Below are 72089 nucleotides of genomic sequence, written 5' to 3' on the forward strand. Positions count from 1 at the left end.
TTTTGCCCTTCTTTTCACGCCTATTGCTAAAGCCAAAAACAAGCAGGAGTTGATCCAGAATATGAGCCAAAAATGAGCAGCAAATGGGATACTTGCATGTCCTGTGTGTTCTGTATCCGCTCCTACTTTTGGCTATCAATCCTGAAGCTTTTCATACTTCTGGCAGATGAAATGAAGGGGAAAACCAAACAGTGGCAACGTAATAGAGTGGTGGAGGGTGAAAACAGCATTATGGAAATCACAGGGTGTTCCAGGGAGACATCGGTCAGTTGTCAGTAGCATGAGTAGGCTGCAGAGTGGCACAATGACAAATTATGGATGTGGCAGAAACATGGTAGGCCACAAAGTGGCACAATGATAAGAGCGTGGAGGTGGCGGCAGCAGCAGGAGCCCAAAGGTGTCAGCAACATGATGGAAGCAACAGGGAAAGCCACAGAGTGGCACAATGACATAGTGTGGAGGAGGCATCAGTATCAGCAGGATCCCCTATCGTGGCACAATGATATAGTGTGGAGGTGGCATCAGCAGCAGCAGAAGCCCAAAAAACCCAAAGCAGAGAAGGCCACATTGTGGCACAACGATGAACTTTGAAATGAATTTGAATTAGAAGTATTCAATGTAAATTTTAATTTGTAGATTAGAGATGCCACATCCATAATACATGACAGTTTTCCTGAAAATATCAGGTCTTTGACAAAAAAGAACTCCAAAGGTGGCACCACCAGCAGCAGCATGAGGTCAGAGGTGTGGAGGTGGCATCAACATGGTAGGCCACAGAGTGGCACAATTATATAGTGTGGATGTGGCATCAGTATCAGCAGGAGCCTGCAAGGTGGTACAATGATAATGTGTGTTAGTGGCATCAGTAGTAGCAGCAGCAGGAGCTCGCAGTGTGGCACAGTGATATCGTGTTTGGTGGTGGCATCAGTAGCAGCAGCAGCAGGAGCCCGCACAATGATTTAGTGTGGAGGTGGCGGACAATTCCAGTCCCTGGTAAAGATGGTAAGAGGCAGATGGAGGCACTGCCAGCAGATGCATGGCATCAGGTGGGTGGCAGTGTCAGAATAGTGGCTGAGGCAGGTAGTTAGAACCCAGACTCATTTCTCAATGTTTGGAGGAGGCGTCATGGCTGATCTAATCTGATGGTCAGTCTCTCCACATTAAGCGTGGACAAGCGGGTTCTCCTTGAGGTAACAATGGCCCTGTCACACTGAATACCCGCTCTGATACCACAGGAGGGCAGGACCTCCACTACCAGAGGGCAGGCAGCTTCTCTACTGCAAACTCCGCAAGTTGCGGCCACGCATCAAGTTTGGCTGCCTAGTAGTCCATGGGATCCTCTACCTGGTGGTAAAGTGCTGTCCAAGTAGGCCACCACCTGTTGGTTCAGGTTCTGCTCCGCATCCTGCTGCTGCTGGTGTCGGCTACCCTCCTCACTAGGCAGGTGAAGGAAGTTGCTCAATAAGGAATCCAGACTTGAGCATCTGCTGATGGAGCTGCTTCTGCTCCATCAGCCCCCCCCCCCCCCCCAAACGGCAGGTGTCACGCATGAGCTGCCGGTGGCTGATATCAAATTAACACAGGGGAGTACTATGGTCCACTTGCATAATCAAAAAATAATTAATGGCTTTTCTCTGTTCATACAGGCGGTCTAACATATGGAGGCTGGAATTTCAATGTGTGGAATCATCGCATATCAGATTATGTTGGGGTAGGCCTTTCTGACGCTGCAACTCGAGGAGGGTGTGATTGGCTTTGTAAGAATGGCTGAAGTGTGTGCACCTGGCTCTATGGCAGGGGCCTCTGTCCCCATAGGAGGCCCCTGCCATTTCTAGTAAAAGTACATGATGCGGCCGCCATCGGCCGCTCGTGCATAATTACCGCCCGGATGGATTTAATCAATGCCATCGGCATCTGTAAAATGCAGATGCCATTGAAAGTCACAGTGCGACACGGTCGGGAAACTTTCCCAGCACTCGTCGCACTTTGACCCAGGATGCGTGGCCACTTAATGATGACATCACGCGGCCGCGCATCCTGTCCCCTGCAGGAGAATCCGGCGTCTTCTGTAGTGAGCAGAAGACACAGGGCCTGAAGGGGAGAGGGGGCTAAAGGAGGGTTGAACAACCCATGGAACCACAGGTTGAGCTTCCTGCCCTGTTGCCGCAAAATTATTACATTTTTACCTCGATTTGCGGCAAAAATGTAATAAACGATGTGTGCAGGACCTTTCTTCTCTATACAGGGGAAGCTGGAGGACCTGTGATGATGTCATCATGACATGACCCTCCGGCTTCTCCTCTGTACAGACTCCCGCGGAACACTGTGCTAACAATGAGGTGAGAGGGAAACTAAAACAGAGGGGACAACAGGGGTGAGAGGAAAACTGGAACAGGGGGGCTGCAGGGGATGACTAGAACTGGGGGCTGCAGGAGGGGACTAGGGGGGAATAGAACTGGGGGAAGGAGGGGGGAATGGAACTGGGGGAATGAGGGGAGGGGGGATAGAACTGGAGGCAAGAGGGGAGGGGGAATAGAGCTGAAGGCAGGAGGGGTACCAAGAACTGGGGCAGGAGGGTAAACAAGAAGTGTGGGTTGCAGGGGGGAAAACTAGGACCGAGGCAGAAGTGGGGGACTAGAACTGGGGGTAAGAGGGAAGGGGGGAATATAACTAGGGGGCAGGAGGGGGGAACTAGAACTGGGGGCAGGATAGGATAGGGGGAATAGGGCTGGCTGCAGAAAGGGGAAGGGAAACTAGACCTGGGGGCAGTATTATAGTAGCTATATTCGTGTACATAGGGGGCAGTATTATAGTAGTTATTGTCACAAAAAAGAGCAGAGAAATATTTTGGTAAGAGCTCACCCCTCTGAAGGCTGTAGTTGTCTTGATGTGGGTTTCGGCTGGGTGCACGGAAAGTCCCTGTAACTGGTCTGGGAATCCAGTATATTACAATCCAGTATATTACATACCATGACTAAGGACTGAAGATGTTATAGTACGAAACGCGTTACCTCTGCTTATTTTTGTCTCGTGTTTTTTGTTTTTTTTGTGTCTCCGTGTTACCCACCATGTATATTTTTTAAAAAGAAGAAAAATTAAAGTATCCACGATGTCTTAACAGCGATTCTTCACTTACGCTTTTTCTGATGCTGGATCTCCGGCCCTTCTATGCCTTTGCTTCCATTACTACCATAGTAGTTATATTCCTGTAAATAGGGGGCAGTATTATAGTAGTTATATTCTTGTACATAAGGGGCAGTATTATAGTAGTTATAGAAAAAAAAAACACAAAAGACAGTGTCGGCTCACCTTTAAGTCAGCAGCAGGAGTGGGTGCTGTGCCACGATGGATGGTCTGGTCCGGACCCGGAGACAATATAGTGGAGGGAAAAACAAGCAAAACCATCAGCAACAGGCAAAGGAAAGTTAAAAAAGGAAAACATTTATTGGAACATGGTTAAAAATGCGATCACATGTCAAAAAGAGGAAGAAAGGTGACGCATTTCTGACCTCACAAACCTGGGTCCTTATTCATACATACACCATGGGGAAATGGCTACACATATATAGGGAGAAAGGAAACACATCAGAGTGTTCCACCCTATGTACACAGCTGAGAGCATTAGGCACATAATTAACAACACAGGCACTAGCAGGGTATAAGCAATGCACAACGGTAAAGTATATGTAGGAGAAACAAGGTTAGTATTAGTATAATTAACAGTGGAAAAAGGTGAAAATATCAAATGAATAAATGTTGCAGTATTCAGCATATGAAATTCAGATAACTTCTGAAGTTCAAACCAAATGGATGGCTTGTGTTGAGTGACAGGATCCACTGAGCTTCCTTGACATGAAGCATTTTAACCCTGTCACCACCTCTCTTGTTGAACGGTATGTGGTCAATGGCAATGATTTTAAGGGAAGTCATATTGCCTTTATGTTCATCTCGAAAATGTTTTAAAATCCAGTTATATTTTGTGTGCTTGCTACTGTACGGGGGTTAGCACCAGTAATGTGTTCGTATATACGGTCCTTGAGTTTCCTGAAGGTGCACCCCACGTACTGTAAGCGGCACAGAATATATTCTGCCAAGTATATAACATGCGTGGTGTCACAGTTCATGTATCTGGAAATTTTGTATGTCTGGTGATTGGCAGTGGAGGAGAAAGAGTTAGTTTTAGTCATATATTTGCAAATGTTACACCTATTCCCACCGCAGCAGTAGCTGCTCTTGTATGTGAGTCAAGTAGGTGTGTGATCGACATGTACAATTGGGTGACAATTGGGTGACAATGATGTAGCCAAGGTAGGTGCCCGGCGGGACACACACATGATGCCCTGAGATAAGATGTTCTTTAAAGTATTATCGCATTCTAAAATCGGCAGATATTTTTAAATAATGTTAACGACCTGGGTGTATTGTTGAGAAAATTGAGTGCTGAAGGTCGGTTTGATGACTGCCTGAGAGGGTTGAATGCGTTTATTTGCTATATATAGTGTGAATGGGGTTTAGAGTTGACTATGCGTTTAGCACGTTCACGTGAGGTGGAGGTGTAGCCTCTTTGTTTGAGGCGAGTGGTCATGGTAATACTTTCTGCTGCGTATTGTGCCTCAGTGGATGAGGCACGTTTGGCACGTATAAATTCACCGATTGGTAGATTACCGATAGTGTGTTTGGGGTGACAGCTTTCAGCTCTTAAGATTGTATTACCGCCAGTGGGTTTACGGTACAGACTGTTGTGAACGATACCCAATTCAGGGTCACCCCTTAAGTAAACGTCCAGGAATGGAATGGACGAACCACCGTATTCGTAGGTAAAAGACAAGTTAAGGGTGTTAAAATTGATATAAGATACAAACTCAGCGATTGCCTCCCGGTGGCCAGTCCACACTAGGAGGCAGTCGTCGATGTACCTACTGTACCATTTTATCTAAGAGAGGAAAGGATTGTCAGCGTGAAAAAGGTGCTGCTCTTCCCCTGTGGCCAATGTTGTAAATATTGGCCAGTGATGGGGAGAAGCACACGCCCATAGGGCATACAGTGACCTCTAAGAAAAAATGGTCATCAAACATAAAAAAATTCTTTTGTAGCAGAAAATGTAAAACAGTAGAAATATAGTTTTGAAGTTCAATGTTATACAAAGAGTATTTGTACAGGTGATAAGTGACTGCTTCACATGCCTAACGGTGGGGAATACTGGTGTATAGCGAAGTGACATCGCATGACACCCAAGAGTTCTGTTCACACCAGGACATTTGGCTGACCGCTGCAAGGATGGCTTTAGTGTCTCTTATATGTCCAGGTAACCTGGTAACCAGAGGTTGGAGGAGATTGTCAAGCCAAGTCCCTAAACGCTCCATGAGGGAGTTGGTAGAGGACACAATAGGGCGGAAAGACGGTGGAAACCCTCCTTTATGTGTTTTAGGCAACATATAAAAATGAGAACAGATGGAAAAGTCAGGAATTAGGTCCTTTTGTCAAAGAATCCTGATCGAAGGCCATCAGCAACCAATTTTTCCATTTCTGCTTTGAAGCTTGGTGTGGGATCATCCGGAAGTTGAAGGTAGGTATTGGTATCCTGTAGCATGCGATATGCTTCTTGTCGGTAGAGAGCTTTGTCTAAAACTGTGATGTTGCCCCCTTTATCCAAAGGTCGTATAATAATATAAGGATTTGTATTTAGTCCAGTTATAGCCAGATGTTCCTTGCGCGTGAGATTGTGCGATGTCCATGACAAGGACTCTGGATTGGACAGGGTAGAATTCTGGATTAGTAACTGTTATCATATTGGATGTGTTAGTGATAATAACTAATAATTTATAATAATAAATGTGATCGCATTTTTAACCATGTTCCAATAAATGTTTTCCTTTTTTAACTTTCCTTTGCCTGTTGCCGATGGTTTCGCTTGTTTTTCCCTCCATTATAGTAGTTATATTCTTGTACATAGGGGGCAGTATTATAGTAGTTATATTCTTGTACATAAAGGGTAGTATTACAGTAGTTATATTCTTGTACATAGGGGCAGTATTATACTACTTCTACTCCTGTACATAGGGAGCAGTATTATAGTAGTTATATTCTTGTACATAGGGGGCAGTATTATAGTAGTTATATTCTTGTACATAGGGGGCAGTATTATAGTAGCTATATTCTTGTACATAGGAGGCAGTATTATAGTAGTTATATTCTTGTACATAGGGGCAGTATTATACTACTTCTATTCCTGTACATAGGGAGCTGTATTATAGTAGTTATATTCTTGTACATAGGGGGCAGTATTATAGTAGTTATATTCTTGTACATAGGGTGCAGTATTATAGTAATTATTTTCTTGTACATAGGGGTCAGTATTATAGTAGTTATATTCCTGTACATAGGAGGCAGTATTATAGTAGTTATATTCTTGTACATAGGGGCAATATTATAGTAGTTATTTTCTTGTACATAGGGGGCAGTATTATTATAGTTATATTCTTGTACAAAGGGGGCAATATTATAGTAGTTATATTCTTTTACATAGGGGGCAGTATTATAGTAGTTATTTTCTTGTACATAAGGGGCAGTGTTATAGTAGTTATTTTCCTGTACATAGGAGGCAGTATTATAGTAGTAATATTCTTGTACATAGTGGCAGTATTATAGTACTGGCGTGAAGGTGGAGGAAAGGGCAAAATAATCACAAGTGTGTCAGGCTTGGACCACTGCAGACGATGACTCAAGCCACTACCTGGGACCGGAGTCTAAGTGGTACCCGGTTTTCACCAGAGCCCGCCGCAAAGCGGGTTAGACAAGCTGCGGCGTGGTACCACCAGGTCGTTCCTCAGGCGTGACTTGTCTGCAGTGGCGGCCAAGGTTGAGGTACAGAAACAGCATTCAAGCTCGGGGTCACAGTCCAGGCACAGGGTCAGGGCAGGTGGCAGAGATGCAACGTCAGAATCCAAACCGGGGTCAGCAACAGGAGGTCCAAGCAGAAGGGTACGGGAACACAGAACTCATGACAGCAATACGGAGGGACACTGGAACACGGGAACACGGAGGTAGTCAGGCAACGCAGGAACACGGAGGCAGTCAGGCACGCAGGAGACACTAGAACGCAGGAGACACTGGAACGCAGGCAAATCGAGAGAAACAGAGCTTTCTCTAAGGCTGTGGGGCACAAAGATCCGGCAGGGCTTGCAGGAAGAGGCAGGCTTATATAGATTTTGGGCAATGTGGCCAGCGCCAATTAATGGCACGCTGGCCCTTTAAATTTCCTGGAAGTGTCGCGCGCTCGCCCTGAGGCGCGGGACCGCGCGCACACGGAGCGAGGCCGGGACTCGGGAGCGGGGAGAGGTGAGACGCGCTGGCGCGGCGCCTGCAGAGAGCGAGAGGCACGGGTGAGCCCGCGACCCGCGATGTGGGTCGCGGGTCCACCCGTGACAATACCCCCCCCCTTCGGCCTCCCTCTCTTCTTGGGTTGAAGAAATCTCTGCAGAAGATAACGGTCCAGAATATTGTCCTCCGGCTCCCAAGACCTCTCTTCTGGACCGAACCCCTTCCAGTCGACTAAGAAGAACCGCTTCCCCCTTACTGTCTTCATATCGAGGATGTCTTTTACCTCATAGGTGTCGGTGGAGTCAGCCACAGGGGTAGGAGGAGGTACTTGCCGGGAGAAGCGGTTCAGGATGACAGGCTTGAGCAGGGAGACATGGAAGGAGTTCGGGATGCGCATGGTGGGAGGAAGGCGCAACTTGTAGGATACAGGATTGATACGGGTCAGGACCTCAAAAGGACCCAAGAAACGAGGACCGAGCTTGTAACCAGGTATCTTCAGCCGGATGTACCTGGAAGATAACCAGACCTTGTCCCCAGGAGAGAAGACGGGAGGAGGTCTGCGTTTCTTGTCGGCCTGGATTTTAGTGCGAGCAGACGCCCGAAGTAGAGATAGACGAGTCTGTCTCCATACAGAGCTGAGGTCCTGCACCAAAGTAGACATGTCATTTGGGGCGCACAGTGAAATCCGTAAAATCCAAGCCCACAAGATTACGGCACAAATGTGTTTTTTTACCAATTTCACTGCATTTGGAATTTTTTTCCCGCTTCCCAGTACACGGCATGGAATATTAAATACCACCATTTTGAAGTGTAATTTGTTACTCAGAAAATAAGCCATCACACAGCTCTGTACATGGAAAAATAAAAAAGTTAAAGATTTTTGAATGTGGGGAGTTAAAAATGAAAACGCAAAAACGAAAAAGGGCTGTGGCGGGTAGGGGTTAAGGGGGGCCTTCTGATAAACCTCTAACTGACACGCTGTGAGCTAAGTCTCTGTAACTGGTGATCGGGAAGCTTGAAGGTAAGCCCTTATGCCTTATGTCTTGGGACAAATTATGCTCGGGAGAGAAAGGACGCCCCTCTGGAGGGAACCACTGGCATGCTAGCGTTTGTTCAGTGCAGGGAAGGGAAAGATGCATAGACAGAAGGTTGTTGACTTAAGTAGGACTGATGGAAAAGTGGAAAGTTGATATAATGGAACATAAGGGCTGGTAGCATTGTGCTGAAAAGAAAAGTAGTAGTGAAGGTTTTGGGATGTGTCAGAGGATCTGATGAATGTTCAAGTGAGAAAACTTGATCAGATTTGTAAATAGAGCCTCTGGCTTTGACAAGGACAAGGGCAGAGTGACAGGAATCCTTCAGAGTGTCCATTCAAGAAAGGCAATAGGGACATTTCAAAGTTTTTGATGTGGATAAAATTTGAGAAAAAGAGATTTTATTATATATTCCTTTGGAGGGAAAGATGGCGTCTGGAATGCAAACTCAACCCCTACCATCCTTCAGTAGCGGCCATCTTAAGTTTATATTCCCTTCAATTCCCTTCAATTTAATTGCTATTACTCTACTCTGTTGACTTTATTTTGACTCTGTTGACTCTACTTTGTTGTAGCTTAGCAGCTGAGCACCCTTGGAGATTCTTGACAGGTGTCTGGAATAAGAGCCGGCCACAAGTGATATTTCACTGATTATTATTATTATTATTATTCCAGATCTCTGTTTAGATAATTCTTGAAGTGGGACGCTGTGTGGTTTATTATGGCCCAGTTAAAACTTATTTGATCCTGATGATTAGAGAAAAATTACTAAAAAAGTGTTGCTATGTCTTTGGTACCTGTTTCCTGGAGTTTTTAGCGTTAACGAGGGAGATTGTGGGGGCTGTTGAGCTGCGTTATCTGTGTCTGTGTTTTGTTCAGAATTGACCTTGACGTTCACAGAAAACTGAATTTCTCCATATTGAGCCACTAGTGCCAATGTTTACAGTAGGGAGGGGGCACACCGCTGCATTTAGAGTTCTTTTCTGACATTCTAAGAAGACTTGAATGAATTTGCTTGTAATACAAAGATACAGTATGATGTGATGCCCTCCTGTGTACCCCACAAACAGACTAAGAAAGGACAAGCCAACTGTATGACAGAGCTTATGACTGACTTTTGTTCCTTTTTGAGTAAAAACCAACACAAGTGTACCTGACTTCTCTTTGAGATACTGCAGTCTGGCCAGAAGTTTATAGATAGTTAAGAGAATATGTCTAGATGAGATAAAGCGGAGACATAAAAGGTAATGGAAGAGTTCCACGACAACTGTTTGCAGCTTTTGGACACATGGGGGATGACCTGACACTGTAGTGTATATCTAGTGCACTTTGCCAGCTGGTTTGTAATTGGTTGTTACCAGAGGTGTTAAGGGATTAGAGACAACTCTGACAGACTTGCGTACAGAGGGGTTGATGAGACTCCGGCAGATTGACGTACAGAGGGAACAGAGAACATGGTCGGTAGTTTCACAGACCACGCCAAAGTGAGACTGACAACAGTTCTGGAAGTCTCAGCCGACAGACCCAAGTGGGCTTGCAACTGTGGGGAGGAGACATTACTGAAGTGACTAAAGTGAGTTGCCACATTCTAGGGAAATGAAGGCGCCCCCTACAGGGCAGGACTTGGAGGGTGGTAACGGATGTCAGCGAGTACATCCCCCCAGACAGAGTTAGCTTCTCTAATTGTAGAACTGAAGTGTGACTCCTCCCCTGCTAGCCCCATGATTATTTAACCAATTCCCACTCAAGAAAAAGACCCAGAAAAAAACAGCCGAATACATGTAGGATGATCCATGACCTCCAAGCTGCCAATGAGTGTACTGAAGCCCAGTGGTTCCCAACCCACAAATCTCACTGGCAGCAGTCCCTGAGAGTGACATATTATTCACTGTTATTGATTTGGAAAATGTTTTCCTCTCTGTGCCCCTACATGAAGATTGCCAGTACCTATTTGCCTTTACCAGTTCAGTATTCCAGTATACCTGGTGCAGATTCCCACAAGGGGGGAAAAACTCACCCACCCAGTACTCCACGGCCTTAGATGGAGTAGACTGGCAGACTAGCCCCTTACTGGATATTCTGTTGTTTTGGTGCCTCCATTTTACAGATTTGCCAGGATGCATCTAGGTGTTTTCTGTTGCATAGCTGCTGGGGGGAGAGAAGAGTGTTTAACCCAGATGTTGAGTTTTTTCTCATAGATGGCTCCAGGTCTGCAGGAGAAGACAGACGGTTCTACACTGGATATGCAGTGGTAGTAGTGAGGTAGTAAAAGCAGAACCACTCCCTCCACACAGGTCAGCGCAGGAGGTGGAGGTGACGGCACTCAAGGAAGCAGTACAGCTGGTGGAAGGTAAAAGGGCACATCTATACTCAAGATGTAGTTCTGGGGTCTAAACATGACTATGAACCCACATGGAATGCTAGAGATTTCCTCACCTCTGCAGGGTCCCCCTGTAAGCATAGCACACTAATTGAAGATCTCATGGATGCCCTCTTACTACCACAAGAGGTGGGGATAATAAAAATAAAAGCACACACAATTTGGTAACTCCACAAGCCAAGGGAAAGTATGTGGCTGACAGGGTGGGAAGGCAGCTGCACAGATAACCCAGAGTATGTCCTCAACGGGGAGTTCTGAGCTAAAAAGTTTGATCCACAGGTGTTCCAGTCCCTGGTGGCCTGAGGGTCATCAGAAGTGAAGGGAGTGTGGAGGAGAGCTGGAGCCCAGATGCAGATGGGACCTGGATGCTGAGAGAGAGGGTGTGGCTGCCAGGAGCCCTGCACCCGACAGTAAGTCAAGTAACCCACAGACACACAGACACACACACATCCAAAATGGCCATGCCAGTGCTCATAAACTGCAAGTGGTTTGCCCCGGGCCTTAGTACCCCTGTCACTAGATTAGTGAAAGCCTGTATAGTCTGTGCCCACCACAACCTCGGTAAGGTGTTAAAGACCCCACAGTATGTGACACCCAAGCGGCTGTATCGTGGTACGTAGGAACAGCATTGGACTGGCCCACCGGAGTACCGGAGAATCCTCCGGTGGGCCCCGATACCTGCTGGGTCCCAGTGCTCCAATGCCTGTGGGGACCCGGGGCTCCGATGCCTGCGCGGACCCGGCGTCCCGATGCCTGCGCAGCCCCGGCTTCCCGATGCCTGCCCAGCCCCGGCATCCTGATGCCTGCCCGGCCCCGGTGTCCTGATGCTTTGCAGCCCCGGTGTCCCGCTGCCTGATGTCCGATGCCTGCTGCCTGCTCCTGTGCTCCGGCGGTGACATCACCGCATCCTCGCTGGCATTTCCGATGGCACGTTCCCGCAGCTGCTGCACTTGGTAAGGCCCTCTGTGTGTGTGTGTGTGTCTGTCTATACTGGGGTTGGAGGGAGGCCCTATCTCTATAGTGGGGTAGGGGGAAGCCCTATCTCTATCCTGGGTGGGGGGAGGGTCCCTGTCTATAGTAAGGTGGGGGGGAGGCCCTACATCTATCCTGAGGTGGGGGGGGGAGGCCCTGTCTCTATACTGGGATGGGGGGAAGCCCTGTCTCTATAGTGGGGTGGGGGGAGGCCCTGTCTATAAAGTGGGGTGGGGGGAGGCCCTGTGTCTATACTGAGGTGGGGGGATCCCTGTCCCTATAGTGGGGTTGGGGGAGGCCCTGTCTCTATAGTGGGTTGGGGAGGAGGCCCCCTCTCTATAGTGAGGTGGGGGGAGGCCCTGTCTCTATAGTGGGGTGGGGAGGAGGCCCTGTCTCAATTCTGGGGTGAGGGGAGGCCCTGTCTCAAAACGGAGGTGGGGGGAGGCCCTGTCTCCACAGTGGTGGGGGGAGAAGACCCTGTCTCTATACTGGGGAGGGGGGAGGCATTGTGTCTATAGTGGGGTGGGGATAGGCCCTGACTCTTTACTGGGGTGAGGGGTAGCCATGACTCTATACTGGCTACTGGATGGACTGGGTATTACCCCTAAACTCATAATGCTCCTGTGCTGTGACCTTATGTTATTTTCTCCAATGAGGAGAAAATAAAACTTTTACTTAAAGAGCTACAGCTGCAGTACACAGCCATACATGAAGCTAGAGCTGCAGTACACAGCCAAACATGGAGCTACAGCTGCAGCACACAGCCATACATGAAGCTAAAGCTGCAATACACAGCCATACATGGAGCTACAGCCACAGTACACAGCCGAACATGAAGCTACAGTCGCAGTACACAGCCGAACATGAAGCTACAGTCGCAGTACACAGCCATACATGGAGCTACAGCCGCAGTACACAACCAATCATGGAGCTACAGCCACAGTACACATCCATACATGGAGCTACATCCATAGTAAACAGCAATACATGGAGCTGCAGCCGCAGTACACAGCTATAAATGGAGCTACAGCCGCAGTACACTGCCATACATGGAGATACAGCCGCAGTACACAGCCATACATGGAGCTACAGCCACAGTACACAGCCATACATGGAGATTCAGCCACAGTACACAGCCATACATGGAGATACAGCCACAGTACACACCCATACATAGAGCTACACCTGCAGTACACAGCCATACATGGAGATTCAGCCACAGTACACAGCCATACATGGAGATACAGCCACAGTACACACCCATACATAGAGCTACACCTGCAGTACACAGCCATACATGGAGCTACAGCCGCAGTACACGGCCATACATGGAGCTACAGTGGCAGTACACAGCCATACATGGAGCTACAGCCGCAGTACACAGCCATACATGGAGCGGCAGTGGCAGTACACAGCCATACATGAAGCTACAGCCACAGTACACAGCCATACATGGAGCTACAGCCGCAAAACACAGCCATACATGGAGCTATAGTCGCAGTACACAGCCATACATGAAGCTACAGTCACAGAATACAGCCATACATGGAGCTACAGCCGCAGTACACAGCCATACATGGAGCTGCAGTGGCAGTACACAGCCATACATGAAGCTACAGCCACAGTACACAGCCATACATGAAGCTACAGCCACAGTACACAGCCATACATGGAGCTACAGCCGCAGTACACAGCCATACATGGAGCTGCAGTGGCAGTACACAGCCATACATGAAGCTACAGCCACAGTACACAGCCATACATGAAGCTACAGCCACAGTACACAGCCATACATGGAGCTACAGCCGCAGTACACAGCCATACATGGAGCTATAGTCGCAGTACACAGCCATACATGAAGCTAAAGTCACAGAATACAGCCATACATGGAGCTGCAGCCGCAGTACAGAGCCATACATGGAGCTACATCCATAGTAAACAGCAATACATGGAGCTGCAGCCGCAGTACACAGCTATAAATGGAGCTACAGCCGCAGTACACTGCCATACATGGAGATACAGCCGCAGTACACAGCCATACATGGAGCTACAGCCACAGTACACAGCCATACATGGAGATTCAGCCACAGTACACAGCCATACATGGAGATACAGCCACAGTACACACCCATACATAGAGCTACACCTGCAGTACACAGCCATACATGGAGATTCAGCCACAGTACACAGCCATACATGGAGATACAGCCACAGTACACACCCATACATAGAGCTACACCTGCAGTACACAGCCATACATGGAGCTACAGCCGCAGTACACGGCCATACATGGAGCTACAGTGGCAGTACACAGCCATACATGGAGCTACAGCCGCAGTACACAGCCATACATGGAGCGGCAGTGGCAGTACACAGCCATACATGAAGCTACAGCCACAGTACACAGCCATACATGGAGCTACAGCCGCAAAACACAGCCATACATGGAGCTATAGTCGCAGTACACAGCCATACATGAAGCTACAGTCACAGAATACAGCCATACATGGAGCTACAGCCGCAGTACACAGCCATACATGGAGCTGCAGTGGCAGTACACAGCCATACATGAAGCTACAGCCACAGTACACAGCCATACATGAAGCTACAGCCACAGTACACAGCCATACATGGAGCTACAGCCGCAGTACACAGCCATACATGGAGCTGCAGTGGCAGTACACAGCCATACATGAAGCTACAGCCACAGTACACAGCCATACATGAAGCTACAGCCACAGTACACAGCCATACATGGAGCTACAGCCGCAGTACACAGCCATACATGGAGCTATAGTCGCAGTACACAGCCATACATGAAGCTAAAGTCACAGAATACAGCCATACATGGAGCTGCAGCCGCAGTACACAGCCATACATGGAGCTACTGCCGCAGTACAAAGCCAAACATGGAGCTACAGCCACAGTACACAGCCACACATGGAGATTCAGCCACAGTACACAGCCATACATGGAGATAAAGCCACACTACACACCCATACATAGAGCTACACCTGCAGTACACAGCCATACATGGAGCTACAGCCGCAGTACACGGCCATATATGGAGCTACAGTGGCAGTACGCAGCCATACATGGAGCTACAGCCGCAGTACACAGCCATACATGGAGCTGCAGTGGCAGTACACAGCCATACATGAAGCTACAGCCAAAGTACACAGCCATACATGGAGCTACAGCCACAGTACACAGCCATGCATGGAGCTACAGCCGCATTACACAGCCATACATGGAGCTACAGCCGCAGTACACAGCCATACATGGAGCTACATCCATAGTACACAGCCATACATGGAGCTACAGCCGCAGTACACAGCCATACATGGAGATACATCCATAGTACACAGCCATACATGGAGCTACAGCCATAGTACACAGCCACACATGGAGCTACAGCCGCTGTACACAGCCATACATGGAGTTACAGTCGCAGTACACAGCCATACATGAAGCTCTAGTCGCAGAACACAACCATACATGGAGCTACAGACGCAGTACACAGCCATACATGGAAATACAGCCGCAGTACACAGCCATACATGGAGCTAGAGCTGCAGTACACAGCCATACATGGAGCTACAGCTGCAGTACACAGCCATATATGGAGCTACTGCTGCAGTACACAGCCATAAATGGAGCTACGTATATACTACACAGCCATACATGGAGCTACAGCCACAGTACACAGCCATACATGGAGATACAGCCAAAGTACAAAGCCATACATAGAGATACAACTGCAGTACACAGCCATACATGGAGCTACAGCCGCAGTACACAGCCAAACATGGAGCTACAGCCACAGTACACAGCCATACATGGAGCTACAGCCGCAGTACACAGCCATTAATGGAGCTACATCCATAGTACACAGCCGTACATGGAACTACAGCCGCAGTACACAGCAATACATGGAGATACAGCCACAGTACACAGCCATAGATGGAGGTACAGCCGCAGTACACAGCCATACATGGAGCTACATCCACAGTACACAGCCATACATGGAGCTACAGCCACAGTACACAGCCACACATGGAGCTACAGCCGCAGTACACAGCCACACATGGAGTTACAGTCGCAGTACACAGCCATACATGAAGCTCTAGTCGCAGAACTCAACCATACATGGAGCTACAGGCGCAGTACACAGCCATATATGGAGATACAGCCGCACTACACAGCCATAAATGGAGCTACAGCTGCAGTACACAGCCATACATGGAGCTACAGCCACAGAACACAGCCATATATGGAGCTACAGCTGCAGTACACCGCCATAAATGGAGCTACATCCATAGTACACAGCCATACATGGAGCTACAGCCACAGTACACAGCCATACAAGAAGCTACAGCTGCAGTACGCAGCCATACATGTAGCTACAGCTGAAGTACACAGCTATACATGGAGATACAGCTAAAGTACAAAGCCATACATAGAGATACACCTGCAGTACACAGCCAAACATGGAGCTACATCCATAGTACGCAGACATATATGGAGCTACAGCCAAAGTACACAGCCATACATGAAGCTAAAGCCACAGTACACAGCCATCCATGAAGCTACAGCCACATTACACAGTTACACATGGAGATACAGCCGCAGTACACAGCCATACATGGAGCTACAGCGGCAGTACACAGCCATACAAGGAGCTAAAGTCGCAGTACACAACCATACATGAAGCTACAGTCAAAGAATACAGCCATACATGGAGCTACAGCCGCAGTACAGAGCCATACATGGAGCTACAGCCGCAGTACACAGCCACACATGGAGCTACAGCCACAGTACACAGCCATACATGGAGCTATATCCATAATACACAGCCATACGTGGAGCTACAGCTGCAGTACAGAGCCATACATGGAGCTACAGCCGCAGTACACAGCCATACAAGGAGCTACAGCCACAGTACACAGCCATACATGGAGCTACATCCATAGTACACAGCCATACATGGAGCTACAGCCGCAGTACACAGCCATATATGGAGATACAGCCGCAGTACACAGCCAAACATGGAGCTACAGCTGCAGTACACAGCCATACATGGAGCTACATCCATAGTACACAGCCATACATGGAGCTACAGCCACAGAACACAGCCACAAATGGAGCTATAGCCGCAGTACACAGCCACACATGGAGCTACAGCCGCAGTATACAGCCATACATGGAGCTACAGCCGCAGTACACAGCCACACATGGATCTAAAGCCACAGTACACAGCCACACATGGAGTTACAGTCACAGTACACAGCCATACATAAAGCTCTAGTCGCAGAACACAACCATACATGGAGCTACAGACGCAATACACAGCCATACATCGAGATACAGCCACAGTACACAGCCATACATGGAGCTACAGCCGCAGTACACAGCCATACATGGAGCTACAGCCACAGTACACAGCCATACATGGAGCTACAGCCACAGTACACAGCCATACATGGAGCTACAACCGCAGTACACAGCCATACATGGAGCTAAAGCCGCAGTACACAGCCATACATGGAGCTATAGTCGCAGTACACAACCATACATGAAGCTACAGTCACAGAATACAGCCATACATGGAGCTACAGCCGCAGTACAGTGCCATACATGGAGCTACAGCCGCAGTACACAGCCATACATGGAGCTACAGCCACAGTACACAGCCATACATGGAGCTACATCCATAGTACACAGGTATACATGGAGCTACAGCCGCAGTACAGAGCCATACATGGAGCTACAGCCGCAGTACACAGCCATACATGGAGCTACAGCCACAGTACACAGCCATACATGGAGCTACATAGATAGTACACAGCCATACATGGAGCTACAGCCGCAGCACACAGCCATATATGGAGATACAGCCGCAGTACACAGCCATACATGGAGCTACAGCAGCAGTACACAGCCATTCATGGAGATACATCCATAGTACACAGCCATGCATGGAGCTACAGCCACAGAACACAGCCACACATGGAGCTATAGCCGCAGTACACAGCCACACATGGAGCTACAGCCGCAGTACACAGCCATACATGGAGCTAAAGCCGCAGTACACAGCCATACATGGAGCTATAGTCGCAGTACACAACCATACATGAAGCTACAGTCAAAGAATACAGCCATACATGGAGCTACAGCCGCAGTACAGAGCCATACATGGAGCTACAGCCGCATTGCACAGCCACACATGGAGCTACAGCCACAGTACACAGCCATACCTGGAGCTACATCCATAATACACAGCCATACGTGGAGCTACAGCCGCAGTACAGAGCCATACATGGAGCAACAGCCACAGTACACAGCCATACATGGAGCTACAGCCACAGTATACAGCCATACATGGAGCTACATCCATAGTACACAGCCATATATGGAGCTACAGCCGCAGTACACAGCCATATATGGAGATACAGCCGCAGTACACAGCCAAACATGGAGCTACAGCTGCAGTACACAGCCATACATGGAGTTACATCTATAGTACACAGGCATACATGGAGCTACAGCCGCAGTACACAGCCACACATGGAGCTACAGCCACAGTACACAGCCACACATGGAGTTACAGTCACAGTACACAGCCACACATAAAGCTCTAGTCGCAGAACACAACCATACATGGAGCTACAGACGCAGTACACAGCCATACATTGAGATACAGCCACAGTACACAGCCATACATGGAGCTACAGCCACAGTACACAGCCATACATGGAGCTACAGCCACAGTACACAGCCAAACATGGAGCTACAGCCACAGTACACAGCCATACATTGAGCTACAACCGCAGTACACAGCCATAAATGGAGCTACAGCCACAGTACACAGCCATACATAAAGCTCTAGTCGCAGAACACAAACATACATGGAGCTACAGACGCAGTACACAGCCATGCATCGAGATACAGCCACAGTACACAGCCATACATGGAGCTACAGCCTCAGTACACAGCCATACATGGAGCTACAGCCGCAGTAATCAGCCATACATGGAGCTACAGCCACAGTACACAGCCATACATGGAGCTACATAGATAGTACACAGCCGCAGTACATGGAGCTACAGCCGCAGTACACAGCCATATATGGAGATACTGCCGCAGTACACAGCCAAACATGGAGCTACAGCTGCAGTACACAGCCATACATAAAGCTACATCCATAGTACACAGCCATGCATGGAGCTACAGCCATAGAACACAGCCACACATGGAGCTATAGCCGCAGTACACAGCCACACATGGAGCTACAGCCGCAGTATACAGCCATACATGGAGCTACAGCCGCAGTACACAGCCACACATGGAGCTACAGCCACAGTACACAGCCACACATGGAGTTACAGTCACAGTACACAGCCATACATAAAGCTCTAGTCGCAGAACACAACCATACATGGAGCTACAGATGCAGTACACAGCCATACATCGAGATACAGCCACAGTACACAGCCATACATGGAGCTACAGCCGCAGTACACAGCCATACATGGAGCTACAGCCACAGTACACAGCCATACATGGAGCTACAGCCACAGTACACAGCCAAACATGGAGCTACAACCGCAGTACACAGCCATATATGGAGCTAAAGCCGCAGTACACAGCCATACATGGAGCTATAGTCGCAGTACACAACCATACATGAAGCTACAGTCACAGAATACAGCCATACATGGAGCTACAGCCGCAGTACAGTGCCATACATGGAGCTACAGCCGCAGTACACAGCCATACATGGAGCTACAGCCGCAGTACACAGCCACACATGGAGCTACAACCATAGTACACAGCCATACATGGAGCTACAGCCACAGTACAGAGCCATACATGGAGCTACAGCCGCAGTACACAGCCATACATGGAGCTACAGCCACAGTACACAGCCATACATGGAGCTACATAGATAGTACACAGCCATACATGGAGCTACAGCCGCAGCACACAGCCATATATGGAGATACAGCCGCAGTACACAGCCATACATGGAGCTACAGCAGCAGTACACAGCCATTCATGGAGCTACATCCATAGTACACAGCCATGCATGGAGCTACAGCCACAGAACACAGCCACACATGAAGCTATAGCCGCAGTACACAGCCACACATGGAGCTACAGACGCAGTACACAGCCATACATGGAGCTATAGTCGCAGTACACAACCATACATGAAGCTACAGTCAAAGAATACAGCCATACATGGAGCTACAGCCACAATACACAGCCATACATGGAGCTACATCCATAATACACAGCCATACGTGGAGCTATAGCCGCAGTACAGAGTCATACATGGAGCTACAGCCACAGTACACAGCCATACATGGAGCTACAGCCACAGTATACAGCCATACATGGAGCTACAGCCACAGTACACAGCCATACATGGAGCTACAGCCACAGTATACAGCCATACATAGAGCTACATCCGCAGTACACAGCCATACATGGAGCTACAGCCGCAGTACACAACCATATATGGAGATACAGCCGCAGTACACAGCCAAACATGGAGCTACAGCTGCAGTACACAGCCATACATGGAGCTACATCCATAGTACACAGCCATACATGGAGCTACAGCCGCAGTACACAGCCACACATGGAGCTACAGCCACAGTACACAGCCACACATGGAGTTACAGTCACAGTACACAGCCACACATAAAGCTCTAGTCGCAGAACACAACCATACATGGAGCTACAGACGCAGTACACAGCCATACATTGAGATACAGCCACAGTACACAGCCATACATGGAGCTACAGCCACAGCACACAGCCATACATGGAGCTGCAGCCACAGTACACAGCCAAACATGGAGCTACAGCCACAGTACACAGCCATACATTGAGCTACAACCGCAGTACACAGCCATAAATGGAGCTAAAGCCGCAGTACACAGCCATACATGGAGCTATAGTCGCAGTACACAACCATACATGAAGCTACAGTCACAGAATACAGCCATACATGGAGCTACATACGCAGCTACATACGCAGTACACAGCCATACATGGAGCTACATCCATAGTACACAGCCATACATGGAGCTACAGCCACAGAACACAGCCACACATGGAGCTATAGCCGCAGTACACAGCCATACATGAAGCTCTAGTCGCAGAACACAACCATACATGGAGCTACAGACGTAGTACACAGCCATACATGGAGCTACAGCCACAGAACACAGCCACACATGGAGCTATAGCCGCAGTACACAGCCATACATGAAGCTCTAGTCGCAGAACACAACCATACATGGAGCTACAGACGTAGTACACAGCCATACATGGAGCTACAGCCACAGTACACAGCCATACATGGAGATATAGCCGCAGTACACAGCCATACATATAGCTACACCTGCAGTACACAGCCGTACATGGAGCTACAGCCACAGTACACAGCCATACATGGAGCTACAGTGGCAGTACACAGCCATACATGAAGCTACAGTCGCAATACACAGGCATACAAGGAGATACAGCCGCAGTACTTAGCCATATATGGAGCTACAGCCGCAGTACACAGCCATATATGGAGCTACAGCTGCAGTACACAGCCATAAATGGAGCTACTTCCATAGTACACAGCCATACATGGAGCTACAGCCACAGTACACAGCCATACAAGGAGCTACAGTGACAGTACACAGCCATACATGTAGCTACAGCTGAAGTACACAGCCATACATGGAGATACAGCCAAAGTACAAAGCCATACATAGAGATACACCTGCAGTACACAGCCATACATGTAGCTACATCCATAGTACACAGACATACATGGAGCTACAGCCACAGTTCACAGGCATACATGAAGCTACAGCCACATTACACAGTCATACATGGAGCTACAGCCAGAGTACACAGCCATACATGGGGCTACAGTCGCAGTACACAGCCTTATATGTAGCTACAGCCAAAGTACACAGCCATTCATAAAGCTACAGCCATAGTACACAGCCATACATGGAGCTACAGCCGCAGTACACAGCCATACATGGAGATATAGTCGCAGTTCACAGCCATACATGAAGCTACAGCCACATTACACAGTCATACATGGAACTACAGCTGCAGTACACAGCCATACATGGAGCAACATTTGCAGCACACAGCCATACATAGAGCTACAGCCAAAGTACACAGCCATACATAAAGCTACAGCCATAGTACACAGCCATACATGGAGCTACAGCCGCAGTACACAGCCATACATGGAGCTATAGTCGCAGTACACAACCATACATGAAGCTACAGTCACAGAATACAGCCATACATGGAGCTACAGCCGCAGTACAGAGCCATACATGGAGCTACAGCCGCAGTACACAGCCATACATGGAGCTACAGCCACAGTACACAGCCATACATGGAGCTACATCCATAGTACACAGCCGTACATGGAGCTACAGCCGCATTACAAAGCCATACATGGAGCTATAGCCGCAGTACACAGCCATACATGGAGCTACAGCCGCAGTACACAGCCATACATGGAGCTACTGCCGCAGTACACAGCCATACATGGAGCTATAGTCGCAGTACACAACCATACATGAAGCTACAGTCACAGAATACAGCCATACATGGAGCTACAGCTGCAGTACAGAGCCATACATGGAGCTACAGCCGCAGTACACAGCCATACATGGAGCTAAAGCCACAGTACACAGCCATACATGGAGCTACATCCATAGTACACAGCCATACATGGAGCTATAGCCGCAGTACACAGCCATATATGGAGATACAGCCGCAGTACACAGCCATACATGGAGCTACAGCTGCAGTACACAGCCATACATGTTGATACATCCATAGTACACAGCCATACATGGAGTTACAGCCACAGAACACAGCCATACATGGAGCTACAGCCGCAGTACACAGCCATACATGGAGCTACAGCCGCAGTATACAGCCATACATGGAGCTACAGCCGCAGTACACAGCCACACATGGAGCTACAGCCGCAGTACACAGCCACACATGGAGTTACAGTCACAGTACACAGCCATACATGAAGCTCTAGTCGCAGAACACAACCATACATGGAGCTACAGACGCAGTACACAGCCATACATGGAGATACAGCCGCAGTACTTAGCCATATATGGAGCTACATCTGCAGTACACAGCCATACATGAAGCTACAGCCGCAGTACACAGCCATATATGGAGCTACAGCTGCAGTACACAGCCATAAATGGAGCTACGTCCATAGTACACAGCCATACATTGAGCTACAGCCACAGTACACAGCCATACATGGAGCTACAGTCGCAGTACACTGCCATACATGGAGCTACAGTGACAGTACACAGCTACACATGAAGCTGCAGCTGCAGTACACAGCCATACATGTAGCTACAGCTGAAGTACACAGCCATACATGGAGATACAGCCGCAGTATACAGCCATACATGGAGCTACAGCCGCAGTACACAGCCATACATGGAGCTACAGTCGCAGTACACAGCCATACATGGAGCTACAGCCACAGTACACAGCCATACATGAAGCTACAGCCGCAGTACACAGCCATACATGGAGCTACAGCCGCAGTACACAGCCATACATGGAGCTTCAGCCGCAGTACACAGCCATACATGAAGCTACAGTCACAGAATACAGCCATACATGGAGCTACAGCCCCAGTACAGTGCCATACATGGAGCTACAGCCGCAGTACACAGCCATACATGGAGCTACAGTCGCAGTACACAGCCATACATGGAGGCACAGCCACAGTACACAGCCATACATGGAGATATAGCCTCAGTACACAGCCATACATATAGCTACACCTGCAGTACACAGCCATACATGGAGCTACAGCCACAGTACACAGCCATACATGGAGCTACAGTGGCAGTACACAGCCATACATGAAGCTACAGTCGCAATACACAGGCATACAAGGAGATACAGCCGCAGTACTTAGCCATATATGGAGCTACAGCTGCAGTGCACTGCCATACATGGAGCTACAGCCGCAGTACACAGCCATACATGGAGCTACAGTCGCAATACACAGCCATACATGGAGCTACAGCCACAGTACACAGCCATACATGAAGCTACAGCCGCAGTACACAGCCATACATGGAGCTACAGCCGCAGCACACAGCCATACATGGAGCTTCAGCCGCAGTACACAGCCATACATGAAGCTACAGTCACAGAATACAGCCATACATGGAGCTACAGCCGCAGTACGGTGCCATACATGAAGCTACAGCCGCAGTACGGTGCCATACATGGAGCTACAGCCACAGTACACAGCCATACATGGAGATATAGCCGCAGTACACAGCCATACATATAGCTACACCTGCAGTACACAGCCATACAAGGAGCTTCAGCCAGAGTACACAGCCATACATGGAGCTACAGTGGCAGTACACAGCCATACATGAAGCTACAGTCGCAATACACAGGCATACAAGGAGATACAGCCGCAGTACTTAGCCATATATGGAGCTACAGCTGCAGTACACAGCCAAACATGGAGCTACAACCGCAGTACACAGCCATATATGGAGCTACAGCTGCAGTACACAGCCATAAATAGAGCTGCGTCCATAGTACACAGCCATACATGGAGCTACAGCCACAGTACACAGCCATACATGGAGCTACAGTCGCAGTACACTGCCTTACATGGAGCTACAGTCACAGTACACAGCCATACATGTAGCTACAACTGAATTACACAGCCATACATGGAGATACAGCCAAAGTACAAAGCCATACATAAAGATACACCTGCAGTACACAGCCATTCATGGAGCTACATCCGTAGTACACAGCCATACATGGAGCTACAGCCACAGTACACAGCCAAACATGAAGCTACAGCCACAGTACACAGCCATACATGAAGCTACAGCCACATTACACAGTCATACATGGAGCTACAGCCGCAGTACACAGCCATACATGGAGCTACAGTGGCAGTACACAGCCATACATGGAGCTACAGCCACAGTACACAGCCGTACATGGAGCTACATCCATAGTACACAGCCAAACATGGAGCTACAGCCGCAGTACACAGCCATACATGGAGCTACAGCCGCAGTACACAGCCATACATGGAGCTACAGCCGCAGTACACAGCCATACATGGAGTTATAGTCGCAGTACACAACCATACATGAAGCTACAGTCACAGAATACAGCCATACATGGAGATACAGCCGCAGTACAGAGCCATACATGGAGCTACAGCCCCAGTACACAGCCATACATGGAGCTACAGCTGCAGTACACAGCCATACATGGAGCTACAGCCGCGGTACACAGCCATATATGGAGCTACAGCTGCAGTACACAGCCATAAATGGAGCTACGTCCATAGTACACAGCCATAGATGGAGCTACAGCCACAGTACAGAGCCATACATGGAGCTACAGTCGCAGTACACTGCCATACATGGAGCTACAGTAACAGTACACAGCCATACATGAAGCTACAGCTTCAGTACACAGCCATACATGTAGCTACAGCTGAAGTACACAGCCATACATGGAGATACAGCCAAAGTACAAAGCCATACATAGAGATACACCTGCAGTATACAGCCATACATGGAGCTACATCCATAGTACACAGACATACATGGAGCTACAGCCACAGTACACAGCCATACATGAAGCTACAGCCACAGTACACAGCCACACATGGAGCTACAGCCACGGTACACAGCCATACATGGAGCTACATCCATAGTACACAGCCATACATGGAGCTACAGCCGCAGTACACAGCCATACATGGAGATACAGCCACAGTACACACCCATACATAGAGCAACACCTGCAGTACACAGCCACACATGGAGCTACAGCCGCAGTACACGGCCATACATGGAGCTACAGCCACAGTACACAGCCATGCATGGAGCTACTGCAGCAATACACAGCCATACATGGAGCTACAGCCGCAGTACACAGCCATACATGGAGACACAGCTGCAATACACAGCCATACAAGGAGCTATAGTCGCAGTACACAACCATACATAAAGCTACAGTCACAGAATACAGCCATACATGGAGCTACAGCCGCAGTACACAGCCATACATGGAGCTACAGCCACAGTACACAGCTAAACATGGAGCTACATCCATAGTACACAGCCATACATGGAGCTACAGCCGCAGTACACAGCCATACATGGAGCTACAGCCGCAGTACATAGCCATACATGGAGCTACAGCCGCAGTACACAGCACTACATGGAGCTATAGTCGCAGTACACAACCATACATGAAGCTACAGTCACAGAATATAGCCATACATGAAGCTACAGCCACAGTACAGAGCCATACATGGAGCTACAGCCGCAGTACACAGCCATACATGGAGCTACAGCCACATTACACAGCCTTACATGGAGCTACATCCATAGTACACAGCCATACATGGAGCTACAGCCACAGAACACAGCCAGACCTGGAGCTACAGCCGCAGTACACAGCCATACATGGAGCTACAGCCGCAGTATACAGCCACACATGGAGCTACAGTCGCAGTACACAGCCACACATGGAGCTACAGCCGCAGTACACAGCCATACATGGAGCTACAGCCACATTACACAGCCTTACATGGAGATACATCCATAATACACAGCCATACATGGAGCTACAGCCACAGAACACAGCCACACCTGGAGCTACAGCCGCAGTACACAGCCATACATGGAGCTACGGCCGCAGTACACAGCCACACATGGAGCTACAGTCGCAGTACACAGCCACACATGGAGCTACAGCCGCAGTACGCAGCCATACATGAAGCTCTAGTCGCAGAACACAACTATACATGGAGCTACAGACACAGTACACAGCCATACATCGAGATACAGCCGCAGTACACAGCCATACATGGAGCTACAGCTGCAGTACACAGCCATACATGGAGCTACAGCCGCAGTACACAGCCATACATGGAGCTACAGCCACAGTACACATCCATACTTGGAGCTGCAGTCGCAGTACACAGCCATACATGAAGCTACAGCCACAGTACACAGCCATACATGTAGCTACAGCTGAAGTACACAGCCATACATGGAGATACAGCCGCAGTACAAAGCCATACATGGAGCTACAGCTGCAGTACACAGCCATACATGGAGCTACAGCCGCAGTTCACAGCCATACGTGGAGCTACATCCATAGTACACAGCCATACATGGAGCTACAGCTACAGTACACAGCCAAACATGGAGATATAGCCGCAGTACACAGCCATACATATAGCTACACCTTCAGTACACAGCCATACATAGAGATACAGCCACAGTACACAGCCATACAAGGAGATACAGCTGCAGTTCTTAGCCATATATGGAGCTACAGTCGCAATACACAGGCATACAAGGAGATACAGCCGCAGTACACAGCCATACATGAGGCTGGAGCCGCAGTACACATCCATACATGGAGCTACAGCCGCAGTACACAGCCATACATGGAGCTGGAGCCGCAGTACACAGCCATACATGGAGCTACAGTTGCAGTACACAGCCATACATGGAGCTACAGTCGCAGAACACAACCATACATGGAGCTACAGACGCAGTACACAGCCATACATCGAGATACAGCCGCAGTACACAGCCATAAATGGAGCAACAGCTGCAGTACACAGCCATAAATGGAGCTACGTCCATAGTACACAGCCATACATGGAGCTACAGCCACAGTACAGAGCCATACATGAAGCTACAGTCGCAGTACACAGCCATACAAGGAGATACAGCCGCAGTACCTAGCCATATATGGAGCTACAGCCACAGTACACAGCCATACATGGAGCTACAGCCACAGTACACAGCCATACATGGAGATATAGCCGCAGTACACAGCCATACATATAGCTACACCTGCAGTACAAAGCCAAACATGGAGCTACAGCCACAGTACACAGCCATAGATGGAGCTACAGTGGCAGTACACAGCCATACATGAAGCTACAGTCGCAGTACACAGCCATACAAGGAGATACAGCCGCAGTACTTAGCCATATATGGAGCTACAGCCACAGTACACAGCCATACATGGAGCTACAGCCGCAGTACACATCCATACATGGAGCTACAGCCGCAGTACACAGCCATACATGGAGCTACAGTCGCAGTCCACAGACATACATGAAGCTACAGTCGCAGAACACAGCCATATATGGAGCTACAGCCGCAGTACACAGACATACATGGAGATACAGCCGCAGTACACAGAAATACATGGAGATACAGCCGCAGTACACAGCCATGAAGCTACAGCCACAGTACACAGCCATACAAGGAGCTACATCCATAGTACACAGCCATACATGGAGCTAAAGCCGCAGTACATAGCCATACATGAAGCTACAGCTGCAGTACACAGCCATACATGGAGCTACAACTGCAGCACACAGCCATAAATGGAGCTACGTCCATAGTACACAGCCATACATGGAGCTACAGCCACAGTACAGAGCCATACATGGAGCTGCAGTCGCAGTACACAGCCATACATGGAGCTACAGTGGCAGTACAGAGCCATACATGAAGCTACAGTCGCAGTACACAGCCATACAAGGAGATACAGCCGCAGTACTTAGCCATATATGGAGCTACTGCCACAGTACACAGCCATACATGAAGCTACAGCTGCAGTACACAGCCATACATGGAGCTACAACTGCAGCACACAGCCATAAATGGAGCTACGTCCATAGTACACAGCCATACATGGAGCTACAGCCACAGTACAGAGCCATACATGGAGCTGCAGTCGCAGTACACAGCCATACATGGAGCTACAGTGGCAGTACAGAGCCATACATGAAGCTACAGTCGAAGTACACAGCCATACAAGGAGATACAGCCGCAGTACTTAGCCATATATGGAGCTACAGCCACAGTACACAGCCATACATGGAGCTACAGCCCCAGTACACAGCCATACATGGAGATATAGCCGCAGTACACAGCCATACATATAGCTACACCTGCAGTACATAGCCATACATGGAGCTACAGCCACAGTACACAGCCATAGATGGAGCTACAGTGGCAGTACACAGCCATAGATGAAGCTACAGGCGCAGTACACAGCCATACAAGGAGATACAGCCGCAGTACTTAGCCATATATGGAGCTACAGCCACAGTACACAGCCATACATGGAGATATAGCCGCAGTACACAGCCATACATATAGCTACACCTGCAGTACACAGCCATACATAGAGCTACAGCCACAGTACACAGCCATACATGGAGCTACAGTGGCAGTACACAGCCATACATGAAGCTACAGTCGCAGTACACAGCCATACAAGGAGATACAGCCGCAGTACTTAGCCATATATGGAGCTACAGCCACAGTACACAGCCATACATGGAGCTACAGCCGCAGTACACATCCATACATGGAGCTACAGCCGCAGTACACAGCCATACATGGAGCTACAGTCGCAGTCCACAGACATACATGAAGCTACAGTCGCAGAACACAGCCATATATGGAGCTACAGCCGCAGTACCAAGCCATACATGAAGCTACGGCTGCAGTACACAGCCATACATGGAGATACAGCCGCAGTATACAGCCATACATGGAGCTACAGCCGCAGTACACAGCCATACATGGAGCTACAGCCGCAGTACACAGCCATACATGGAGCTACATCCATAGTACATAGCCATACATGGAGCTACAGCCGCAGAACACAGCCATACATGGAGAGGCAGCCGCAGAACACAGCCATACATGGAGCTACAGTGACAGTACACAACCAGTTTGGTAATCTTTTTTTTTTTACATGAAGGGTGCCCCCCGAAAAAATGTTTCCAAGGCTTAAGGTACACCAGTCTGACACTGCGTAGGAATACGTGCTTGTGTGCATTGATCTATTTCCAGGGTGGCCAGAAGCTTTTCTCTTTCCATAGGGCTGACCATGATGCCCGCAGGGTAGATGATTTTACCTATAGTTGGTGCAACAGGACAATGACCTTCTTTAACATTGACACCACAGTTAACCCTGTATTAGCAGTGTGGATTTGTGGGGATAGAAGAGTCAACTCAAGCCTGCCCTGAGGCTGGGAAGATGAGTGTACTGTGATAAAACTTGTGCATTCCTTCCTCGTGATCCCCAAGGATGAGTTTGATCAGACACATAAAGAAAAGGTAGAGAATCCCAAAGGATTCTGAAGGTCAAAGAGAGAAGCACCTAGATGACAACGCCCCATGGATCCATTACCCATGCACTTGAAGAGATTGAAGGACTGTCCAGGGAACTCAAGAGAAACTCAGAAGTGGACGCTATATCCTTCACTTTGTGGTTGGGGGATTGAAAGGGTTTCTTTTAAGTGGGGGTGATATTGGGGATTGTGATTTTGCTCTTGTCATTTTTTGCGTGTTATGTGGCCCCCCTCATCAAGTACACTAAGTATCATGGGTATCAGGAGTTAGACAAGCCAAAGACCCCTTACTCAAGTTACCTAAATTTGAATAATGAAGATATCCCTCTGAGATCAACCACCCCTGAAACATATCAAACAGCCCTCCCCCTCCCCGTAGTAGGGAAAAGTAGAGTGGAGATTTGATTCCCATATGTGAAATTCCACTAAATGGGGGCACACCAAACAGGGGTCTGCTGTCATCCAACTGGTGAAGAGGAGAACGATACACATATGGGCAGATCTGTAGGTCCTTCTAGACTAAGAGTAGCTGAGAGAAATTCCACAATTTAGGGGGGACTGTTAAGGTAAACCAAGCTGATAGATCAAATCCTGTCATTTCTACTTGTCTTATTTTCCTAAAATATACTGTAATAGAAACAATGAACTAAAGATGGCGCCGAGATCTTAGACCGCATCTCAAAGTTTTGAAGCTAAGGAATGCTGACATGACATCAATGTGCGACAGCAGGGAAGTTCTCCAATCAAGAGACTACATGAGCTGGGAATACTCCTCCCTCTTCTGCTTCTTTCCTATTTTTCTATATAGACGGATTCATTTACTTGTGACCATGCACACATGCAATAATTTAATAATTTGAAACATATCCTCTTTAAGTGTGTGTTGGCTATCTTAAATCAAACCCTAACACAGTTCCATTGTTGTGCATGTAGGAGTTAAACAAGTGCTGGTCTAATAAACCAGCAAAGCACAGACAGCAAGAACTGCCCTGCTTTTACTCTCCCATCATTGATAGCTGTATTTGGTGCACTTGCACTTTAATTGTCATTTTTCCATCGCAGCTTCTTTTTCACGATCATAAAAGGCTTTTATATGACTTTTGTTTATGAAATTATATGTATTATAAATATTGGATATTGGACCTCGATTTGTACCACCTTTTGAACGCCTCTACTAGTGGAGTTTAATGGGTGTCTTTATGTCCTAGTTACTATTATGTATATTTTTTAATATATTGTAGCAGATTTATCAAGCTGTCTGAAAGTCAGAATATTTCTGGTTGCCTATGGCAACCAATCACAGCTCCCCTTTAAAATATTCATGAGCACTGGTAAAATGAAAGCTGAGCTGTGATTGGTTGCCATGGGCAACTAGAAATATTCTGACTTTCAGACAGCTTGATAAATCTGCCCCATTGTGTCTACTGATCTAAATAATGTCAGTGATCATTGATCTGTTTGTTATTTTCAGCATAGTCTATCTGTAATCATTGATTGAGATGTTTTGTTAATACTTTTCCCCCTTAGATAATTAAATACTGTTAAAAGGAGAACATGAAGGTGAAGCATAAATGTTGGAAAGAAATCTCCAACCTGAACCTGAAACGAAAACCTGATATCTTTTTAGTGAAAAAAAAATCCACACAAATGAAAACTTTTACTATTGTTTATTGTTAAAGAACCAACATATATATAAAGCTTGGATGAAACATCTTCAAGGCTCTGGATTTCACAATCCTCAGTACTGAAAGAGAAGAAGAAGTGTTATTACAACATTATTCTCCATTACTATCAGTTATCTATAATCAGTCTCCTGGGGGTTGGGCAGAGCACAGGTTGTCCCACGACTATGACCCTAGTGATCAGTTTTAAGCTGCATTTATGTAGCATGACTACAGAAATAGGAGTAAAAAAAAGAAATAAATTGGCATTCAAGAAACTACATAATATGCTGTTTCTTCCATAGCATCAATTTTGAACTTAGCCAAATTGAGGATTGATAAATATCATTATGCAGTGAGATCTCGAAGGGTGGATTAGGACTGTCATGGGCCTTGGACCTTCCTAGAATCAAGCTTCTTCGGAACCTTCTTGTTGGACCTTCAAAGGTCCTGAAATGGCTCTTCTGTACATGTGTATTGAGAGCATGAACAGATATATGAGAATTTCATGGGTGAAAGACTTTCTTTGTATAAAAGTGGTGTTGGTGGTGGTGGTGGGGTTGGATGGGGGTTGTTTGACCCTTGGACCCTGGACTACTGCCCAAATCACTAAACCAACACAATAACATTTCTAAATATAAGATATATAAAACAATAATTGATCATATTTAAAAATTGGTTTTATAAACCATTTTACACAAATGTAAAGACATTTTGTGCTGTGTCCATATTCTCTTATAATTTCTTACCTTCACCAAACTGTTGCCTAGTTTGCTCTTTTCCCCCCTTTCTTCATTTTCTCTAAAATGGGATCAAGCGCTTTGATTGGATCATTATTTAAAATGGACACAATGGTTTCCTGAGTGACTGAGCCGTCTTGAATTTGTTGAATAAAGTTTTCAGTAACCGTCTTAAAGACGGACACTACCTCAGGATCAACGTCAATCTCACATAACTTTGACATAAATATTTTGTTTACGTCTTGAACAGCTTTTCTGAGCTTATCTGAGTCAAGTATTTGGTTTATAGCGGCTTCACTTTTCTGAAGGAGAGAATATACTTCTGCATGCTCTTTGGATGTGGGTCTGTTTCCGCATATATTGGAACCAGCTGGAAGAGAGGGGTTACTATTAATATTGTTATAGTTCGCAATTGATGGCAAATTCCTTAGCTCAACCTGTGGCTACTATTGTTTCTGCTTTGTCCCTCATGAATGTAATCAATTTCTGCTACTCTGTTAGCAACTGAGAATATTAGACTTTGCAGACCTTGGGAAAGCTTAGCTGAAGGGACCAAATACCAACAATGTTGGGAATTCATTAGGACTAGCATTTGAAATGCTCTGGCGCATCATTAAATAAATGTAGGACCACCTCGTCCCCCTTTCTGCAATAGGGATTTATGCATGTACAAATATTCACATGCAGTATGGTAGAAGAAATATCATGAGGTAAATGAATTGTGATTGATTTTTACACTGTATATGCAGGGGTAGTATCCTAAGGGATCTGCAGCATGTATGCATAGACTTTCATGGACATCTTTTGCCAAAAAGTTTATCATAGTTTACAAGCCAATAAGAGGCCAATTCATTAAACAACCCATTTCAACCACATCATTCCCTGTCACACAAGTTTTTCCTATGTCTACAGGATTTTAACTTTGTAAATAAATTGATACATTTTCAATACATATTGGTAAATAAATCATGCGGTTTCATACCTTGCTGAGTCCATGTTATAGACAGAAATAGAAGTAAAGTAACACAGCGTAACATGGCTGGTTTATGTGATCATCCGATGATTCACCTCACACCAGTGACATGGCCAGGAGCTATTTATGCCATTTCTATGCTGCAGGTCATAGATGAAAGTGATCTCTCCAACCTCATATCTATAATTAAAAGATCATTCCTATTAAGGCCGATAAAAATGGAGTTTTGTAAATGTCACTGCTTTTTGGTAAATAAGTCTAATGATCAATCTGTTGTTAACGTTTGACCTTTTAAATTCTTAATAGTTTTGGAAAGGATCTATGTGACGTCTTAACCTTTAGTGATTGCCAGATTTTTGTATTTCTTATTACTTAATGTAAAGCCCCTTTTTACACTTTCATGTCACATATACAGTCAAAAAGATTAGTCATCTCCAAACAGAATCATTTTGAAAAGCAGCACGTGTAAATCACTTTGCTTTGAAGACTCTGGGGCCTCCACCGCCCCCAAAATGGAACAATCTTATGCTGCTCCCTTTTACCAGCTCTGCATGATCTTATATGGCCTGGCCACCCTCGACATCCTGCAAGATCACCAAATTATCTAGGAGAAGGCTTCATTTACAAGCAGCTGTAAAAGCAAATGTCCTTAAGATACGGTTGTGAGCATGAAGGATAACAATTGGGAGACCATTCAGCATCAAATTCACATAAAGACATTCATTAAACAAGTTCTGGTCCACAATTCGTTTAAGGTCAATATAAATAGAAAATTAGAAAGTTCTTTTAATGAAACCCTAAATATTGCCAATGTAAACTTAACCTGATTGCTCCATAAAACTGAACCTACTATACCGCTTTCATATTTTCAAAGTTTCATAGTTTATACGGTTGAAAAAATACACTTGTCCATCAAGTTCAACCAAGGAAGGGAAGGGATTGGATGAGGAAGGGATGTAGGGGAAACAATTCTATATAACATAACCATCGATGTAAAAAGGCATCTAGTCCAGAGATGGGCGAATTTGTTAAAATTCGTTTGTTCCCGATTTGCCGAATTTTTCGAAAAAATTAGTTTCGATCCGAATCGAATCAAAACGAATCACATTAAAAAACAGGCATTTCCTGGCTGCAGAGAGCTTGTAGGGTGTTGTTAAATGTTGTGCCATGCTTAAATATGCATAGGGAGTGTGGTTTGGTCTTCAAACAATGCTGTGTTTTAGTATGACATGCACATGACAGCCGTGGCTCTTAGAATCGCTTCACTCTTCACTTCCATGTGCACTTACATAGGCCAACTTCCCCAAATAAGCAAAGTGGGAATGCAGCCTGACAAGGTAACGTCTGTGCCAGCTCCAAAGGACTGAGCTGAGGGCCAAGATCCCACTATAACATCAAAGAGTGCACTCTTTTTACGCTAAGTGGCACAATGATATAGTGTGAAGGTAGCATCAGAAACAGCAATAGCGGCAGAGTGGCACAATGATATAGTGTGAAGGTGGCATCAGTAGCAGCAGAAGACGGCAGAGTGGCACAATGATATAGTGTGTTGTTGGCATCAGAAGCAGCAGGAGCCCGCAAAGTGGTACAATTATATAGTGTGTTGGTGGCATCAGTAGCAGCAAGAGGAACCCACAGAGTGGCACAATGATATAGTGTGAAGGTGGCATCAGAAGCAGCAGGAGCCTGCAGAGTGGCACAATGATATAGTGTAAAGGTGGCATCAGTAGCAGCAGGAGGAGCCCACAGAGTTGCACAATGATATAGTGTGTTGGTGGCATCAGTAGCAGCAGGAGCCCGCAGAGTGGCACAATGATATAGTGTAAAGGTGGCATCAGAAGCAGCAGGAGCCTGCAGAGTGGCACAATGATATAGTGCGTTGGTGGCATCAGTAGCAGCAGCAGCAGGAGCCCGCAGAGTGGCACAATGATATAGTGTGTTGTTGGCATCAGAAGCAGCAGGAGCCCGCAAAGTGGTACAATTATATAGTGTAAAGGTGGCATCAGTAGCAGCAAGAGGAACCCACAGAGTGGCACAATGATATAGTGCGTTGGTGGCATCAGTAGCAGCAGGGGCCCGCAGAGTGGCACAATGATATAGTGTGAAGGTGGCATCAGAAGCAGCAGGAGCCTGCAGAGCGGCACAATGATATAGTGTGTTGGTTGCATCAGAAGCAGCAGGAGCCTGCAGAGTGGCACAATTATATAGTGTGTTGGTGGCATCAGTAGCAGCAGGAGGAGCCCACAGAGTTGCACAATGATATATTGTGTTAGTGGCATCAGTAGCAGCGGGAGCCCGCAGAGTGGCACAATGATATAGTGTGTTGGTGGCATCAGAAGCAGCAGGAGCCTGCAGAGTGGCACAATGATACAGTGCGTTGGTGGCATCAGTAGCGGCAGCAGCAGGAGCCCACAGAGTGGCACAATGATATAGTGTGAATGTGGCATCAGAAGCAGCAGGAGCCTGCAGAGCGGCACAATGATATAGTGTGTTGGTGGCATCAGAAGTAGCAGGAGCCCGCAGAGTGGCACAATGATATAGTGTGAAAGTGGTATCAGTAGCAGCAGCAGCAGCAGGAGCCCGCAGAGTGGCACAATGATATTGTGTGTTGGTGGCATCAAAAGCAGCAGGAGCCCACAGAGTGGCACAATGATATAGTGTGAAGGTGGCATCAGAAGCAGCAGCCCGCAGAGTGGCACAATGATATAGTGTGTTGGTGGCATCAGAAGCAGCAGCAGGAGCCCGCAGAGTGGCACAATGATATAGTGTAAAGGCATCAGAAGCAGCAGCAGGACCCCGCATAGTGGCACAATTATAGTGTGAAGGTGGCATCAGAAGCAGCAGGAGCCTGCAGAGTGGCACAATGATATAGTGTGGAGGTGGCGGACAATTCCAGTCCCTGGTAAAGATGGTAGGAGGTAGATGGTGCAACTAGCAGCAGATGTGTGGCATCAGGCGGGTGGCAGCATCAGAATAGTAGCTGAGGCAGGTAATTAGAACCCTGACTCATTTCCCAACGTTTGGAGGAGGCGTCATGGCTGATCTAATCTGATGCATTAGGCATTGGGGAGTTGAAATCCTGGCCGATCCAAGCCTGATTCATCTTGACAAAAGTCAGTCTCTCCACATTACGGGTGGACAAGCAGGTTCTCCTGGGGGTAACGATGGCCCCCGCCACACTGAACACCCGCTCTGATGCCACACTACTGGCTGGGCAGGACAGCTTCTCTACTGCAAACTCCGCAAGTTGTGGCCACGCATCAAGTTTGGCTGCCCAGTAGTCCATGGGATCCTCTACCTGAGGTGGTAAAGTGCTGTCCAAGTCGCCCACCACCTGCTTCATATCCTTCTGCTGTTGCTGGTGGCAACTACCCTCCTCACTAGGCGGGTGAAGGAAATTGCTCATTAAGGAATCCAGACTTAAGCTACTGTTGATGGAACTGATACTGCTCCTGCCCCTCAGCTCCCCACAGCAGTCGTAGTAGTAGTACGTGAGCAATGACTGCCAGGAATCCCCTTGTCAGACCTGACAGAGGATGGAAAATGGCGCACATAGGCAGCAGCCAACTGTGTGCTCAGTATTTCTCTATAGTATGCCAGTTGTTCCTTCCTTTCAGCAGCAGGTAAAAAGTCACCCATTTTGGACCGGTAGCGAGGGTCCAAGAGGGTGGCGAGCCAAAAGTCATCCCTATGCCGGATGTTGACTATTCGGCTGTCACTAGTTAGGCAAAGCAGCATGCTGCTGGCCATCTGCGCAAGTGACTCTGAGGGACTCCCGGTCTCCATATTCACAGTATACTGCCACGGTGCTTCTGGGTCATCTGCCTCGTCTTCTACTTCCTCCGGATGCCCCTGCTCCTCCTCTCCTGTCACCTGAGTAGAGAAACCAAAAATTGCACCAGACTCTGCTTGTGCTCCAATGTACTCCTCCTCCAGTTCAGCCCCCACCGAACACATGTGGCCATGAGATGTAGTCTCCACTTCTCCAGTGCCCTGACTAGACAGATTTTGCAGCATGAGTTCCAGGACATGAAGCAATGGAATGACGTTATTCATCCCGCAGTCCTGGCGACTGACAAATAACGTGGCCTCTTCAAAAGGCCTGGGCAAACGGCAGGTGGCACGCATGAGCTGCCAGTGGCTGACATCAAAGTTCCAGTGGCTGACATCAAAGTTACACAGGGGAGTACTACGGTCCGCTTGCATCATCAAAATATCATTAATGGCTTTTCTCTGTTCATACAGGCGGTCTAACATATGGAGGCTGGAATTCCAACAGGTGGAAACATCGCATATCAGAGTATGTTGGGGTAGGCCGTTCTGGCGCTGCAACTCGAGGAGGGAGTGCTTGGCTTTGTAAGAATGGCTGAAGTGCGTGCACAGTGTCCTGGCCATTTTTAGAATGTCTTGCAGATGGGTGTAAGAATTCAGGAACTTGTTGACTACCAGATTGAACACTTACGCCATACAGGGCGCATGGACCATCCCTCCTCAGTACAGTGCGGACACCATGTTCCTCCCATTGTCTGTCACCATGGTTCCCATTTTTAGTTGTCGCGGAGAAAGACACACATTGATTTCTTCTTGCATGACGTGGAGCAGTTCCTCCCCTGTGTGACTTCGTTCGCCCAGGCAAACCAGGTGTAGAACTGCGTGACACCGCTGTGCCCTGCACATGTGGTATGATAGAACAGCACTTGTGGAGGCTGAGATGGTGGTGGAGAAGGAGGAGGAGGAGGCGGACACTGGCGCAGGAGCAGCAGTTTGACAACGTGGAGGAGAAAGCGCTGTCTCTTGTGGAAGTGGTTGGTGTGGCTGGACGGGAAGCACATTCAACCAGTGGGCTGTAAAGGACATATACTGGCCCTGACCAAAATTACAGCTCCACACATCCGCGCTGCCGTGCACCTTGGAAGAAACTGATAAGCTCAAGGACTGGCCCACCTTCTGTTGTACATATTAGTGAAGGGCTGGCACAGCCTTTTTGGAAAATAAATTGCGGCTTGGAATTCTCCACCTCGGTTCGGCACAAGCCATTAGTTCTCTGAAGGGTGCACAGTCCACGACTTGTAAAGGGAGAGACTGCAGTTCCAACAACTTCGACAAGAGCACGTTCAGCTTCTGCACCTTAGGATGGCTGGACGCATAGAGTTTTCTTTTTGTAATCGCCTCGCTCATCGACTGCTGGCGCCATGCGTAGCGAGGAGCAGGAGCATCTGAACCGGGAGATGATGTCAAAGACAAGCAGCTCCCTTCGGCAGAGGTGCTGGAGCCTTGACTTGCCAAAACAGCATGTTTGCCACTAGGTGCTGCTGCTGTTGCTGCGCCTGCAGGATGGACCGCATCTAACACCAGTTTCTCCCAGGCCACTGGATGGTGACGCTGGATGTGTTGGCGCAGGGCCGTGGTGCCAGGGTCAGCTCCCTGGCCACGCTTCACTTTCTGCCTGCAGATACGACATATACCCACGCTCGGCTCCTCTGGTGTCTTTACAAAAAACTGCCACACCGCTGAGGTGGTAATATTACCGCCAACACTCTGCACTGAGCATCTACAACCACCGCTGCCTCGCTGAGCCCCTGCTTATTTGGGCCTGCGAATCGGGATTTGTACCCCGCGGACGTTTGGCTCCCGTCCTCGCACTGCTGCCTCCCTGCTGACTCACAGCCACAGTAGTCAAGCCGAACTCTCTTCGCCCGACAATGATGAATCCCCTGCTACACCCGGCTCCCAAGTGCAATCGGCTACATCATCGTCAATTTGCGTTTCCCGGGCACTGATACTCTCCTCACCGGTGTCAGTATACACAGCCTGCCTACTGCAGGAAGCAGCGGAAGTCTGCCCCACCTCTTCACTGCAAAGCAGCTGCTGACTGTCCTCAAACACCTAGTAGCTCTCTGGCTGCGGGAAAGGAACAGGTCAGAGCCTGGTTGAGGACAGGTGAGGGCCGCTGACCTGCTCCTGCGCCATGCCAACTAATTGGCAGAGGGACCCACGGTCTCTTGGCTGGGGTTGTCAGATGTTATATTTGAGGAATTGCATGAACTAGTTAACCATTCAACAACCTTTGGGTTGTTGAATAACACACTGCCAGTAGATGACAACGGCAGTTCTGGCCTTACAGAGTCACCCCTGCTGCGACATCCCCTTACTGTGCTGCCACCTCTGCCTGCTCCACCTGTCACCTTTCTGTCTGACATAGTGGTTTATAAACTATGTGGATTTGACACGTAAATCTGGCTGTAAACTAGAGCCCCCAAAATGTATTGCAATGTGTGTTATATAGATACCCCACAACTGACAGTGTAATTTCAGCGAAAATCACTGTATAAACTACGTGGATTTGACACGTAAATCTGGCTGTAAACTAGAGCCCCAAAAAGGTATTTAAAATGTGCGTTATACAGATACCCCACAACTGACTGCTCACTACTGCAGATGCATGAATGTCAAACAGATTTCTTCCTTTTCGATTTTGTCACTAAATAGAACTGCTATTTGGGGTATACAGATCCCCCTTAAAAGAACAACCAAGGATTGGTCCACCAATCGCTACAGCAGATGCATGAAAGTCAAACCGATTTCTTCCTATTAGATTTTGTCACTAAATAGAACTGCTATTTGTGGTATATAGAACCCCCTTAGAGAACAGCGAGGGATTGCAGCAAGAATCGCACAGTACAATAGCAGCAGCTGGACGCTACAACATGAAGTGTGAAGTGCTGAGATGGGTTTAATAGTGCTGTGTGACATCACATAAACCTGCCGGTCGCTGATTGGCTTACAGGTCTGCAGATGTCATCGGGGGTGTTCCTTTCTCCTTCCCAGAGTTCTCTGCCCCATGTAACACGTTGTTCTCGCGCCCATTTAGCAGAAACATGAGGGGAAAAAAAACAACTTCGTTCCCGCGAATCAGCATAAACTTCGGCTTTGTGACAAATCAAATTTTTCCTGAAATTCTTACCGAAGTTAGAATCATTAGAATCGATTCACCCATCTCTATTTGTAACTATATTGAGGCATTTTAACTACATGTGAGTAAAGGAGGATTAAATAAACCATGTGGTTTCATACCTTGCTAAATCCATGTAATAAACATAAATAGAAGTGCAGTAACAAAGCGTAACATGGCTGGTTTATGTGATCATCCAATGATCCATCTCACACCAGTGACATGGCCAGGAGCTATTTACGCCATTTCTATGCTGCAGGTCATAGATGAAAGGGATCTCTCCAACCCCATATCTATAATTAAAAGATTATTCCTATTATGGACGATAAAATTGTATGTTTGTAAATGTCACTGCTTTGTGGTCAATGAGTATAATAATTAATCTGTTGTTAACGTTTGGCCTCTTAACTTCTTCATAGTTTTGGGAAGGATTTATGTGATGCCTTAACCTTTAGTGATTGACAGATTTTTGTGCCTTAGGTAGACGAGCTATATTGTGCCTCCCTCTCTGTAAAATTGTAGCAAAAATGTGGCAGAATCAGGGCCAGTCCTTAGGGGGAAATTGAAATGCCCCCCATTAAAAAATCATAAGAATGAAATCTAAGAGGTCAACTGCTTTGGGAACATCTACATATAGGCCAACCAGCAGTGAATATCACAAAAAAATGTTGGTTTGTGTACAAGGGCTGCAGTGGTGATGTTATCTCAGGGCATTAATGTTAGGGATGGTATAAGAGTTACCCCTGGTTTCAAGGGCTTTCTGCTGGTGGCTGGGCTGTGGTTAGGGATGTAAGTGTTCGCACTGCCAACAAACCTTCCAATAAAATGGATGACAATAACCCTACAATGTCCCACACTGTACTTCTAAAGAATCTACATAAGAAACGCCTCTGTGCCCCCAGCATATAAAAACATTGTTACCCCCAAATATATTACTATACTACAGTCTACGTATACTACTACGTGAATAAATAATACTGTGCCATTAAAAAAGTATGTGTGTATTATATATCCTGCCAGACCCCTGTAGTATATAGCCAGGATATATATTATGGGGGGGCTGGCATGCTACATACTACTGGGGGCTGGCTGGCTATATACTAGTGGGAGCTAGAAGGCTGTATACTACAGGGGGCAGACTGGCTGTATACTACAGGGGAGAGGCTTGCTGCATACTACAGGTGGAAGGCTGGCTGTATACTACAGGGGGCTGTGTATATACTACTGGGGGCAGGCTGGCTGTATACTACTGGGGGCAAGCTGGCTGTATACTACAGGGGGCAAGCTGACTGTATACTACAAGGGCTGGTTATATACTACTGGGGGCAGGCTGGATGTATACTATAGGGGGCAAGCTAGCTGTATATTACAGGGGGCATGCTGGCTGTATACTACAGGGGGCATGCTGGCTGTATACTACAGGGGACAAGCTGGCTGTATACTACAGGGGACAAGCTGGCTGTATACTACAGGGGAAAAGCTGACTGTATACTACAGGGGGCAAGCTGGCTGTATAATACAGGGGGCAAGCTGGCTGTATACTACAGGGGGCAGGTTGGCTGTATACTACAGGGGGCAAGCTGGCTGTATACTACAGGGGGCAAGCTGGCTGTGTACTACAGGGGGCAAGCTGGCTGTGTACTACAGGGGGCAAGCTGGCTGTGTACTACAGGGGGCAGGCAGGCTGTGTACTACAGGGGGCAGGCAGGCTGTATACTACAGGGGGCTGGCAATATACTACAGGGGCTGGATGTATACTACAGGGGGCAGGCTGGCTGTATACTACAGGGGAATGGCTGGCTGTATTTTACTGGAGGCTGGCAGGCTGCATACTACAGGGGGCAAGCTGGTTGTATGCTACAGGTGGCAGGCTGGCTGTATACTACTGGGGGCTGTCATATATGTTATATATATATGATGGAGGATGGCGGGGGCATCCCTTTGTATACATGAAATGGAAGGGGTTGCAGATACCCCCCCTCCTCCTGGGGGGCCCTTTTTGCCCCTCATTCTTTGGCCTGAAGGTGGGGAAAAAAAAACGTACCTAATCAAAGTTGGCAGCGCATTCTCCTATCTTCAGCTCTTCAGGTCCGGAGTGAAGAGCGAGGATGATGGGTAGCGCAGCTGCGTAATGACGTCATTACGCGCCGCACATCCGGGGACTTGGAGACTGTACGACTCGCGGTACTGGTAGTACACAGTTATGACATATTCCAGGCTTATGCTGGGCAGGACAAGGTTAGAGCAGTGCATAATTAGGGTAAGAGGAGAGCGCCGATGCAGCTACAGGAGAAACGGAGCCTCCTTATCACAATTTTTAGCTCCTCTCACCTCCGCTTATTGTCCAGGTGTATAGAATGACACATGGAATGGTCGCTCTATCATCTCCTAAATCCTGTATGACCACCCAATCAGGCCTCCATGCAAGATCACAGGTTGCAGACCACTCAATATCGAAATTTCAAAAAAATGCCTTCATTAAACAGGTGCTGATGCACATTTAGATTAGGTTCAAAATATCTAGAAGCAGCATGAAATATGCTCTGCATTCCCCCTAATGTATCTTGTAGAGAAAGAAGATCACTATGTGATGGAAGAAAAAGGTGCAAAAGGACAGCCCATTTATATAACTATTTTTTGCAGGAAATTTCTGCATCCACAGAGGTTCCACATCCACAAGACTTTACATCTAGCTAGGCACAGAAAGCAATACATAACCCCCCCCCCCCCCTCACTCCAAAGTGAGCAAGGAGATGCAGTCCCTCCAAAGTCTGTAGGATTTCTGGTGGTTTCACAAAGGTAAGCAACACAGCCAGGGAAGACAGCTGCTGCAGGGAAAGGATAACCTTTCTCTGCAGGAGGAGAACAAAGAAACTGCTGGACAAAGAAAGGATAGGCTAAGTTGTCCTATATCACAAGCACTAGTGATTTGCACCATTACCACTATAAGCAAGTAGTCTAGAAAGTATTAATGTGGCACCAAAGAGTTGTGATTTAAAACAATCTTTAAAGGAAACCTTTGAGTTGATGCATTATGAAGCAAACATGCCTTGAGAATGCTGTAGCTACACTGATCAGAATCATATCTTGTTTGATCCCAGAACTGAGTGATTTTGCTGAAAAACCAATTATAACACTGCCTTCTATATACAAAATAAAACTACTAAAATACTTTCTCCCATATACGAGTTAGCTTCTATAATACTACCCCCTATGTACAAGAATATAACTACATAATACTGCCCCTATGTACAAGAATATAACTACTATAATACTGCCCCCTATGTACAAGAATATAACTGTGCACCCAGATGGGTTTCCATCCAGCCGACATCCTGGCAGTGATATAACTTACAGACAGACAGGGGTATGACATTAGCTTCAAGCTGATGTCTAATCTGGACCGGTTCTGGGCTCAACAACCCAGGTATAGAGATACTGATGGGTGGAACAGGTTCAGCTTTATTCCCATCCCCAAACCAGATACAGCAATTGTCACCATCACGTTCTGAAATGAGTCTGTCCCCCCTCAGGACACCATTATCTGGCTCAAGAGACACTGCACCCTCATGTCAGACATGACCAAGACCAGGGATGAGGATGGAATCTGGGGTGGGGGGTCGTGGTTAAATTACATCAACACCAGAACATCACCCACCATCTCCCCAACTCCTTCTTTACTGGCAGAGAGAAGGGTGTGTGTTTTTATGTTGGTCAAACCAGGTTATGCTTTAGATGTGGGAGATCTGGTCATGTGGCGAGTAACTGCACCATAGTGAAGCACACCCTGTGTGGGGACCTCGTCCATGTGTGCGCCAACTGCCAGACCATAAGGTGCAACCTTTGTGGTCAGATTGGTCACCCTCTCAGGGACTGTCCTGAAGCCTGGCACAACATCTGTAGGGACCTGCCTGATGAAGACCTGATGGAAGGGGCAGATGTACCAGATGAGGAGCAGGAGGAGGAGGCGTTATTATTAGGGTCAGTGTGCACAGTGCCAGAGACCCCAGATGTTAGTGGTGCTGCCCCGGACCATCCAGAGACAGGTAACACAGAGGGAGACATGGAGGTAGTGGAGCAGCCTATAGAGCAACTAGTGCCTGTCCCTTCCCTTGAACTGACACCGACCACAAGGGAAAATAATAGTGTTAAAAAGAGGAAGAATGATAAAGAGCACCAGAAAACCCGAGAATGCGTGGACCACCGTCCAAAAACCCTCAAAAATCAGAGTCGAGAATCAGGCTGATGTTACTGTGACCAGTAATAGGTACAGTGTACTGTCTGAGTCAGATGGAAAGGAGGAGATAGATCGAGAGCTGAAACGTATCATGGAGGAAAATGATGATGATCCAGGGGGGAATCCTCCCACAAAAAGGAAACCCCTTCATACCGAGTCAGTTTTGGATATGGAAACTTGTAGTCTGATCTATGATGATAGGGATGGTCTTTCTTCTTCTTTTTCTAATGGCAGGCTTCCATCTTACTGTGGTCACCAGTAATGTGAACAGCATAAGAACTAGAAGGACCAGACATGTTGTATACGATCATCTAAGATATCTCAATGCTGATGTTTATTTCTTACAGGAGACCCGTTTAAACACCTTAGGTCTCATACGAGAGGCGGAGAGAGATTGGCAGTCTAGTCCTTCCTTTTGGTCACTGGCTGTGGAGCCTTATGTCGGGGTCTCTATCTTGTTTAACACCCACAATGTCACCGTCCACAGACTCACAGAGGTATTGATGGGACGGTGCCTGCTGCTAGAGGTCACCATCAGAGGCAGAAGACTCCGGCTCATTAACATCTATGGCCCACAGACAGTGACCGAAAGGACTCAGCTTTTTAATGACATGAAGCCTTATCTGTTAACATCAATTTCTGTCATCATGGCTGGGGACTTTAATGCCACCACTATCACCAGGGACAGGAACAGTAGGCCCCTTACCAGGGACTGTAAGGTCCTAAACAGTATAATTCAGCAGTCTGACCTGTCTGATGTTTTTGTACAGGGTGGTAGGAGCCCCAAGTTCACTTACACCTGTGCAGGATGCAGCGGTAGGATAGATCTTGCTCTGGTGAGTCCTACTGAAGCGATCAGAGAAAGAAGGGAAGGAACTCTCCCATACTCTGATCATTTGGCCTTATATTTTTGTTTGTATGATATTTCTGTCCAGGAATACATTTCATCTTTTTTGCTGCATCAACTGGACAGAGTAGATTTTTATAACAACATGGCTGACTGGTGGGAGGACGTCAAGGAGGAGATCCAGTCCCTCTTACAGAGACTGTCAATTAAGAAGTAAGTGCAGCCAGTATCTGAGACTGCGTAAAGAATTGGAGTCACTCTATTCGGCGGGTGAGGATGACCAACAAAGGATTGACCTGCTGAAATCTGAGATAAGGCAGTATCAGTACAGTAGGTAAACGTCCCTGGTAGTGGAACGTGACTATGGAACCTGAGGGGCACCTGATCAGTTTGAGAATTGCCGGGAGCGTGTGGAGAAAAAACTGATCGCAGGTCTCACTGACTCCCAGGGTGTTTTACAAGAGTCTCGGGAGGGAATCCTGGGGGTGGACAGATCTTACTATACTGACTTGTTTCAGAAGAAAGCTTTGGATAAGGAAAAAGTGACCCAATTCTTGGAGGCAACTCCAGGCCCTGATACTAGGGATTTGGACTTTTCTTCTTTGACAGCAGAAATAACGGTGGATGAGATAAAAGAGGCAATTGATTTTATAAGAAGTTCAGAGAACTCTTGGCTCCAATCCTTGTGGATGTTTACAGAAATTGTCTTGAAAATCACCTCATGCCTCCATCCATGAGGGTCTCATCGCTAATTCTGCTGTCCAAAGGGAAAGAGCCTACTGACATCAAGAACTGGAGGCCGATCGCCCTCTTGAATGTTGACAGGAAGATTTTGGCAAAAATTCTATTCTCTAGATTAGTCTGTTTGTCCCCGGCACTGTTGGCAGTGGAGCAGTCATCTCGATAAGAGAGATGTTTGAGAGATGTAAAGCTCTGAGGTGTGGGAGATATGTTGTAGGTCTGGACCAGGCTAAAGCATTTGATAGATTTGACCACAATTATCTATGGGCCACTTTGTCAAAGTACGGTATTCCGGGAGAATTTGTGGATTGGCTCAGGACTCTGTATAGAGAGGCGAAGAGCTTTCCTCTGATCAATGGTTGGCAGGGGGACACTTTCAGGGTAGAGGCAGGGGTGCGACAAGGTTGTCCTCTGAGTCCACTGCTGTATGTGTTTGCCATCGATCCGTTCCTGAGATCACTGCAGTGGTGCGATTTTCAGGGGGTGCCGGTCCCCCATTGCTTGCCCCTGGATGTTGTTGCCTACGCGGATAATGTTACTGTGGTGATATATGAGCATCATGAGGTTGAGATGTTGTCTGCAGCCATCAGAAGTTACTCAGAGGCCTCCGGGTCTCTAGTCAACCTTGAGACGAGTCAAGCTTTCTGGACATTGGATGCTGTTCCTGACTTTGATCTACCCCAGTTTGCAAAGGCCTCCACCCATATTAAAATTCTTGGAGTTAAATTCAGGAGGGAAGATAATTCTGCACTAAATTGGGAGGAGAAGTTGGAAGTCGGAAATGTAAAGGTTCAGCGATGGAACTGTAGGCTGACCTAAAGAGAAAGGGTTACTCTGCTGAAGACTTACCTGGTCCCTGTCTTCCTCTACGTCTCTGTCGTCTTTCCTTTGCCAGAATCTTTCTCCGATCGGCTCTTTAGCCTGCTCTTCCAACTTTTATGGGGGAACAGGTTGAACCCAGTTAAAAGAGGGATCACCTACCTGCAGAGGAGAGAGGGTGGACTGGATATGTTAAATCCAAGGGTCTTCTTTGACTCCGTGTTTCTGAAAGTTAATTTTGGTTGCCTGGTCTCCTGTGGGTAAGTAGTGTCAGGGACTGGATATTACCTTTTGCAGAATCTTGGATGCGAGGCGGCAGTCTCAAGAGGGGCCGATGGACTCCTGGCTTCCTTCCCCAGTATCTGGAGTATGGTCTCAGGTGTTTAAGGAAATGGGGGATAGACAAGTCTTTTATTGAAAGTAAGACCAGAAAAGATCTGTACTCCAGAGTCTGTAGGACCTTCTACTCTCTACAGCTGGAACTTCCAGATTGTCCAAACACCACCCTAAAGGACAGTCTGAGGTTTCTGAATGGTCGGAGGCTGCCCCATAAGTTTCGTGACATCGCCTGGCTGTCATTACAGGGGAAACTGTTTGTCAGGGGGAATATTAAGTTCCTCAGTATGGTAGATCGCATGTGTCCCCTCGGGTGTCAGACAGAGGAAACTATGGACCATTTTATATCAGAGTGCTAGGGTGGACGGAACATCTGGCATGACATATCCACCAAGATAAGACTAACATCACTGCAGTCCCTCAGGTACCCTGAGATCCTCTATGGTGTGACACCTACTGTAAGTAACATCAACCAGGAGACCATGTACATAGTGATCCAGGTCATCAAGTATTACCACTGGCACATGAGAACCAGAGTATCCATACATAGTGAGCCATTCGATCATAATAAGGCCATAAGTCTCATAATGTCAGAACTCAGGTGGATCCGGTCATTAGAGATCAGGAAAAAGGGGGAGAACATAAGACTTTGGATGAACATCCATCTGGAGTGAAATCTGTCTGACTATACAATGTGAATGCATTTGTTTTTTTTTCTGTTTTTCTTTGTTTCCCTTTCAGCCAAAAATATTTCTGTATTTATGTTTGTTCATTACTAATAAAAATTGCCCCCTATGTACAAGAATATAACTACTATAATACTGCCCTCTATGTACAAGAATATAACTACTATAATACTGCCTCCTAGCTGTGAGGACGTGTGCAAGTGGTGCTCGTGAGACTTTGCAATGTCTGGAGCTAGCCCAGGGCGGGGCCACCCTGGGCGGGGAGATTCCCCAACCAAGGCCCAGGCTTCAAGGCCTAAACTGGGAACTAATACCCAGACACATTCAGCAAGGGATTTTAATCCCAAAGATTCAGCAAATGTCTGCAGTCCAAGAAATCTGGTAAAAGTTGTTGTGGAACAAGAAACAGCAAAAAGTAAGAGTCTGGTGAAGCAATCTGTGTCTGTATGTAAAGAAACAATGGTGGAAAGACAAAAAGAAAGAAACAGTGAGAATCAGCAGCAGCCTCCACCCCAGGCCTCAGGTGGACAATCCACCTCCACCCCGGGCAGGCAGAGGAGGACATCACTGGAGAGACAAACAATCCAGGAGAACCTGCAGCAGAGCGTGGTGTTACCTTCTGAGCGCACCAGGTCTGGGGGCCTGCAGGCTGTGACCAGAAGCAGCCATGAGGGAAGACCAAAAGGTGCTACAGGTGAATCTGCAAGACATCTGGGATCCAGTCGCCCACCAGGAGATTGTGAGGCCCGTGCAGCAGCAATGACCGCAAAACTCCAGGGATCACAGTGCTCTGCGCCAAAAACGCAGGGTCCAGTGCAAGGGAAAAGCGGTGGCAGTGCACCTAGAGGATCCAGTACTGCAAGCAACCCTGAGCAAGCCCCCCGCAGCAAACTGCAGCCCCCAGAGCCATCACCTGAGCTCCAGCTCGCCGCTCAGATACCAGAACTGGTGAGGAAAATGGAGACACTGAAGAAACACAAACTGTATATGCAGAAACAGATAGACTGCACATATAAGCTAAAGACCGCAAACCATGGGAAGCAGGCCCTGCTAGACAAGAAGCTGGACTCACTGGCCAAACAGCTCGCTGATGTTGTGCAGGAGATGGAGGCCACTATTGACCAAATGGGACCGGTGGGAGAGACCTACAGAAACCAGCAGAGGTTTGAGAAAGACAAGGCCTCAACATCCAGGTCTGAGTGCCAGCAGGCACAGGCAAGACCCATACTGCAACCAGCTACTCTGCCTTTCCAGGAGGGTGAGGTGTACAAGAGAAGACAACAGCAGCCAAGTTCTCCAGCAGCCCCCAGTAAGGCACTACAAGTCCCAGCAGTCCCTGACGAGGTACTACAAGTCCCAGCTGCAAGTAAAACTGATGACAGCAGTGAAGTGGCGGTGCAGGCACCACAAGCAGGAGGACTCTGGACTAACACCTGAAGGTAATTCTGTAGCACCTCAGGGGGTTCCTACTCAGGACTGTGATGTGCAGAGTGTTTTTGAGCAGGACATTCGGGACTGTACTATGCAAGGGGTTAATGCTGATGATTTTGTTATTGCTGAAGGGTCTGTTATTGCTGAAGGGTCTGTTATTGCTGAAGGTTCTGTGGGAGGTAATGTCCCAGCTGTGGAGTCATCCATGGAGCTTTCTACGGCAGCTGGTGACACCGAGAGCCCTGGTGTTGTTATGGAGGGTGCGGGACAATCTAAATCTGAGGAGTTCCCCCCTCTAGTTATACCACAGACAGTAGAACCCCATGGTGCAGATGATCAGCAACCCCATGTTCCGGGGCTTCAGCAGCCCCCTAGTACTGATGGTCCACAGCCCACACTTCCCCCACAGCAGGACAGGGGTCAGTCATCAGGGAATGCTTGGAGTCGCGGTTCCCCATTTTTCTCCTCTAATACCAGCTATACCGGCCAGGCCTTCAAGAGGAGGAACGTTGTCAGGTTTAGACATAGATATCCACCAAGATAAGACTAACATCACTGCAGTCCCTCAGGTACCCTGAGATCCTCTATGGTGTGACACCTACTGTAAGTAACATCAACCAGGAGACCATGTACATAGTGATCCAGGTCATCAAGTATTACCACTGGCACATGAGAACCAGAGTATCCATACATAGTGAGCCATTCGATCATAATAAGGCCATAAGTCTCATAATGTCAGAACTCAGGTGGATCCGGTCATTAGAGATCAGGAAAAAGGGGGAGAACATAAGACTTTGGATGAACATCCATCTGGAGTGAAATCTGTCTGACTATACAATGTGAATGCATTTGTTTTTTTTTTCTGTTTTTCTTTGTTTCCCTTTCAGCCAAAAATATTTCTGTATTTATGTTTGTTCATTACTAATAAAAATTGCCCCCTATGTACAAGAATATAACTACTATAATACTGCCCCCTATGTACAAGAATATAACTACTATAATACTGCTCCCTATGTACAGGAATATAACTACTATAATACTGCCCCCTATGTACAAGAATATATCAACTATAATACTGCCCTCTATGTACAAGAATATAACTACTATAATACTGCCTCCTAGCTGTGAGGACGTGTGCAAGTGGTGCTCGTGAGACTTTGCAATGTCTGGAGCTAGCCCAGGGCGGGGCCACCCTGGGCGGGGAGATTCCCCAACCAAGGCCCAGGCTTCAAGGCCTAAACTGGGAACTAATACCCAGACACATTCAGCAAGGGATTTTAATCCCAAAGATTCAGCAAATGTCTGCAGTCCAAGAAATCTGGTAAAAGTTGTTGTGGAACAAGAAACAGCAAAAAGTAAGAGTCTGGTGAAGCAATCTGTGTCTGTATGTAAAGAAACAATGGTGGAAAGACAAAAAGAAAGAAACAGTGAGAATCAGCAGCAGCCTCCACCCCAGGCCTCAGGTGGACAATCCACCTCCACCCCGGGCAGGCAGAGGAGGACATCACTGGAGAGACAAACAATCCAGGAGAACCTGCAGCAGAGCGTGGTGTTACCTTCTGAGCGCACCAGGTCTGGGGGCCTGCAGGCTGTGACCAGAAGCAGCCATGAGGGAAGACCAAAAGGTGCTACAGGTGAATCTGCAAGACATCTGGGATCCAGTCGCCCACCAGGAGATTGTGAGGCCCGTGCAGCAGCAATGACCGCAAAACTCCAGGGATCACAGTGCTCTGCGCCAAAAACGCAGGGTCCAGTGCAAGGGAAAAGCGGTGGCAGTGCACCTAGAGGATCCAGTACTGCAAGCAACCCTGAGCAAGCCCCCCGCAGCAAACTGCAGCCCCCAGAGCCATCACCTGAGCTCCAGCTCGCCGCTCAGATACCAGAACTGGTGAGGAAAATGGAGACACTGAAGAAACACAAACTGTATATGCAGAAACAGATAGACTGCACATATAAGCTAAAGACCGCAAACCATGGGAAGCAGGCCCTGCTAGACAAGAAGCTGGACTCACTGGCCAAACAGCTCGCTGATGTTGTGCAGGAGATGGAGGCCACTATTGACCAAATGGGACCGGTGGGAGAGACCTACAGAAACCAGCAGAGGTTTGAGAAAGACAAGGCCTCAACATCCAGGTCTGAGTGCCAGCAGGCACAGGCAAGACCCATACTGCAACCAGCTACTCTGCCTTTCCAGGAGGGTGAGGTGTACAAGAGAAGACAACAGCAGCCAAGTTCTCCAGCAGCCCCCAGTAAGGCACTACAAGTCCCAGCAGTCCCTGACGAGGTACTACAAGTCCCAGCTGCAAGTAAAACTGATGACAGCAGTGAAGTGGCGGTGCAGGCACCACAAGCAGGAGGACTCTGGACTAACACCTGAAGGTAATTCTGTAGCACCTCAGGGGGTTCCTACTCAGGACTGTGATGTGCAGAGTGTTTTTGAGCAGGACATTCGGGACTGTACTATGCAAGGGGTTAATGCTGATGATTTTGTTATTGCTGAAGGGTCTGTTATTGCTGAAGGGTCTGTTATTGCTGAAGGGTCTGTTATTGCTGAAGGGTCTGTTATTGCTGAAGGGTCTGTTATTGCTGAAGGTTCTGTTATTGCTGAAGGTTCTGTGGGAGGTAATGTCCCAGCTGTGGAGTCATCCATGGAGCTTTCTACGGCAGCTGGTGACACCGAGAGCCCTGGTGTTGTTATGGAGGGTGCGGGACAATCTAAATCTGAGGAGTTCCCCCCTCTAGTTATACCACAGACAGTAGAACCCCATGGTGCAGATGATCAGCAACCCCATGTTCCGGGGCTTCAGCAGCCCCCTAGTACTGATGGTCCACAGCCCACACTTCCCCCACAGCAGGACAGGGGTCAGTCATCAGGGAATGCTTGGAGTCGCGGTTCCCCATTTTTCTCCTCTAATACCAGCTATACCGGCCAGGCCTTCAAGAGGAGGAACGTTGTCAGGTTTAGACATAGGGGAGCTAAGGAGGATCTGCCTGATAGGAGGCATGTGGTCAGGGACATGTTGTGCACCCAGATGGGTTTCCAGCCAGCCGACATCCTGGCCGTAATAAATCTTCCTGATAGACAGGGGTATGATATAAGTTTTAAGCTGATGTCTAATCTGGACCGGTTCTGGGCTCAACAACCCCGCTACAGAGATACTGAGGAGTGGAACAAGTTTAGTTTTATTCCCATCTCCAAACTAGATACTGCGATTGTCACCATCCTGTTCTGGAACGAGTCTGTCCCCCCTCAGGACATCATCATATGGCTCAAGAGACATTGCACCCTCATGTCAGACATGACCAAGACCAGGGATGAGGATGGAATCTGGACCGGGGGGTGGAGGGTCCTTGTTAAATTGCATCAACACCAGAACATCACCCATCACCTCCCCAATTCCTTCTTTATCGGCAGAGAGAAGGGTGTGTGCTTTTATGTTGGTCAGCCGAGGTTATGCTTTAGGTGTGGGAGATCAGGTCACATGGCGAGTAACTGCACCACAGTGAAGTGCACCCTGTGCGGGGACCTCGGCCATGTGAGCGCCAACTGCAAGACCATCAGATGCAACCTGTGTGGTCAGATTGGTCACCCCCATAGGGACTGCCCTGATGCCTGGCACAACATCTGTAGGGACCTGCCTGATGAAGACCTGATGGAAGGGGCAGATGTGCCAGATGAGGAGCAGGAGGAGGAGGCCCTATTGTCAGGGTCAGTGTGTACTGTGCCAGAGACCCCAGATATTAGTGGTGCTGCCCCGGACCATCCAGGGACAGGTAACACAGAGGGGGACATGGAGGTAGTAGAACAGCCATTAGTGCAGCCAGTGTCCGTCCCTTCCCCTGCCTCGGCACCAGCACCTACCACCGGGGATAATTATAATGTTGTTAAAAAGAGAAAGAAAGACAAGAGCTCCCGGAAACCCGAGAGTGCATGGACCACTGTTCAAAAACCCTCTAAAATGAGAGTTGAGAGTCAGGCGGACGTTACTGTGACAACAAACAGGTACAGTGTACTATCAGAGTCAGATGAAGATGAGGAATTAGAGAGAGAATTGAAGCGCATGATGGAGGAATACGACGATGATCCAGGGGGAGATCCTCCGACAAAAAGGAGACCCCTTCATGCCGAGTCTCAGTCTGTATGGGATATGGAAGCCGGTAGTCAGGAAGATAACTCTGACTCTGACTTATGATGATGGGGATGATCTTTTTGTTTCTTCTCATGATGGCAGGCTTCCATCTTACTGTGGTCACCAGCAATGTGAATAGTATTAGGGCTAGAAGGACCAGACATGTTGTGTACGAACATCTAAGATATCTCAATGCCGATGTGTTTTTCTTACAGGAGACCCGTTTAAACACCTTGGGTCTCATGCGAGAGGCGGAGAGAGATTGGCAGTCTGGTCCTTCCTTTTGGTCGCTGGCTGTGGAGCCTTATGCCGGGGTCTTGATTTTGTTTAACACCCATGATGTCACCGTCCACAGACTCACCGAGGTATCGATGGGACGGTGCCTGCTGTTAGAGGTCACCATCAGAGGTAGAAGACTCCGGCTCATTAACATCTATGGCCCACAGACAGTGACCGAAAGGACTCAGCTTTTTAATGATGTGAAGCCATATCTATTCACGTCTATTCCGGTCATCATGGCTGGGGACTTTAATGCCACCACTACCACCAGGGACAGGAACAGTAGGCCCCTTACCAGGGACTGTAAGGTCCTTAATAGCATAATTCAGCAGGCTGGCCTGTCCGATGTTTTTGAACAAGGTGGTAGGAGTCCTAAGTTTACTTACACCTGTGCAGGATGCAGAAGTAGAATAGATCTAGCTCTGGTGAGTCCTACTGAAGCCATCAGTGAGAGAATGGAAAGGAATGTCCCATATTCGGATCACTTGGCCTTATATTTTTGTTTGGGTGCTACAAAGTATCCTGAGGCTGGTAGAGGGCTATGGAGACTTAATTGTAGTCTACTAGATGATAACTCGGTCCAGCAATACATTTCATCTTTTTTGCAGCATCAACTGGACAGAGTGGATTTTTATAACAACATGGCGGACTGGTGGGAGGACGTCAAGGAGGAGATCCGGTTCCTCTTACAGAGACTGTCAATTAAGAAGGGGAGAAGTAAGTACAGCCAGTATCTGAGACTGCGTAAAGAATTGGAGTCACTCTATTCGGCGGGTGGGGATGACCAACAAAGCATTGACCGGCTGAAATCTGAGATAAGGCAGTATCAGTACAGTAGGTACACCTCCCTGGTGGTCGAACGTGACTATGGCACCCGAGGGGCACCGGATCCGTTTGAGAATTGCCGGGAGCGTGTGGAGAAAAAACTGATCGCAGGTCTCACTGACTCCCAAGGTGTCTTACAATAGTCTCGGGAGGGTATCCTGGGAGTGGTGAGATCGTACTATACTGACTTGTTTCAGAAGAAAGCTTTGGATAAGGAAAAAGTGACCCAATTCTTGGAGGCAACTCCAGGCCCTGATACTAGAGAATTGGACTTTTCTCCTTTGACAGCAGAAATAACGGTGGAGGAGATAAAAGAGGCCATTGATAAGTTAAATCTGAAGAAGGCACCAGGTCCAGATGGTATAACAGCAGAATTTTATAAGAAGTTCAGAGACCTCTTGGCTCCAATCCTTGTGGATGTTTACAGAAATTGTCTAGAAAATCACCTGATGCCTCCATCCATGAGGGTCTCATCGTTAATCCTGCTGTCTAAAGGGAAAGAGCCGAGTGACATCAAGAACTGGAGGCCGATCGCCCTCCTGAATGTCGACAGGAAAATTCTGGCAAAAATTCTATTCTCTAGATTAGTCTGTTTGTCCCCGGCACTGTTGGCAGGCTCTCAGTACGGCACGGTAAAAGGGCGGAACATCTCTGGAGCAGTCATCTCGATAAGGGAGATGTTTGAGAGATGTAAAGCTCTGAGGTGTGGGAGATATGTTGTAGGTCTGGACCAGGCTAAAGCCTTTGACAGGGTTGATCATGAGTATCTATGGGCCACTTTATCAAAGTACGGTATTCCGGGACAATTTATAGATTGGCTAAGAACATTGTACAGAGAGGCGAAGAGCTTTCCTCTGATCAATGGTTGGCAGGGGGACACTTTCAGGGTAGAGGCAGGGGTGCGACAAGGCTGCCCCCTGAGTCCACTGCTGTATGTGTTTGCTATCGAACCGTTCCTGAGATCACTGCAGCGGTGTGAATTTCAGGGGGTGCCGGTCCCCCATTGCTTGCCCCTGGATGTTGTTGCCTACGCGGATGATGTGACTGTGGTGATATCTGAACCTCGTGAGGTGGAGATGTTGTCTGCAGCCATCAGAAGTTACTCAGGGGCCTCCGGGTCTCTGGTCAACCTAGAGAAGAGTCAAGCTTTCTGGACATTGGATGCTGCTCCTGGCTTTGATCTACCACAGTTCGCCAAGGCCTCCACCCATATTAAGATCCTTGGGGTTAAATTCGGGAGGGAAGATAATGCCAAACTAAATTGGGAAGAGAAGTTGGAAGCCGGAAATGTAAAGGTTCAGCGATGGAAGAACTGGAGGCTGACCTATAGAGGAAGGGTTACTCTGCTGAAGACTTACCTGGTCCCTGTCTTCCTCTACGTCTCTGTCGTCTTTCCTTTGCCAGAATCTTTCTCCGCTAGGCTCTTTAGCCTGTTCTTCCAGCTTTTATGGGGGAACAAAAGAGGGATCACCTACCTGCAGAGGAGAGAGGGTGGGCTGGATATGTTAAATCCAAGGGTTTTCTTTGACTCAATGTTTCTGAAAGCTAATTTTGGTAACTTGAACTCAAACCACAGTCCCCTGTGGGTGAATAGTATCAAGGACTGGATATTGCCTTTTGCAGAATCTTGGGTGCGAGGCCGCAGTCTCAAGAGGGGCCGATGGACTCCTGGCTTCCTCCCCCAGTATCTGGAGTATGGGATACGGTGTCTGAAGAAATGGGGGATAGACAAGGGTTTTATTGAGAGTAAGACCAGGAAAGATATGTACTCCCGAATATGTAGGACATTCTACTCTCTACAGCTGGCACTTCCAGATTGTCCAACCACCACCCTAAAGGACAGTCTAAAGTTTCTGAATGGTCGGAGGCTGCCCCCCAAGTTCGGTGACATTGCCTGGCTCTCATTACAAGGGAAGCTCTTTGTTAGGGGGAACCTAAAGTTCCTGAGTGTGACAGACCGCATGTGTCCCCTTGGGTGCCAGCAGGAGGAGACTATGGTCCATTTTATCTCTCAGTGCTGGGGTGGTTGGAATATTTGGCGTGAAATATCCACCAAGCTTAGGAGTCCCTTGTTGCAGTCCCTACAGTACCCGGAAATCCTCTATGGTATAACATCTAATGTAAGCAACATCAACCGGGAGACCATGTATATAGTTATCCAGGTCATAAAGTATTATCACTGGCAAATCAGGACGAGGGTGTCCATACATGGTGAGACCTTCCATCATGACAAAGCCATAAGCCTCATCATGTCAGAGCTCAGGTGGATCAGGTCATTGGAGGTCAAGAAAAAGGAGGAGAATAGGAGTCTATGGAGGAACATTCATCTAGACTGACATATGATTGTACAATGTGATTGTATTTGTTTTCTTATGTTTTTTTCCCCCTTTTTGTAGCCAAAATGGACTCAAGTTAAAGTTGATCTAATTTTTCTCTCTTATGCTCTTGTATGATTTGTACTGAATGACTTCTGATTTTGATTTATTTGATGGAAAAGTATTTCTGTATTTTTGTTTGTTTTATACTAATAAAAATTGCCCCCTATGTACAAGAATATAACTACTATAATACTGCCCCCTATGTACAAGAATATAACTACTATAATACTGCTCCCTATGTACAGGAATATAACTACTATAATACTGCCCCCTATGTACAAGAATATATCAACTATAATACTGCCCTCTATGTACAAAAATATAACTACTATAATACTGCCCCCTATGTACAAGAATATAACTACTATACTATAATACTGCTCCTTATGTACAAGAATTGATAAAATTTACTCACGAAATTTTCTTTTCCTGGAGTCCAAAGGCAGCACAAGGAACAGTGAGATTAGGATCCCCTACATCCAATCACATAGAGACAGGTTAGCACAGCAATGACCAATCACTTCAGAGTGTGGCTAACCCCACCCATATAAGCTCCCCTGGAGCGTGGACACCTCATATTATTAGAACAGCAATAATTTTGTGATACACAATGAGAAGGGAGGGAGCCTTGTGCTGCCTTTGGACTCCAGGAAAAGAATATTTCTTGAGTAAATTTGATCATTCCTGATCGTCCTTCAGGCAGCACAAGGAACAGTGAGACTTACCAAAGCAATGCTGTGATGATGATGATGAAACAATGATGAAGGGTGGGTGAAGCACGCCAACTGCAACACTCTTTGCCAAATTTAGACCCCTCTGTCACTAGTGAGTCAAGCCTGTAGTGACGAATAAATGTAGGGGAGTTTGACCAAGTTGCAGCCTTGCAGATGTCGTCCAGAGGAATATGGCCCATCTCAGCCCATAAGGTCGCTGTTGACCTAGTGGAATGGGCCCTAATCTTCAAAGGAGATGGTAAATCCGCTAGGAGATAACATTTTTCAATGGCAGCTCTAATCCACCTTGCTAGCGTACCTTTGCTGGCTTTGGGCCCCTTAGATGTAAAAAGAGAGCTAAAAGGAGCTTGTTCTTTGGATATAAATCAGAATTGCTCTTCTGACGTTCAATAGATGTCCTTTCTTTCGCTCCTCATTTTGGGGATTTGGAAAATAGCACTGGTAAACAGATTTCTTGTGTAATATTTTTGAAAGATAGGAGTCTGGACCGATTCTATGAATCAGGAATAGAAGGGAAAAGACCAGGGCGCATCGACTCAAGTGTAGGTTTGGTAAAAAGGATGATTAAAATTTAAGTTAAAACTGCTCATCTTGCGGCTATCTTTTAGCCTAGTATGTAGTCCGATATGTGAAGTGCTGCCAGTGGAAACGGGGAGCCACGAGGATTGGATGTCCAGAGGAAGAATCCCGCGGTATGGAAAAGCTTTTGGGTAAGCAAGGCAGGAAAATCCACAATATGGCGCAACTTCACTTTAGAAGTGTCTTTATTACAAATGAACTACGCATTTCGGCGCTGGACCAGCGCCTTCGTGAGGTTCAGGAAACAAGATAAAAAGTGAAATTCATGGCTATATTATATAAAGCAAGTCTGGGAGCCTCATTATCAAAAAGGGAAATACGTCATGGGTGAGATAATGGTGCGATAGGAAGATGCTGCTGTCCATCAATGACAGTCGGGTGTTTTTTTCAGGTTAAATCAATAGATGCATAAATAACACAAGTAATTCATATAAATACAAATAAGTTGGATAAAAGTAGCAAGTTAGGTACAAATAGCATACCCTAGATCGAGTTCACAAAGAACTTATAAAAAAAAAGATGTGTTGTGTGGAGCATATGTTGGCTGCTTTGTCCTGTGTTAGACAGGGTAGTATGTGTAGGTGACTGTAGACTAAGATTCAAATAAAGCAAAAACTGCCTGTGATAGGAACATTTAAAAGTGTAAATCTTTATTCATTACTAATATAAAAACTCGGCCCATAGCCAGAAAATCTTTGCATTATAGCATGCATCAACAGGCTTGGGTACCTCATCTAGGACCAGGACATCTATCAATGTTATATCTAGAGGGTCGGAGGGTATATAGTTAATTGTCCCCTCTTAGTTCAATCACCCTCGTTAAGAAACAGAGAACCAGAATGTCACTCGGTCTATTTGTTTTGGGGTATGAACCCCTTAGAGGACCCACTAGCGTGCTTGGGTGAAAGGTCACGGATAGGGTGGTTGCTCCCCAAGTGTAGACCTATGACTTCCACCCAAAAATAAATCAGAGTGCCGTGTAGCAGTGACGAACAGCTGCATGGTCACTTAGAAACACCTATGCACCTAACGCGTTTCCCTGCCACTATTTCATGTGGCAGTTCATCAGAGGTGTGCAGAGTATCAACCAGGAGTATAGCACGTACAGAGCGGGTAATGGCATGTCATCTCACATTTATTCACACCATAACCCGTCTGGATATAGTTGACGTGCTATAAAGTTATCAGGGTCAGTGGTTCTCACTGTATCATGCAACACTATAACGCCAGTTAATCTTCAAAATCACTTAGATCACTATCTTTCTGGCTAGTATTTCATTGCACACAGCACTGACTGACTACCTGAATCAAAACGCCGGCACTAGTTTGGCCGCGCGTCGCACGTGCACGCGCACGCGCGGCTATATATAGCCTATGCTCCGCCCATCGCCGGCGAGGGTTGGCCAATGAGATTGAGCTCCGTCACAGTCGAAACCCCGCCTATTCGTGACGGGTCAGGGACGTCACCAGAGGAGGTGCGCCCCGATCCGCCAATCAGCAGGGCTGTGGTGGAGTTTGACAATCCCTTACAGTCGCGGCCACTCCCCCACTAGTGATGCGATGGCGAAAGTAAACAAATCTTTAAACGGGACGTTAAAGTAGCGGATATGCCTGGTAAGTGTCTAAAAACCAATAATCAAGCCGATATGGGCTTGCAGTGGACACGGGATAGCAACCCCAGAGAGGCATCAATCAATCCCCTAGTCTATCGCACGATAGCACATAGGCATTGGTTATGGGACAGCAAATTCAGGAGAGGTGACAGTTATTCCCAGGTTCTGTAATCTGAGAGCACATAGGCATAATGTGGAGAGGATTAATCCATGTTATGATCAATAATCATGGGGCTACAGTGCTTAATGGTCAATCAAGAATGTAGGAAGCTCCATCTATGTATTGGTTATATAAAACAAGTATAAACCAATTGTTCATTCATCCCATCAGGCTGTATCGTTCTCAGAATGAAGATCCATCTGGCTTCATGCTGCAGTAATTTTTGTCTGAAGTCCCCCCCTCTTGGAGAGGGTGTCACAACTTCAATGGCTTGGAACTGAAGCACCTTGTGGTCACCACCATGATGTTGCCATACGTGGCGTGCTACAACTGTATCCTCACCATTCTTGCTGTCATTGACATGGTCCCTAATCCTTCTCCTGAACTCACGGCTTGTCTGTCCTACGTACTGCACCCCACAGGTGCAGGTTAATAGGTAGATTACCCCGGTAGTCTTACAATTTGCAAAGTCCCTTATCCAAAACGTCTTTCCAGTAGCTGTACTAAGGAAGGATTTACCCATACGAATGTACTTACAGGCTTTAAAGCCACTGCACCTGAAAGTCCCCTTGGGTTTCTCAGGTAGCCATGTCCCTCTTCCCGTTTGAGGTTTTAGGTGACTGTGAACCAATGAATCCTTAATATTGCGACCCCTTCTGTATGTAATTGGAGGGTAGTCATCGACTGCATCACGGATGTCTTTATCCATCTTTAAAATGCCCCAGTTGTCCGATAGAATTTTCCGTATCATATGATGGCAACCATCATACGTGCCAATCATACGTACCTTCTGATCGTCGGACTCCCGTTGCCTCGGGTTTAGGAGGTCATTTCTGTGTTTTGTCAAGGCATGATGGTGTGCATCCCTCAAGATCTGTGAGGGATAGCCCTTAGCAATGAATCTCCTTTGTAGGTCTTTAGCTGCTGCCAGGTAATCACCCGTTGCCGAGCAATTCCTCCGCATTCTTAAATACTGGCCTTTTGGTATACCCCTTTTAAGGGGGGTCGGATGCCAGCTCTGCCAGCGCAGCAGACTGTTCGTTGCAGTCGGTTTCCTAAAGACCTTTGTTTTAAGATCTCCTGATGCATTGATGGAAATTGTGACATCCAGGAAAGTGATCTCAACAGGGCTGATCTCAAAGGTGAAAAATAGACCCAGTTCGTTCAAATTAAGTCTCTGGACAAATTTGACAAATGACTCTTTGGTATCGTTCCAGAAGATGAGGATATCATCAATGAACCTCAGCCATAATAATATGGCTGAGGTCCACTCCTCCAAATCCTCCTGGAATACCACCTCCCTCTCCCACCAGCCCAGGTAGAGGTTTGCATATGTGGGAGCACAAGGGCTCCCCATTGCAACCCCCCTGAGCTGGTGGAAGAATTTCCTCTCAAAGAGGAAGTAGTTCCTCCTGAGGACAAAGTCCAATAGTCTCAGGACTAGAGCATTATGCGCCATATGGTGCACCCCTCTTGCCTTTAAAAACTCACCTACAGCCTCACAACCCTTAGAATGTGGTATAGAGCTGTAGAGAGCCTCCACATCTAGACTAGCAAGTAGGGTGCCCGTTGGGAGCGCTACTCCATCAATTCTCCTTAATACATCCATGGTATCCCTCACATACGAGGGGAGTGAGGTGACAAATGGACGCAACAGGGTGTCCAGGTAGATACTCACATTTTGTGTGAGAGAATCCACTCCTGACACAATCGGTCTCCCTTTTAGGGGAGAGAGCCCCTTATGGACCTTTGGGAGGGAATAAAACGTGGCCGTGCTGGGGTAATCTGGAAGCATGAAATTTAATTCATTTTTAGAGATGAGCTTGTCCCTCAAGGCATCCTGCAAAATCCCCGAGAGCTCCTGCCGGAAAGTCCCCATGGAATTACAGGACAGCATCTTGTAACAATGCTTATCTCTTAGGATCCCCAGGCACATCTCAACATATTTCTCCCTACCCAGCACGACCACGTTACCCCCCTTGTCAGAGGGTTTAATCACAATTGTTGAGTCACTACCAAGGTCCTTTAGCGCTCGCTGCTCGCCATCAGTCAAATTAGGTCGCAGTCCCTCCATCGTTTGCATGTCCATTAGTTGGTCAGTCACTAATTTAAGAAAAACATCAATAGGAGAATTCTCCCCAAGGGGTGCCACTCTTCTTGATATAGGTCTTAGGTCCGTGAAGGGGCCTTCGCCAGGGGACCTCTCACCCTCCTCAGCTAAAGCTTGGAGGTTATGGAAATCCGGCATATCCTCTTCAGACAAGCCCAATTCAATGCATTGTCGTCTATTGTGGATTTTGAAAAACTTCTTCCACTTTAGACGTCTACAGAATAAGTTAACATCTTTCACCCACCCAAAGATGTCACAATAGGGGACCGGAACGAAAGATAGTCCTTTTGACAGGACATTCATCTCATCCAATGAGAGGGATCTATCAGATAAATTAAGGATCTGCATATTATCTGAGGTGGGGTGTTCACAGTGGGTCATGATTTCTGGGGTTCCTTCCTGCCCCTCAACAGGTATTCTGTGATCGTGGGCTCCTGCCCTAAAAAACCTTCCCTGTTCGGAATTCCTGACTGTGCTCCTCTTCCTCCCCTTTGACCCCTGTTGCCTCTGTTGTTTCTCCCTCCTCTGGCTCTACCCCTTGCTGTATTCGGACTCTTTGAGCCTCTCTTTGCTGATCCTCTACCACTCTGAGACTGTGAGCCCTCTGAGTCCGAGGGATCCCAGTCAGATGATGATGCTTCTGTTTCCCCCGATGCTTGCGTCTTGCCAATAAAATCTAGGATCTTTCCCTCTTTGAAATCGAGAGTATCCCTGCAGAATTGGAAATGTTTCTGCTCCTTAATGTGAGAGATGAATCTCTCAATATTCTGCTGCAGGATACTTTCTTTTTTACTAAAGTCAGGATGATTCGAGAATGTTTTTATATTTTCAATTTCCTCATCCAGTAGTTTGGTGTTCTCACTTAGCAAAGTTTTCTCTTCCTCCAGTAATAAAGTCATTAGACGCAAGGAGGACTCAATGGATTCTTTCTCCCATTTGGACATGAGAGTGGGTGATCTAATCCTAGCTGCCGGTAACAGGCCTATCCTCAATCCCCGGGGTACAATTTTATTCTGTATGTATGTCTCCAATGTCTTGACCTCCCAAAATGAGCGGATTTGGTTCTTATATGTCCGCGTGAGTTTTCTAAATGAAGCCGATATACTAACGTGCTGACTCTGAGACGATCCCCCTCTGAGAACACCTCCCTTACATCCTCAAGCCACCCATCGGTATTGATTTTACCAGCCAGAAATCCTGCCATCCCTTAAATAAATTAAATTAAATATAGTTCACAATAAAGGACAACTGCCTTTGGATCCACAAGGTTTTGTTCCTCTTAAATCCTCAAAATTCAAATAAAGCAAAAACTGCCTGTGATAGGAACATTTAAAAGTGTAAATCTTTATTCATTACTAATATAAAAACTCGGCCCATAGCCAGAAAATCTTTGCATTATAGCATGCATCAACAGGCTTGGGTACCTCATCTAGGACCAGGACATCTATCAATGTTATATCTAGAGGGTCGGAGGGTATATAGTTAATTGTCCCCTCTTAGTTCAATCACCCTCGTTAAGAAACAGAGAACCAGAATGTCACTCGGTCTATTTGTTTTGGGGTATGAACCCCTTAGAGGACCCACTAGCGTGCTTGGGTGAAAGGTTACGGATAGGGTGGTTGCTCCCCGAGTGTAGACCTATGACTTCCACCCAAAAATAAATCAGAGTGCCTTGTAGCAGTGACGAACAGCTGCACGGTCACTTAGAAACACCTATGCACCTAACGCGTTTCCCTGCCACTATTTCATGTGGCAGTTCATCAGAGGTGTGCAGAGTATCAACCAGGAGTTTTTAGACACTTACCAGGCATATCCGCTACTTTAACGTCCCGTTTAAAGATTTGTTTACTTTCGCCATCGCATCACTAGTGGGGGAGTGGCCGCGACTGTAAGGGATTGTCAAACTCCACCACAGCCCTGCTGATTGGCGGATCAGGGCGCACCTCCTCTGGTGACGTCCCTGACCCGTCACGAATAGGCGGGGTTTCGACTGTGACGGAGCTCAATCTCAATCTCATTGGCCAACCCTCGCCGGCGATGGGCGGCCAAACTAGTGCCGGCGTTTTGATTCAGGTAGCCAGAAAGATAGTGATCTAAGTGATTTTGAAGATTAACTGGCGTTATAGGGTTGCATGATACAATGAGAACCACTGACCCTGATAACTTTATAGCACGTCAACTATATCCAGACGGGTTATGGTGTGAATAAATGTGAGATGACATGCCATTACCCGCTCTGTACGTGCTATACTCCTGGTTGATACTCTGCACACCTCTGATGAACTGCCACATGAAATAGTGGCAGGGAAACGCGTTAGTTGCATAGGTGTTTTTAAGTGACCGTGCAGATGTTCGTCACTGCTACACGGCACTCTGATTTATTTTTGGGTGGAAGTCATAGGTCTACACTTGGGGAGCAACCACCCTATCCGTGACCTTTCACCCAAGCACGCCAGTGGGTCCTCTAAGGGGTTCATACCCCAAAACAAATAGACCGAGTGACATTCTGGTTCTCTGTTTCTTAACGAGGGTGATTGAACTAAGAGGGGACAATTAACTATATACCCTCCGACCCTCTAGATATAACATTGATAGATGTCCTGGTCCTAGATGAGGTACCCAAGCCTGTTGATGCATGCTATAATGCAAAGATTTTCTGGCTATGGGCCGAGTTTTTATATTAGTGATGAATAAAGATTTACACTTTTAAATGTTCCTATCACAGGCAGTTTTTGCTTTATTTGAATTTTGAGGATTTAAGAGGAACAAAACCTTGTGGATCCAAAGGCAGTTGTCCTTTATTGTGAACTGACTGTAAACTAAGGGGTTGTTTAGCCTTTAGTCCGGTATCTGGTTTGGTTGGGACCTAGGAAACCCGGTAGTTTTGGATGTGGATTCTCTATTGATCACAGCGATCACGCTTTAGTGGGAGCTCCTAGTATCCGGACGCTTGATGAAAGTTTCTACGGAAGCCGAACTGTGACAAAAAGGATTCTGTTCATTGTTCCGAGAAGGTGTCCGGATGTCCGGATCCTCGGCGGCAGCTCCCGATTCTCGGCAGCGGCTCCGCTCCTCTCTTCTTTCTTCACTGACGGCTCCCGGTCTCTTTGCTTACTTCGGTAGCCGGCAGTCGCGTCCATGCAATCTGCCGATGGGCGCACACTATGATGCAGCGCTGTCGCCGCTGATGACGTCATCGGCGGCGACACTGCCGCATCATAGTGTGCGCCCACACGCAGATCGCATGGACGTGACTGCCGGCTAGCGAAGTAAGCAAAGAGACCGGGAGCCGCCAGTGAAGAAAGAAGAGAGGAGCTGCCACCGAGGTTCGGAAGCCGCCGCCAGGACCGGTAGCCACCGCCGAGGACCAGGAGCCGTGCCAAGCATCAAAGGTGAGTATCGTCGGAGGATGAGTATTAAGTTTGTTTTTTTTATTCTCTTGGCATACTGGGGGCAGGCTGTATACTACTATTGGGGCAGGCTGTATACTACTATTGGGGCAGGCTGTATACTACTATTGGGGCAGGCTGTATACTACATGGGGGCAGGCTGTATACTACATGGGGTCAGGCTGTATACTACATGGGGTCAGGCGGTATACTACATGGGGTCAGGCTGTATACTACTATTGGGGCAGGCTGTATACTACTATTGGGGCAGGCTGTATACTACTATTGGGGCAGGCTGTATACTACATGGGGGCAGGCTGTATACTACATGGGGGCAGGCTGTATACTACATGAGGGCAGGCTGTATACTACTTGGGGGCAGGCTGTATACTACTTGGGGGCAGGCTGTATACTAATTGGGGGCAGGATGTATACTACTTGGGGCAGGCTGTATGCTACAGGGGGCAGGCTGGCTGTATACTACAGGGGGCAGGCTGGCTGTATACTATAGGGGGCAGACTGGCTGTATACTACACCCTCGGCTTATACTCGAGTCAATAGGTTTTTGTGGTGGTAAAATTAGGGGTCTCGGCTTATACTCGGGTCGGCTTATACTCAAATATATATACGGTAATCTATACACCAGTCAAAAGGAATGCCTTTCCCTCAAAAAATTTAATTCCCATAAACCTACGTCCACAAAAAATAACTTTATCACCACCTTCGATAAGGGCAACAAGGCCATTAGAAATTTGCTACAAAAAAACTGGAAGATCCTGAGAGAGGAAAAAAACGAAAATCCAGCTTCTTGTTGCAGTATCTTAAAATCTTCAAAATTTATTCAGTATGAATTAAAATAGGGAAAAGGTCCCACATTGGAAACATGGACAAAACAAAAAACAGACTGCAGGCAAAGCCTACGCGTTTCAATAAAACATCTTAATCATGGCTTGGCGTGTACGTTCGCCACCCTGACTTATATTCCCTTAATGAGCTAGTGTCATGTGATCACTAGTTCCGTTCCGAAACAAGGGAATGGACAAATGCATATAAAGGTAAGTTTGCTTATCAAAGTAAATTAACATTTTGAACTAATACCTATCTATCCACTGCTCCTAAACACAGAATAAGAAAATGTGATGGCAATGGAAATAAAATGGTTAATAGAAGTAAATCACGTCTTGGCGACTGTTCATACCTGTGGGGGTGCGAGTTTGTAGGAGGAAGATCCAGAAGGTCTCCCGTTTAAGGAGACATCTTCTGTGGTCCCCTCCTCTTTTAGCTTTGCTAACATTCTCAATTGCTACTACTTTACATGACCCGCAATTCCCTGCATGAACGTCGCGGAAGTGCCGGGATACAGCTGATACATTGACTGCAGTGTTACTAGAGGCATCAGAGATGTGCCTGCGTATTCTAGTTTTTAATGTGTTCGTAGTGCAGCCTACGTACTGTAGGTTACAGGAGGTACAGGTAATAAGATAGATCACATAGGAAGTGTTGCAATTTATATACCGTTTAATTTGGTATTCTTCTCCGGTAACCACTGACATGAATGATTTAGAAGGTGTTAAATGTGAGCATGTTATGCAAGTATTGCGACCACATTTATAACAACCCTTTGTTGATAACCAATGTTGGTTTTCATTTTTTTGTTGTATACTTGAAAACATGCTTGGAGATAGTTGCATTGCCAAGGTAGGAGCTTTTTTGGCTGTAAAACGTACTCCCGAATTTAAAAGAGGGTACAGTGTCTCATCTGTCTGTAATATTGGGATATGTTTGTTTATGATGGAGATAATATTTTGGTACTGTAGACTAAAAGTAGTGGAAAAGGTTGGTGGATTTTGTTTATTAAGATGTATTTTATTCTCTTTTTCTATTTTTAGTAGATTGGATCTAGAAATGTTTTTTACTCTATTGTCAGCACGTCTTAACATCCACTGGGGGTATTGTCTTTTTGATAATTTGTCAAATAGTTTATTCTTCTCTTGCTCAAAAACACTGTTTCTAGTACAATTCCTTTTAAGTCTAATGAGTTCCCCCACAGGTATATTTTTAATCACATGTTTTGGGTGGCATGAATCTGCTTGAAGTGTAGAATTAGAAGCCGTAGGTTTAGAATAGGGGGAAATAGTAATGGTACTGCCGCTGTTTAGAGTGATGTCTAAAAAGTTCATGGAATTAGAATTCAATACAAAAGTAAATTTTAGGTTCATGTCGTTTCCATTTATGTACTCGACAAAATCCAAAGCCTCTTGGGTTGTACCCCCCCATATCAGGAGCAGGTCGTCGATATAACGGCCATACCACCTGATATGGGGGGAAAAAACATTAGATTCTGAGAACAAGAAGAGTTTCTCCCATCTTCCCATATAGATGTTTGCTAGGGAAGGGGAGCATTTGCCGCCCATTGAGGCTCCGCACTTTTGTAAAAAAAATTTATCATCAAAAGAGAAATAATTATATTTTAGTAGAAATTCCACTGCCATGATCAGGAATTGCTTAATCTCTGCAGTGTAGGTACTGTATTTCTCTAAAAAGTATGAAAGGGAATTTAAAGCTATTGTGTGGTTTAGGGACGGGTATAGTGCAACCACATCGCAGGAGAGCCACACATAATTCTCCTGCCAAGTTTGATTGTCCAGAAGGGACACCACATGTTTAGTGTCTTTAATAAGACTGGGTAGCGTTGCCACTAAAGGCTGCAAATAGGTGTCTACCCATTCTCCCAGTCTCTCACTCAGAGACCCAATACCCGCGACAATAGGTCGCATTGGGGGTGGGAAAATATTTTTGTGTGTCTTGGGTAATGAGTGAAAGACTGGGAGAACGGGAGAGGAGACCACAATATAATCAGCAATTCGTTGGGAGATAGCCCCCATTTGAACTCCTTCTTCAACTAGTTTTTTTAACACATTGCCGAATACCGTTGTGGGGTTCTCCTTAAGTTGTGAGTAAGTTGTCACATCTTGTAGTATTTCAAAATTAAGCTGTTTACACAATCCCGTATTTAGCAAGACAACCCCGCCCCCCTTGTCTGGAGTACGTATGGTTAAGTCTGAATTGTCTTTCAGTTCTTGTAATGCTTCTTGTAGATTTTTTGATAGGTTGGATTTGTGTCTCGAGGGGGACCTCTGTAAATCGACTAAGTCTGCTTCGACTCTCTCTTGAAAGATGTCCATTACATTTGATCGGGATGTTATTGGATAAAAAGTAGGATTGGGTGTCCGGAAATTGTTATTTTTATTTGAAGTTGTCTAAGAATCGAGATTTGATATTGATCTTCAAATGAATTAGTATTCGTGGTAAGACTTAGAGAAATGTCCACCTTCTCCTGTGAAGTGTGTTCTTCATTATTCTCTTCCATTTTAGAGAAATGTTTCCGGACCGTTAAAGTTCTAATAAACTTGTTAACATCAAGGATCGTTTGATAGAGGTTGAAATTGTTCGTGGGGGAGTAACCCAATCCTCTAGAAAGTAACTGTATTTGTGCTTCAGTAATGATGTAACTTGATAGGTTGAAGATTGGGATAGTATTTATTTGGGTTTTCGTAACACATATTTTTTGGGCGGTTGAGGTGTGTTTCCTACCGCCCCTTCTTCGTTTTTTGATTTCTTTTTAGAACTGTTTTGTTTCTTTTTCCCTTCAGTTTGATCATTAGAGCTCTGTGAAGCGGATGAATCTGAGGAGTCTTCCGTGGTGGTTGCCGCAGAGTTGTCTGTGTCGGTAAAGCTGACTTTTCTTGAGTCATTCATTCTTCTATTGTTTTTTCTGTTTTTTTTCAAAATTGATTTAGTTCTTCTGGGTTGATTTCGATATTTGTTCCAGTCGTAGACTTGGTCTAACATGTAATCCTGTGTGTCCCGTTCAAACTTTGCCTTTTTTATGGCCATAATACTTGTCTCCATATTCGCGATGTTTGCTTGTAACTTCTTATCGAGTTCTTTAAATTCCTCATGTAAGGGACAGGTTTGTATGGCCTCTTGTGATATTTTAATTTCGCCTCGAATCTTATTGAGTTCCACCTCCTCATGTTCCACAATTAACTCCATCAATTTTAATGAACATTTTGTAAGAATTTTATTCCAATTTACCAGAAATTCTGGATTATACACTGTAGTGGGAATTTTTCGTATACGTAGCCCTCTGGGCACCATGTTTTTCTCTATATATGATTTTAATGTGGTCGAATCCCACCAGATCTTAAGCTCTTTTAAAAGAAGTGATTCAATTTTAACCATTCCAGTTTTCAAATTCATGGACTCCTCCCGTTCGCTATTGTCTCCTGTAATTGTAAAGATGGATGCAGCTTTATTTAGTCTTTCTGTGCAATCATTCAAATCTAGTAGACAGTTCGCTGTATTTGGGAGGTTCTCTTCCATGTTTCCAAACAGATTATTTTAGAGTCCACGGTTTTAACCAGTATGCACGACTTCACGGCTGGCAAACATACAACAATAGATGGGGAAAAGTCAGCTCACCTGGACACCGCGGGTTGGACTCAGACAACTGCAGCAACACGGATCAAGCCTTCGCTCTAAGGCACCACATGGAAATAGGAAAAAAACGAAAATCCAGCTTCTTGTTGCAGTATCTTCAAAATTTATTCAGTATGAATTAAAATAGGGAAAAGGTCCCACATTGGAAACATGGACAAAACAAAAAACAGACTGCACCCTGACTTATATTCCCTTAATGAGCTAGTGTCATGTGATCACTAGTTCCGTTCCGAAACAAGGGAATGGACAAATGGATATAAAGGTAAGTTTTCTTATCAAAGTAAATTAACATTTTGAACTAATACCTATCTATCCACTGCTCCTAAACACAGAATAAGAAAATGTGATGGCAATGGAAATAAAATGGTTAATAGAAGTAAATCACGTCTTGGCGACTGTTCATACCTGTGGGGGTGCGAGTTTGTAGGAGGAAGATCCAGAAGGTCTCCCGTTTAAGGAGACATCTTCTGTGGTCCCCTCCTCTTTTAGGTTTGCTAACCTTCTCAATTGCTACTACTTTACAGGACCCGCAATTCCCTGCATGAACGTCGCGGAAGTGCCGGGATACAGCTGATACATTGACTGCAGTGTTACTAGAGGCATCAGAGATGTGCCTGCGTATTCTAGTTTTTAATGTGTTCGTAGTGCAGCCTACGTACTGTAGGTTACAGGAGGTACAGGTAATAAGATAGATCACATAGGAAGTGTTGCAATTTATATACCGTTTAATTTGGTATTCTTCTCCGGTAACCACTGACATGAATGATTTAGAAGGTGTTAAATGTGAGCATGTTATGCAAGTATGCAAGTCCTGAGAGAGGATCCACATCTGGCTAAAGACCTGCCAATTACACCTAAAATTACATTCAGAAAAGCCAGGAGCCTAAAGAACATAATTGCCCCAAGTAAACTAAGGAACCCGAAAAAATCTGAAAGTATACAAGGGAGAATACCACCGAAAGGAGCATATAAATGCTATCACAAAAAAATGTCTTTGCTGTTCATCTATCACAGATAAAAAGACTTCTTTTCATTCCAATATTACCAAAGAACAATTTAAAATCAAACACAGAATGATATAATATATCTAATCTGATAATATATCTAATATATCAGATATATATCTGATAATATATCTAATAACCTGCAACTGTGGACTACAATATGTGGGACGCACCACACAATCCCTGCGGATGCGACTGAATGGACATAGATGCAAAACCAAAGACGTTTTTTTACTTCAAAGCCTATCTAGACATCTAACCACCATACATTTCAGCTGTATCACAATCACTCCCATTGAACATATTCCGGAAGATACACCAGACAGAACAACTACACTTAACAAAAAAGAATCCTATTGGATATACAGGCTACACACATTAACCCCTGAAGGGTTAAATGAAGCCATAGAGACCTTCGAAAATTGAGATATAGATATCACAACCCAAGAGGCTACGGCGACAGAATAACAGACCTACCTACCTTCATCACAACGTAAGAGGCCACATCGATTGAAAATATAGTGAACACTCCATTCTCCACCAGTTCCATCGCGGCACAATGAACAGAATCCTTTTTGTCACAGTTCGGCTTCCGTAGAAACTTTCATCAAGCGTCCGGATACCAGGAGCTCCCACTAAAGCGTCCGGTTATCATGACCACAAGCGGCTCACGAAGGCAAACTCTTCTCCACAGCGATCAATAGAGAATCGCTGTGATCAATAGAGAATCCATGTCCAAAACTACCGGGTCTCCTAGGTCCCAACCAAACCAGATACCAGACTAAAGGCTAAACGACCCCTTAGTCTACAGTCACCTACACATACTACCCTGTCTAACACAGGACAACGCAGCCAACATATGCTCCATACAACACATCTTTTTTAATAAGTTCTTTGTGAACTCGGTCTAGGGTATGCTATTTTTACCTAACTTGCTACTTTTATCCAACTTATTTGTATTTATATGAATTACTTGTGTTATTTATGCATCTAT

At 46.7% G+C, this 72089-nt stretch overlaps 1 long non-coding RNA gene across 2 annotated transcripts; it reads right to left on the minus strand.

Annotated features, from left to right (window-relative positions):
• Positions 1 to 31649: 31649 nt before the first annotated feature.
• On the minus strand, positions 31650 to 49229 carry LOC140106209 (uncharacterized). Of its 2 annotated transcripts, none has more exons than XR_011850725.1 (4): positions 49033 to 49229; positions 33352 to 33522; positions 32379 to 32739; positions 31650 to 31712 (listed from the first exon to the last, which is right to left on the minus strand). It is a non-coding gene; the product is annotated as an uncharacterized lncRNA (long non-coding RNA). The 2 variants fall into 2 exon arrangements; XR_011850726.1 differs by lacking the exon at positions 49033 to 49229 and adding an exon at positions 48874 to 48977.
• Positions 49230 to 72089: the final 22860 nt, after the last annotated feature.

The sequence above is a fragment of the Engystomops pustulosus genome, chromosome 11, assembly GCF_040894005.1.
Source record: "Engystomops pustulosus chromosome 11, aEngPut4.maternal, whole genome shotgun sequence".
In the NCBI taxonomy this organism is placed as follows: Eukaryota; Metazoa; Chordata; class Amphibia; order Anura; family Leptodactylidae; genus Engystomops; species Engystomops pustulosus.